The 72,089-nt window shown below is 37.9% G+C and overlaps 2 protein-coding genes across 5 annotated transcripts; both read left to right on the top strand.

The window, feature by feature from the left end:
* The first annotated feature begins 12,251 nt into the window (after positions 1–12,251).
* LOC105420458 (SH3/FCH domain protein) lies at positions 12,252–20,751 on the top strand. Its single transcript, XM_011624119.3, has 4 exons — positions 12,252–12,428; positions 12,555–12,625; positions 12,701–12,791; positions 20,518–20,751. Exons 1-4 carry the CDS (start codon positions 12,400–12,402, stop codon positions 20,546–20,548), a joined length of 222 nt encoding a protein of 73 aa, XP_011622421.1. The 5' UTR covers positions 12,252–12,399; the 3' UTR covers positions 20,549–20,751.
* A 10,769-nt stretch (positions 20,752–31,520) lies between these two features.
* On the top strand, positions 31,521–53,740 carry LOC18431754 (uncharacterized). 4 transcript variants are annotated; one of them, XM_020665674.2, is made up of 5 exons: positions 31,535–31,813; positions 32,589–33,027; positions 34,381–34,671; positions 35,905–35,979; positions 53,151–53,740. In XM_020665674.2, exons 2-5 carry the CDS (start codon positions 32,632–32,634, stop codon positions 53,223–53,225), a joined length of 837 nt encoding a protein of 278 aa, XP_020521333.1. In that variant the 5' UTR covers positions 31,535–31,813; positions 32,589–32,631; the 3' UTR covers positions 53,226–53,740. The 4 variants fall into 4 exon arrangements, with proteins under 4 accessions (XP_011622420.1, XP_020521333.1, XP_011622419.1 ...); XM_011624118.3 differs by lacking the exon at positions 35,905–35,979 and having other exon boundaries at positions 31,521–31,813; XM_011624117.3 differs by lacking the exons at positions 35,905–35,979; positions 53,151–53,740 and having other exon boundaries at positions 31,536–31,813; positions 34,381–35,451.
* Positions 53,741–72,089: the final 18,349 nt, after the last annotated feature.

Below are 72,089 nucleotides of genomic sequence, written 5' to 3' on the forward strand. Positions count from 1 at the left end.
CTGGGTCATCTTCAATGAATTTGTACCATTTTTTACCCATATGAGGCTCATACTTGTCCCCCAAACCCCTAGTGAAATCAGCTTTCGTCTAAACCCTCTATTAGCCTTACCCATTTTATCCCTAGGGAGTCAAATTGCCATCTACAGGTTCATTCCCCATGGAGCCTCACCTACATGGCGACCCACATTTGGTCCACGTTGCATGACCTTAACTGCATGGCTTGGCCCGCGCTGCATGACCTTAAACTGCACAACCGTAATCCACGTTATATGACCTTAAACTGCACAGCCTTGGTCTGCACGGCATGACCTTAAACTGCACATCCTTGGTCTGCACTGCATGACCTTAAATTGCACAACCTTGGTCCGTGCTACATGACCTTAAACTGCACAGCCTTGGTCCGCGCTACATGACCGTAAACTGCACAGCCTTGGCCCACGCTGCATGACCGTAAACTGCACAACCTTTGTAACAATCTTAAACTTTCAAAAAAATAATAATAATAAACGAATAAGTAAATAAATAATTATTTATAGTGTGATGGCCCATATAAGTATTATGGTCCTTGAGGACCATCACCACTTTTGTTGACTTTTTCCCTTCATTACCACGTCCTTTAGTTGACGTGGTGCTTAAATGTTTCACATTTAATAATATCGTCACACCTCATGTATGAGGTGGAGCTTAATAAATAATATAATAATATGTCTTAAGAATTTAAATTTGGAAAGGTGAGGACTCCCACCCTAGAAAACTTTTGAGATCTTTCTCTCTCCAGTGGAAACGCAGCGAGCTCTTTCTAGCCGAATTTTTATCGGAAGCTCCCACTCAAATATTATAGGCAAGTGACTTCATTATCTTGAAAAATAATCCGTTCTTTTTAAAAATAAAATGAATTAATTATTTCTGCTTATTATCATGAATTTTAGGCGCGATAAATTTTATGCGCAAGCGACCTCATTATTTTGAAAAATAATATTTTAATAAAAGTGTGATATTTTATCTATGTTAGAAATTTTAAATGCTGTAAATTCTTAGAAATAAATTTATTTATTTTTCTTGTCTATTGTTAGAAAATTTTAGATACTGTAAAATTATTAGAAATAAATGTGATATTTCTGCTTTTAGTAAAATTGTGAGATTTCTTTCTACTGTTTTTGAATATTTAGACATTGTAAATTTCATGTGGAAATGACTGCCTTATTATTTGAAAACTGATATTTTTGCAATTGATTATAGCATTGTCTGTGAAATGTTCATTTGCGAATTGACATCCCATAAATTGTGATAATTCTGTATTCTTGAATTTCTATATGAGTTTTTCTATACATATTAGAATGGAAATTATGCTAGAATATCTTTACGAACTGCTACCTTTCTAAATTTGAGCCCAAAATATTTGACTGGTTATTTTTTAAATGTTATTGAAAGTGACTGTTATTAATGGTTTCAGTGAAATTCATATTAATAATTTCAGTGATATGTTGAGTGCATGATATTGTTGCTTTCGAATGTTTAAAGAGATTTAGAAATACTTTAAGTATGCAAGTGGACTCATCCGGTTCACCGGTGAGGTATAAGTGGACCTATCCGGTACGCCGGTAGGGATTAAGTGGACTCATCCGGTACGTCGGTGAGGTATAAGTGGACCTGCATGGATTAAGTGGACCTATCTGGAACGTCGATAGGGATTAAGTGGACCCATCAAGACGCTGATGGTGTATATAGGTGACCTACTTGGGATGCCAGTAGGGTAATATGTGAAATCCTTTGAATTATGCACTGTCGTTAAAATGTTATATGCATTTCAATTATTCGAATTATACTTAATTATGCCTTTTTTAAAATGAAACTGTTAATGCATTTCTGTTAATAGATCTCTTTTTTGAAAATATTGATATCTATCAATCATGATGATTTTTAGGATTATGATTATCACTTACTGAGTAGTCAAACTCATCAAACTATGGTAAACATTTTATCAGGATAACTGCGATTTCATTTTGAGTGCTTGTCAGGATCAACTCTGGAAGATTTTGTAGTTGTGCTTAAACTTTTTTTGTTACTTTGTAAGAATTCGTCATTGTAAATTTGTCCTAAAAAGAGATGTATATATGTTTTGACTGTCACATCTTAGGAATATCAGTATTGTAAATTCTTGGGGCGTGACAATTATGGTATCAGAGCAATAGGTTTAAGATTCTTAGAAAAATTAAAAAGAATGTACTTAAAATCACATTTATTGCGTGTACAGACCGGGACGAAGTCAAGATCCAGAATAGCTGAAGCTAATATGGAAAGAATTCACAAAGCCTTGGAAAATATGGTTGCTCTAATGCAACATCAGATGGAAAACAACAATCCACTCAGGCAGTCAGTTACAGGAAATGGTGGGAGTAATGTCGAATAATTTAAGAAATTGAACCACCTTCTTTTAAGGGTGTTGTAAACCTACTGGAAGCCGAGGGATGGATTATGCAATTGGAAAAAATATTCGAGGTAATGGAATGTAATGATGATAAGAAGGTCGCCTTGGCAGTTTTTATGTTAGAAGGTGAAGCACAACATTGGTGGCGAATGACAAAAAGAGTATTGGTCAAAGAAAATAAACCCTTGACTTGGGAAGTATTTATAGAGGCATTTAATGAAAAGTATTTCTCAGATTTTATTGGAGACCAAAAAGAAATGGAATTTCTGGAATTAATCCAAGGAAACCATACAATAGCACAGTACGAGGCCAAATTTACTGCATTGGCCAGGTTTGCACCACATATGATTAACAATGAGGTAAGAAAGGTGAAAAAATTTGAAAGGGGTCTCAGACCAGCCATTAGAAGTAGAATATCGGTCTTAAAATTGAGAACTTATGCTGAAATAGTGGATCGAGCCCAAATTGTTGAAAAAGATTTCGAAGATTATCAAAAGATGAAAAATCAAAAAAGTCAGGTTAAACCCACACCATCTAATTGACAACAGTTTGAAAAGGCAAACAAGAAGCCAAGGCCCTTGCCACTTCAAAGCCCAATAGAACAATATAAAAAATATGGGAAAAAGCATGGATCAAGCCCTTGTTATTGGAATATTAAAGCCTATTTTAAATGTAGAAAATTGGGGTACCAGATAAGAGAATGTCCTAGCTTACAAATGCAATAGCTTCCAAAGCAGGGAGAGATAGCTCGAAAGCCTCAGATGAAGGGAAAAGTATTTGCGATCACCCAGCAAGACGCTCAAGGCCTCTAAATCAGTGATCCAAGGTACTCTTATTATCTTCCAAAAAGTAACTCATGTTTTGATTGATCCTGGATCTACTCATTCATTTGTGTCACCACACTTTGCTTGCCACTTAAAGGTAAAACCAGAACAATTAAAATACATTCTAGAGGTAGCCACACCGATGGGAAATTCAATTGACACCAATATAGTGTACAAATCCTGTGTAATAAAGATAGAAGAAAAGAAACTGTTGGTTGATTTAATACTCCTAGAAATTCAAGATTTTGATGTAATCTTAGGCATGGATTGGCTTTCTGCATACCATGCAAGTATTGATTGTTACAAGAAAATGGTTACCTTTAGTATTCCGAATCAACCAGTATTTTACTTCAATGGTATCAAAGAAGATTCCCCATCATATTTAATCTCTTGTATTCGAGTTAATCGCCTCCTTCGAAAAGGGTGTCAAGGCTTTCTTGCCTATATCAAAGAAGATATGAAGGAAGAGATAAATTTGGATACCACTCCGATTATCCGAGAATTTCCCAACTTTTTCCCTGAAGAATTGCCAGGATTATCGCCTGATAAGAAAATTGAATTCTCTATTGAATTATTACCAGGGGTAGCCCTAATTTCTAAGGCACCTTACAGAATGGCACCTACAGAACTTAAGGAACTTAAACAACAATTGGAAGAATTATTAGATAAAGGTTTTATCAAGCCCAATGTGTCACGTTGGGGTACTCCGATATTGTTTGTTAAAAAAAAAGATGGGACCATGAGATTGTGTATCGATTATAGACAGTTGAACCAAGTGACAGTGAAATATAAATATCCATTACCTAGAATTGATGATTTATTTGATCAATTACAAGGATCACAAGTGTTTTCAAAAATTGATCTTAGATCTGGATACCATCAGCTTAAGATTAAAGGTGAAGATGTTCCCAAGACAGCTTTCAAAATAAGGTATGGCTATTATAAATTTTTAGTCATGCCATTTGGATTAACCAATGCACCGGCTGCATTTATGGATGATGAATCGGGTCTTTAAGCCCTTTTTAGATAAATTTATTGTGGTATTCATTGATGATATTTTAATTTATTCCAAGAATTAGAAGAAACATGAGCAGCATGTAAGAATAGTATTGCAAATATTGAGAGAAAAGAAATTGTATGCCAAACTTAGTAAATACAAATTTTAGCTTGAACATGTGACATTTTTAGGACATATCATATCAAAGGAAGGTCTATTAGTTGATCCTTCAAAGATTGAAGCCGTTGTTAATTAGAAACAACCAAGTAATGTGTCTGAAGTTTGAAGCTTTTTGGGAATGAAAGGATATTACAGAAAATTTCTAGAAGGATTTTCTCGAAATCCCAACCCTATTGACTCGATTGATACAAAAAAATGTCAAATTTGAGTGGACAAGTGAATGTGATGAGAGTTTTCAAGAACTAAAAGTTTGATTAACTTCAGCACCTATTTTAACTATTCTTGAGGGAAGTGGGCGATTTGTGATTTATAGTGATGCTTCACATAAAGGTTTGGGCTGTGTATTAATACAATATAAAAAAGTAGTGGCATATGCGTCTAGACAGTTGAAAGAATATGAGAAAAAATATCCAATTCATGACTTGGAGCTGGCTGCAATAGTATTCGCTTTGAAAATGGAGTCATTATCTATATGGTGAGCAATTCGAAATATACACAGATCATAAGAGCTTGAAATACCTCTTCTCTCAGAAGGATTTAAATATGCGACAGATAAGATGGATGGATTTCTTAAAAGATTATGATTGTACAATCCATTATCATTCAGGAAAAGCTAAGGTTGTGGCCGATGCTCTAAATAGAAAATCTACGGGAGTCTTAGCTCATCTAATGATCCAAAAAATGAGATTGTTAGAGGAAATAGTGGATTGGCATCCGACTCCGTCCATTAATGGTGTGGTAAGTATGATTGCCAACATTAAGGTAGACCAATTAATCGAGCAGATTCGATCGGCACAAAAGAAAGACCCTCAGCTTATAATAATTGTAGAAGAGGTGAAGCTGTGAAAGAGAGAAGAATTCTCTATATGTAATGAGGATTTGCTAAGATTCAAAGGTCGGGTTTGTGTCCCGAATGATGAGAGTGTGAAGAAAGCTATCTTGGAAAAAGCACATCACTCTCGTTATACGATACATCCCGGAAGTATTAAAAGGTATCAGGACCTGAAGAAAACCTTTTGGTGGAATAATATGAAAAAAGAGGTAGCACTATTTGTGCCAAAGTGCCTAACATGTCAGCAAGTAAAAGCTGAGCATCAAAGGCCCGTTGGGTTGTTGCCGCCTTTACTCGTGCCAGAGTGGAAGTGGGAGCACATCTCTATGGATTTTGTCTTTGGCTTGCCTAGAACAAATTCAGGACATGATAGCATTTGGGTCATTGTGGACCAGCTGACCAAAGCTACCTACTTTTTGTCGATTCACACCACGTACACTTTGGATCGACTGGCCTAATTGTACATTAAGGAAATAGTGCAGTTGCATGGAGTTCCGGTCAGTATTGTATCGGACGGAGATACTCGTTTTACTTCTAAATTTTGAGCAAGGCTACAGTCAGCCATGGGGACGAGACTCACCTTTAGCACTGCCTTTCACCCTCAAATTGATGGACAATCGGAGAGGACCATCCAAACCTTGGAAGATATGTTGAGGGCCTGTGTCATTGACTTTACAGGAAGCTGGGATGACCATTTACCCCTGATTGAGTTTTCTAATAATAATAGCTTCCAAGCCAATATTCAGATGGCACCATATGAAGCCCTATATGGAAGGAAATGCAAGTCACCCATCTGTTGGGACGAGGTTGGTGAAAGAAAGCTTTTAGGAAAAAAAATTATCCAGGTAACGACAGATAAGATAGCATTAATTCGTGAAAGGCTCAGGACAGCTCAGAGTCGGAAAAAGAGTTATGGCGATAACCGACGGAGAGATCTTGAATTTGAGGAAGGTGATCGAGTTTTCCTAAAAATCTCACCAATAAAAGGCATTATGAGATTCGGCAAGGAAGGAAAGTTGAGCCCACGTTACATCAGACCATTAAAATCCTGGAAAGAATCGGAGGTGTCGCTTATAGACTTGCCTTACCATCCGAATTGGCAAACGTCCATAATGTCTTCCATGTATCATCACTACGAAAATATCAGCCCGACCCATCCCATATATTGAAATATGAACCTTTACCGATCAGGAAGGACCTATCCTTCATTGAGCAGCCAATTTTGATACTTGATAGAAGGGTACAAGTGTTGCGCAACAAGGAGATTCCTTTTGGTCCGTATATTATGGCAGTACCATTCAAGAGAGGAGTCGACTTGGGAACGAGAAGACGATATCAGGGAAGAATATCCCTATCTTTTTCAGTAATCAGGTACACAAATTTAGAGGACTAAATTTCTTTAAGGGGGGAAGAATGTAACAATCCTAAACTTTAAAAGAAAAAAAAAAAAAACAAAAATAAATAATTCTTTATAGTGTGATGGTCCATATAAGTATTATGGTCCTTAGGGACCATTACCACTTTTGTTGACTTTTTCCCTTCATTACCACGTCCTTTAATTGACGTGGTGCTTAAATGTTTCATGTTTAATAATATCGTCACACCTCATGTATGAGGTGGACTTAATAAATAATATAATAATATATCTTAAGAATTTAAATTCGGAGAGGTGAGGACTCCCACCCTAGAAAACTTTTGAGATCTTTCTCTCTCCAGTGGAAACGCAGTGAGCTCTTTCTAGCCGAATTTTTATCAGAAGCTCCCACTCAAATATTATAGGTAAGTGACTTCATTATCTTGAAAAATAATCCGTTCGTTTTAAAAATAAAATGAATTAATTATTTCTGCTTATTATCATGAATTTTAGGTGCGATAAATTTTATGCGCAAGCGACCTCATTATTTTGAAAAATAATATTTTAATAAAAGTGTGATATTTTATCTATGTTAGAAATTTTAAATGCTGTAAATTCTTAGAAATACATTTATTTATTTTCTTGTCTATTGTTAGAAAATTTTAGATACTGTAAAATTATTAGAAATAAATGTGATATTTCTGTTTTAGTAAAATTGTGAGATTTCTTTCTACTGTTTTTGAATATTTAGACATTGTAAATTTCATGTGCAAATGACTGCCTTATTATTTGAAAACTGATATTTTTGCAATTGATTATAGCATTGTCTGTGAAATGTTCATTTGCGAATTGACATCCCATAAATTGTGATAATTCTGTATTCTTGAATTTCTATATGAGTTTTTCTATACATATTAGAATGGCAATTATGCTAGAATATCTTTACGAACTACTACCTTTCTAAATTTGAGCCCAAAATATTTGACTGCTTATTTTTTAAATGTTATTGAAAGTGACTGTTATTAATGGTTTCAGTGAAATTCATATTAATAATTTCAGTGATATGTTGAGTGCATGATATTGTTGCTTTAAGTAGGCAAGTGGACTCATCCGGTTCACCGGTGAGGTATAAGTGGACCTATCCCGTACGCCGGTAGGGATTAAGTTGACTCATCCGGTACGTCAGTGAGGTATAAGTGGACCTGCAGGGATTAAGTAGACCTATCTGGGACGCCGATAGAGATTAAGTTGACCCATCAGAATGCTGATGGGGTATATAGGTGACCTACTTGGGACGCCAGTAGGGTAATATGTGAAATCCTTTGAATTATGCACTGCCGTTAAAATATTATATGCATTTCAATTATTCGGATTGTACTTAATTATGCATTTTTTAAAGTGAAACTGTTAATGCATTACTGTTAATAGATCTCCTTTTTGAAAATATTGATATCTTTCAATCATGATTATTTTTAGGATTATGATGATCACTTACTAAGTAGCCAAACTCATCAAACTATGGTAAACATTTTTTTCAGGATAACTGCGGTTTCATTTTGAGTGCTTGTCAAGATCAACTCTGGAAGATATTGTAGTTGTGATTAAACTTTCTTTTGTTACTTTGTAAGAAATCGCCATTGTAAATTTGTCCTAAAAAGATATGTATATATGTTTTGATTGTCACATCTTAGGAATATCTGTATTGTAAATTCTTGAGGCGTGACAACCTTGGTCCGCGCTGCATGACCTTAAACTGCACAGCCTTGGTCAGTGTTGTATGACCTTTAACTGCATAGCATTGGTCTAGATGCACGACCTTAAATGGCACGGTCCAAACTATACGACCATAAATTGTAGCAATGGTCTAGCTGCACGACCTAAACTGCACGGTCCAAGCTATATGACTTTAAACTATAGTACACATCCTAGCTGCATGATGTTAAAAGGCTCAACACCACAGTCCAAACTATACGACCATAAACTGTAGCGGAGGCCTAGTTGCATGACCATAAAATGCATGGTCTTAGTTGCATGACTTCAAACTGCATCACCATGGTCCAAGCTATATGACCCGAAACCATAATGCACATCTTGGTCGCATGACGATAAACTGCTATGCACAAGTCCATGAGGCATGACCTTAAACTTGCCCCCACATACGCGCACATACCTTTTACGTGCATTTTCACGCACGTCTTCCCTAACCGACACATTCGTGTAAGTTGACCACCTTCATTACCTCCCCAGTGAGTGTATTCATTTCATAATCCTTCATCATTCCCCAGTGAGTTTCACCCGCGCTCACAAAACAGCGAACAATCCAGCCACCCATACTCGTCATAAGCTAGTGGGTCGCCACGTTTAACTTGCCATTCATACATCATCCATTTTTCATAGGTAGCCTCGTGCCATCTCCCCAAAGTGAGCTAAAACCACCACCATACTCACTCCATAGTCTCCACAGACTTCCTTTCATCACCATCACGGTCCAGCTGTACGACCTTAAACTAGAGTGCACGTCCTGACTGCATGATGTTAAAAGGCTTCGCGCATGTCTCGAAGGCATAACCTTAAACACGCATTCACAAAAAATAACGGGCATGGTGTATACCTGGACAAGGGAATGTCATGAGTAAAAATGACGAACGGGCATGGTCACAAAACCATGAGTAAAAGAGTTCCATGAAAATAAAAAACCCGGGCACAGTGAAAACCCAAAAGGGCACCGTGAGTAAAAATTGAAGAATAAAGGTAGACATGGCCGAAAGGTCATGGGTAAAAGAACCCCAAATAAAAGGAAGTTGGTAAAAACTATCTCTACAATGCCGCTTCCCAAGTTCAAGTGAAAATTCGCAAAGGTCGCTTGGACTAATAAACAGGTTGATGCAGTGTTGACCTCAATAAACGACTTCAGCCCACATTCAAAAGAAAAATCCTTGGTGTCACAATACCAGGACCCAAAAAATAAGAGCTTCAAGGAAAAGATTTCGACAGTCTGAGCCCAATTGCAAATAGGACTCGAAGGCAAAAGATTCACCAAGAAAGAAAGACAAGTCTCATGAAGAAGAGCATCGTTCCCAGGAGGTTACGAAACACACTCCTAGATGTCCGGGATGACTTGAAAAGGCTAAGTCACCCACGAATTTGGATCCTCTATGTAACGACCTGCCAGCAGTAGGTAGGGATTATACCCAAAGCTGGTCACATTGATAAACTAAGGTACCCTACACGTCAAGGAACCAGCCATGACTTTGGACCTGCCATGTAACGACCTGCTAGCAGTGGGTAGGGGCTATACCCAAAGCTGGTCACCTCGATAAACTAAGGTACCCTACCCGCCAAAGAATAACTGGTGCACGACGCAAACAAGCGCCGACAAAAGGCTCTTCAGCAAACCATCCAGAATAAACAAGGAAATCATTCTAACAAACTAAAAGATGCCCCAAGAAGGCTAAGTCAGCCATGACTTTGGACTTGCTATGTAACGATCTGCTAGCAGTGGGTAGGGGTTATACCCAAAGCTGGTCACCTCGATAAACTGAGGGCATGACGCAGACGAGCGCCAAATAAAGGCTCTTTTGTTGTCTATCCAAGACAAAGAAACCCATATCAAATGGGAATAATGCCCTTCGACAAGGTACTCAATTTCCAGATGGGACTGATTCTAACTGACGAGGTTCGTACAAAATCCTCAGCTTCAGAATCACAAACAGTTCACACGAGGGTGAGGACTTCGATAAGATCCCTCAAGAAGGTCTCTTCTCCCCCTAAAGTCTCCACCGACGGACCTACGAACAATGCATCCCTACGTCTGAGCATCCTAGTTACATCATTGCGTATGAATTGTGATGGATTTTGATAAATCTTGATGAAAATGTTTGAGACAACCATAATGTATTTACTGATATTTGTGATTTTGCAAACTCAGTAGAATTATGCATTTTGTTCCAACCATGGTGATTTGTGCTGGGTTTTTCTCCTTCCATGATAATATCATATTCTTTTGAGAAGATAGTGGATACTGGATAATAATATGGTTGGAAACATGGTGCTTTTCTATTCTGTGCTTTTCTAGACTAAATTAGGCAACACTCTAGGAAATAAACTTTGACAATAGATTGGTATTAGTGGCTTCTTATAATGTTTGGTGACTGATTACTTAAAATGTTTCTTATTATTGGGATATTTGTTTTAGGAAAACTTACGCAATGCCTATAGGAAAAAATAAATAGTAATTTTGCCTATGCTCATCACTGTCCAAAGTTCATCGTACGGTCACAGTTATCTAGTAGTGTTTCATTTTTCATTTTTCATTTTTTTTTCTACAAATCAGAATGAAATGAAATTTAGAACATAAGTTCATAAATAATAGAAGAATCTAATAAATAAAACAAATCATTCATAATATATATTAACCAAAATACCCCTGAAAATTTATGGGGGTATTTTAGTTAATTTATATTGTATGAAATAGTATTTCATATTTTTTTTAGGTGCACCTCACTAAGATATACACACGCTCCAAATTTCAGATCATTCCGATTTATAAAAAAAATTAAAATTGAAATACAATTGAACAATCGTAACCATGCGATGAACTTTAGACGGTGATGAGCATAGGTGAAATCACTGTTCATTTTCGCCTATAGGCATTGGGAAGACTTTTTAAAAGTTTTAATTATTTTGCAGCTTATTTTTTTCGGTGTTTCAAAAAGCGCTACATAGCACCTAAGAGGTCGGGGGTTCAGGCCACCCAGCGCCTAGGCAGGTATAGTAGATTTTTTTTTTTTTCTCTCTCTAAAATAGGCTCTAACTAAAACCCACAATTTTGCACCTTTAGCATTAAAAAAATGAGCCAAAAATACCCTCAACCATGGGAATTTCTTCTCCTGGGTGCATTTATGCTCCTGGGCGAAGCGGCCCCCTGAGCATTTCTGCCCCTAAACGGAGCGAGTTCCTGAGCACCCAAAGATATCCGCTTTTTTTGGACGCTTATGCCAGAGCGATGCACCCGGCCGCCCAGGCCCAGAACCACCTCACGGTCGTCCACATGTTAGGCGATGCGCTTTTGAAACACTTTTTTTTTTTTTTCTAGGTAATCAAGGATGAGTAGTAAGGGGAGGATATTGGAGGTTATGGACTTATGGTGCTTCTATGGCTAAGAAGGCTCGACGTCAATCTATGATAAATGCTCTTCTTGATGATCCAATTCTCACTTATGTGAATTCTTGGGGATGTGCTTACAACTCACATTTCTATTGAAGTACAAAGTTTATATAGAGCCGAGGCTCTCAACAATCAAATTAGAGTTCACCTTAAAAATTGCATTAGAAGAGGTTGTTTTGATGTTCAAATATCCTCAAATTGATCATCTCAACATCAAGATTCATGGATATGAGAAAAAATTGGATATCTCAACATCAAGATGCATGAATATGAGCAAAAATTGAATTTCTACGTTTTAAAATAGTGCATCTTGTAACATATTTTTTAACCTTCAATTTTCAAGTTTTTATAGATCTTTTCGTTCTAGGCTATTTTATAAATTTTAAATTTCATAATTAAAAATAAAAAAATATTTTAAAACTATCCCAAACATTTCCATTATTGAAACCGCTATTTGAAGACTGAAGAGGAATCGCTGGGATCAGTTTTTAGAGAGACAGAGACAGGAGCGCCCACAAAATACTTGAACAACTTTGTCTCCTCGAGGAGAGAGACAGTTACAGGGGCGCCACAAAGTACTTGAAACAAATTTGGCTCCTCGAGGATCCTGCTTTTTCATGGAATCGTCCTCCAATATCTCTCATGGGTAATCTATTTCTTTTCTTTTTTCTTTAATATTGATATCTATATGTTTGGTTAATTCATCATTGGCAAAGAGCTTGAAAATTCGTTGCTTTAATGGTTGAAATTCGCTTAACATGGGTGATTGAAGAGGGAGAAAGAACAAGGGACCCCCTTTCAAGTTCTTGGTACCCCTCATTTATGCTCCCGTTCTTCCTCTCAGTGAGTTTACTCTCTCTCTCTCTCTCTCTCTCTCTCTCTCTCTCTCTCTCTCTCTCATTTGTGCATTCTGTACAGTCAGGATTGGTTTTCGGAGGAATCCTGTGTTAAGGGATCGATTATTCACTGCGGTATTGGCAGGGGGTTTCCTGCATGGGTTTTACTTAGTGTATCCTTCCATTGTTGTCTCTGTAATTTTTTTTTGGCTTATGCAAATTGGATTATTGGGTATTAACCATTGAGCCATGATCTTTTTGCTGTTTTGTCTCTTAATACAAATCGCATTTAATGAATTTTAGGTTACATTTAGATTTTGGTTTCGTTTCTCTGTGTGCTAAATAATTCATACTCCAGTTTCATATGAAATAATTTCTCTCAGTTATTTATGAATGTTAGACGTTTTTTACTTGTATCTTGCCTCCTGCCTTTAGTGAAAATTTCATTTTGACATAGAGAAAGGAGGATTATATAGTACTCACAAAGGATTGTCCTTTCATAGCTCATATAATTGAGGTGTTGTTGCAACCCCCCTGTATGTTTTGCCCAATGTTTTTTCACATCCTTGCATATTACTCTCATTTTTGTTACACTTAGCGTCACACTATGCTTATTGGTGCTATGTACCTTTGTTTCAACTGATATGGGTGTTAGATTGAACACTTACTTTTATCTTTTGGATTAAGAACTTGTTTTGTCCTTCTTTTTATTGTGTGCTTTTTGAGCTGTAAACTACTTCCTTTGAATTGCTCCACGGTCATATGCTTGACATAGTAAGAGGTAATTTCAAACTCTTAGCAAAAGTACACCAAGTGGGTGAAAATGCAGGGGTGCGTCATAGAAGCAATAGACTAAGAGCTGATTTTCTTTAGTTGAAATTCTTGAGACTTGTATGCCAGGCATACTATCAATTTGTTGATTTAAGGGATAATCTTGGGATGGCCAGACCTTGTGTCATTATTACATGATTTTGATTTTGGAGATCTATGGGATTTCTTATAGGAGAATCAAAGAACTAATTGGAATTTGGGTTGTTTCTTGGGCGTGGTGGTACTTCAAAGAGGATAGGCATTGAGAAGTTGGTGTTGGCCTTGTGTGGTTAGCATGAGATTGTAGCATTATGCCTCAACCTAGTTATAAGACATTTCCAGGCCATTTTAAGCTTCATGTTTTTGTAGACTTGCTTCAAGATCAATCGTTTATTATAAAATCATGGCCATGGGTTTCCATATATGAAATTGGTACACTGTTTCTGATATGGAACTTCAAAAATTTGAAGGACATGAAATTTTCATACATGTGGACGTGTTGGCTTCAAGCCAAGTCCAGTTTTGCCACTCATAGGGTGAAGCTTGCTGTAACATAGTTATTGGGATGTGATATACATATTTAATTGAATGCTCTAGAATTGTCTTTAATTTGAATGGAGTTATCTTCCACCTTCAGTTCTGCCGCCACCATGTTATCATGCAAGATGCACATCATGATCCACGTTAGTGACATGAAACCTAAAATTCGGGTCATGCTTCTGCTCCCAGTTTGTGATCTCTCTGTGGCTCTAAACATTATCTCCTGGCACTTTCTACCCTCCCTCTTTTCCTTCCATGCATCATTAGTACGAGATCCTATGAACCATTTTGATTCATGAATTGTATCATGATATCATTGTCTATACCTTTGCATTTGAGAGAGGTTCTAGGTTTTGTTCTTCGTGTTCAACATGGATTTCCTAGGAGTTTATCTTCTCTATAGTGATCTAGAAGGTTTTCCATGAATCACCTTGGAGGATTTTGGCTTGGATGTTGCTTTTCAGTTTGATTGATTGCTTAGGTATTTACACCTTTTGTGGTCATCCTGTATGGACTTTCTTGTGTCACCTTCCTACATGATTTCATCATATGGATGCCAGTGATGTTGATCAATTGATGTATTCCATTGATTGTGAGTTGAAATATGAGCAATTCCCTAGACAACCACTGAGTCTTTATCTTGTCCATTGAGTTTGTCCTGAGGAAGTTCATTGACCTACATTCCATACCTTCACATATGTAAGGGAGACTACTGGAGCAGACATAATATAAAATCGTCGATTACTTTTATACTTGTTTAAGTGTCAGCTGCTCCCCAGCTGATGATAGTTTGACTTTCACTTACTAGTTATGTACAGTAATCTTATTGCCTAATCAATAGAGGATTTTGATTTATGAATTCCCACAAATCAAGGAAGCACCAAAGTATGAATTTGTGATTGTGTTGTATAGCAAGTGAACTACAATAGAATCATAAGATGGCTTGGTGGCAGTGTACTAGAATAATTCCGTTCTCCTAACGTATTCACTGTCCCATACATTCCTATATTTCAAGAGAACAGCTGGCTTTGTGTCTCTCTTGCTGTAATGTCTAGCTCATCGTTTTACATACACCACTCAATCGCAAGAAGACAGAGAGGGAGAGAGAGTTTGAGAGTTTTGGGGGAGATCAAGATAGATGATGTCCCTGGGGTGCAGACAAATGCGGTCTCCTTCTTGCAAATAGACAGTGACGCTCCCCGCGAGAGTCACTTAATTTTTCTTTTTGTATAGCTTACATCTTTGAGAATTTTGGTGAAGGCGAAGATCTTCGTGCAAAGAAAAAATGGTGCTCCAGAATAGTGACTTGTTCTTTTGTTGAGGGCTTTTCCCTTGATCTTTGACAAGTTTGAGTTCCTTCTTCTCTCACATGCTCACACATGAAGCTAGAAACAGAGGGGTGCATTACTTTTCACAAAAACAAAAAAGTTTGATCTCTCGATAGTTTGCACAATTCTATGTCTCTTTTGTTCTTATAAATAAGTACTACAATACTTTTCCTCCATTCATTTGGTATTTTCTTTGTTCTCAACACTTTGTTGAATAGTTTGGTCAGCCAATCAATGCGGATCTCCCCTATGCACTTCCAAACCATGTACTCCGTAGAGGTTTGAAGAAGCTTTCCGGAAACCCTAATTCCTTCGAGTCGAATCGAATAAGTAACTCTGTTGAAACAGGGCAATAGAAAGGGGATTTGACCAAGAGGTGTGTAGTTTAATGGCTTTATCACTGTAAAAGTGGTTTCACCGAAGAGCAAAAGGCCAGAAGAAGTTGAATCAGAGAAGCAGTAAGAGAATTTTGGAAATCCCAGTGGAGAAACAAGGAAAGAGCCCCACTGTTAAGCCCATCATGCTAGTGGTTATTGGGGCATTTGTGGGGCTGCTAAAGCCCGAGAAAATGCTGCCTAGAACAATGGAGTATTGGGTTGAATCCCCTAAAGAAGTGTTCTCAAAAGCCAAGTTTCCTTCGCTTGTTGATGCATCGTCATAGGCCCAAGCAAAATGGCAAATCTTCTTTTTATCACAGGTGGTGGGTACAGGAAAGTCTCTGGTTTTGTTTTTGCAGGTTTCAGAGTTGCAAAGAACAGGGGAGGAAGAGGAGGATTTCAATGGATGGAAGGTGGGGTGATTAGCTAATTTTGACATTTTGAGGAGGGGAGCCCACAGTTAAGGGGACAACGAAGCCTGCTTGGTGACTTTTTAACTGGGAGTTTAGTGGGAGGGGAGAGAGGACGGATTTTCTTGGCAAGGAGGGGTCAAGCTATGGGTTTTGGGGAGGAGGAAGAGAGAGAATGAGGGCTGAGATCCAGGGAGCCTTGAATCAACCGAATTGTTCAGGGCAAGAGAGAGAAAGAGAGAGAGAGAGAGAGAGAGAGAGAGAGAGAGAGGCTGGGGGGATATACGGCATGAGAGAGAGAGAGAGAGAGAGGTTTAGGGGAGAGAGGGCATGAGAGAGGGCGTGAGAGAGGTATCAGTGGGAAAGAGGGTGTATGAGAGAGAGAGAGAGAGAGAAGAGATAAACGGTAGCTGGGAAACAAAGAGGGTGGGTTGGAATGGGTTTAGGTAATTTGTGTTGGGCTGCAAATGGTCATAAACAACAAAGGTCGTGGGTTAAAAGGCTTTAGGGGGTGAAATTAAATTTTTTGGGATAGTTTGATGCTGCAAGATATTTCTAACAATTGAGGGATATTGGTATACTGTTTACTAGTTTAGAGTGTATGATGATATTTTCCCTAAAATGTTTACATTTACTTACAAAAAGAAAAGCTTGGTAGTGGAGGGTGACACATTCAACTTCACCAGATGGACCCATTAAGGATCCTCTTTCACTTGGTGGTGTGGGGTTATTTCAAGGAGATTCATGATCTTGCAGTCACTTCCTAATAGATTTCAATATGTTTTTGAAAAGGAAAATGTCCAAGCTGATATGCTTTCCCAGAGGGTGCATCTTTGATCTCTGTTGAAATGGAACTAGTTGCTCCTTTCTTCCTCTCATACTTCCTGGATCCCCAAATGTGCCTCAGTTTCTCCTATGGATGCAACTTTATATATACTCTCCTTCATCAAACATTTGATGTATGCTCTTTAATATTCAATGACATTGTGAATCTTAGTTTAAGAAACAGGTATGTGAGACCCACCCATGCTTGTAGATGAGTGGGGGATGGATTTTTGGTGACAGACCTGCTCAATGACTTTAGATGGAGAACTATGCAAGTTATAGCTGTTGTGGAATTAGGATCCTCCACTTCTAAGTTTCGTAAGGATCTTTTAATCTTTTGTTGTGCATGTGTCTCTTACACGTGTTCCGATTTGGTCCCACCTATTACGCTCCAGAATAGCATGCTCCGTTGATGCCAATGAATTAGGTCTATCATTAGTAAACATGCTATGAAATGCTTGTGTTTGGTAATTTTCACCCTTTTTTTCTTCTTAAGGCTGCCTTTTAGGATAATTAAAAAAAAAAATTCTACTCTCAAATACCAGCTATTTTCTAATTGTTGCTCTCTTTTAAAGAGGCATTTAAGCTTCATCTTGAAGTCTTAAAGGGGCTCTAAATTTGTACCCTTTCAAATCCAAGTTTTTTACTTTTGCGAATCAAATTGATTGTTAATTGCTGCGACGTTATGTAGAAAGGGTTTCAGACTTAGCTTCTAGGCATCCTCATATCAACTTTTGCATTCTGAAATTTCCCATGCGAGGGACTTGTTTCCCATGATCTCTGAGATGTACTCTCTGTTAGTACTTGGTAGCGGTTTTTGGGCTTTTTTTTTTTCATTGTGTGTTGTAAGTTAAGATTGGTTAGACCCCTGCTTAGGTTCCAGGTCTCAGATTGTTTTGTAGGGTAATGTGTTGACTCAGTGTTCTTCCCCACTCAAGTTGCTTCTTTAGGTTGAGATGTATGGCCGAGAAAAGTAGGATCCCTTAGATCCATGAGCCTAGACCCAGGATGGTATCCCAACTATAAGTTCCTGGTTGCCAATGGGTATAGTTTGCTCACATTTGTATGCTGAACCAAAGGGAAATCCTATGTTGTGGTTCTCCTAATTTCAAAGATGGAAACATTATCAATGCTCACCCATATGTCTAAAAACATGTTGAGAAGCCCATTGGTTCAATTGTCAACAGAGAAAAACATGAAGAAGTTTAAAATTACTGGATACCATTGTCATTAAGTGAAAAAGAGGTTACCAATGCTGCCATCATCATCAAATGAAAAAGAGGTTACCCACTAAATGATGTGTATTTTAGCCGTAGAGTTGGCATATCGTTTGTATCATTTGTGAATGATGAAGGCTATTTGGTTATTTCCTATATTTGGAGTATTAAAACACGAGGCTGCATCGAAAAATAGTTTTTCAGCATATTGAGGATGCATGACCACTCTACTCTCTATCTCTTTCTATGATGTTGTGCTTTGCATTAGAAGATTATCCAATTGATCATCCTGACCTATGGATGTAGGAAAATGTTGTTTTGATTTTAGAAGATTCTCCAATTGACCATCACGACTTTATATGTATGGGTATGAAAGAAAAATGGATTTTAAGTCTGAAAAAGTGCATCTTGTATCACATTATCTAGATCATACATTTTCAAGTGCTTGAACATATTCTTGATTCACATTGTCTTTTTGAACTTCAAATTTTGTAATTAGGGATAAAAAATAGATTTTTGAGTCATCGTAAAGTTTTCGGCATAAGAACTATATCTTTTGAAAGAGTTTAAAGGTGCACCTTAAGGTGAACACCTTTTATATATATATATATATGATTTTATTGTTTTCTTGGCTCTTCCCTTTTAGCTGTGTTTGTACCTGAAAACTTTCCAGGAATATTGTTCATAGGGAAAATATTTGGCCGGACTGGAATAGCAACCGCTCTCCCCCATTTTAGGGGCTTTATGCGTCCGCTCTCCCTCAATTTTGTCACGCATTCCTCTTAAGATTGTTGCGAAAATAATTTGGAAGAAGATTGAACGGATTTCTCTCTCTATTTCGAGAGACAATGGTAAATAAGGGACATCTATTTCAGAAAGAAAAATGGTATTAAACCGAGGTCCTAGGGAGATTTGTTTTAACGCAATTTTCATAGATGGTGTTCCTAATATTTGAAGGGTGCAGTTTGTATAGAGCCGAGGCTCTAAACAATCAAAGTAAAACACACCTTCAAATATTGTTGAGAAATGTTGTTTCAATATTGAAAATTTTTGTGATAGCCTTAAATGTATTTTTTTTTTTAATTATAAAATTATAAAGCTTAAAAAATAGTGTAGATCAAGTCGATATATAAAACTTGAAAATCTTGAAAATTGATGGTCCAAAAATGCATTACGTGATGCACTATTTTCAAAACTTGAAATCCAATTTTTTTTTTTAATGTACATGCATCTTAATGTCGAGATGATCAATTTGAGGATATTAATCGAAATTTTTGAGGTGGGCTCTAATTTGATTGTTTAGAGCCTTGGCTCTATATAAACTTTGTCCATATTTAAATATATTTAAATATCTTTTGCTTATGCCCTACTTTTTGAGAGCGTGGCTTGTATATTAATTTTATCTTTCTCTATACAAGCAATTGAGTTTAAATTTTGGGTGTTCATGCTCTCGATCATCACGCACCTAAAAATATTATCAGACGAAAGACCTAAATATCGTTACAAGTTTTAAGGTTAGTTTGGTCATTTTTTTAAAAATAAATTTTATATATATTTTTTTATGGAGGCATGATTGTAAGAAGTGTGGATGCTTGAAATCTCTCTTACTTCATTGTATAGAAGAGTTTAAAGTTTAAATAGATTGTATTTAAATTTTATGGGGGCATGATTGTAAGAAGTATTGATGCTTGAAATCTCTCTTAATTCATTGTATAGAAGAGTTTAAAATTTAAATACATGATGTGAAGTGTAAAATATGGAATATTTTGAATCTGCCAACATATAGAGGAAATTTACAGAAATTTCCCTTTGTTTAGCGTTGAATTTTGTAAAGTGCAGCATCATCATCTCATTGTCCTTGATTTTGAGTTCTTAAAGTTAAAGATTTATCCGCCCTTATCATTTCTGAAAGTACTCTTTGCTTTTTTTGGGGCTTGTTCGTTGGGGTGAATATATTAACGTTATCTGTGATGAATTTGGGGCAAAGCAAATGTCCCTTAAGGTGGCGGACTGGTATAGCCGTCTGCCATTTCCCTTGTTTGTTTATGAGCGTGTCGGATATTTGGACGCGGTGGCTTCTCGGTCCATCTCTTTCAGAGACTGTAGCACCGTCCTGTTTGATAATAGGAAGTGCTATGCAAAATTTGGAACGTGCGGCATTTTCTTAAATAAAAAATAACATTGGAAAGTGCATGTTCTATGGTGACCATGGAACCGTGGGATCCACTTTCTTAGAAGGCGTAATTTCCAAAAGCACAAGCGCAAGCACGTCTTCCCAAATTCACACATGCCGTACATGATTCATTTATGGGTATGCTTATTGGTTTTTTATATTTTTGGGTATACTTGTGCATTATCTTATTCCTTTTCCTTGACAAACAACTCAAACCAGAACTGATGTTTATGATGTTGAGAGTAAGTGACGAAACTTATGGCGACTACCGTCAAACACTATACTGGTTAATGAGGCCCAAGATTCCTTTTAACTTCCTTGATCTTCTTCAGCTTGTCATCCATTGTTGCGTAATGCAACAAGTTTCCTTTATTTTTCGTAGTAATGCAATATTATTGTTTTAAGTAGAAATTATTGAACCACTATTTGCTTTATAATGCATCGACTTTTTTATTTTGTTGTTTGCTTTATGACACACATCTCCTTGTTATGGAGTTAAGAACAATGGGATTTTTGAAATATTAAGTGGGCTTAATTGTGATAATGAGAGAAATTACAACATAATAAGAAAGAAGTGAAGAAAAAGTGGAGGAGGAGAAAGGAACAAATGGGAAACTGATTAAGCGCTAGGCCAAAGTTCCTTAAGGGGAAAAGTTTATATGGAATCTAGGTTCTAAACAATCAAATTAGAGCCTACCTCAAAACTTTCACTAGAAGATGTTGTTTTGATGTCTAAATATCATCAAATTGATCATCTCAACATCAAGATGCATGGACGTGAGAAAAAAAAATGAATTTCAAGTTTTGGGAATAGTGTATCTTGTTACGTATTTTTGTATTGTCAATGTTTCAAGCTTTTATATATATCTCCTCGATCTACACTATTTTTTAAGTTTTACTAAAGATGAAAATATATTTTAAGGTTATCAGGAAACTTTCAAGTATTGAAACCATATTTCTTGACACTCTTTAAAGGTGGGCTCTAATTTGATTGTTTAGAGCCTCAAACGGCACCATTCGTTAAAAAGTCGGCAATATTATTGAAATCTCTAAACACGTGAGCTAAGTGCTCTTCTATGTAGGGGTGGCAATGTACTTAGACCTGACTTGGGACTTGTCGGGTATGCCCGAACGGGTCTAGGTATGGGTCCAACATTTGGACCCGATGGGTTGGGTTTGGGTCCAAAACTTGGACCCAAACACTCTTCGGGTTTGGGTTCGGGTTTGGGTTCGGTTGGACCCGACTTATACTCGTAAACTGTTGAAGATAAAATACTTCAAGCGCTTGGGTGTATTAAGAATCGTATATAATAAAAATTCATAATCATCTTTAACTATTAAATGACAAATAAGACGGCTTGAAATTTAATGGTGCGTTGTGACCTTGTTGCCAACAATTTGGGTATATTAGGGTAAAGAAATGGCAAAACAAAAAAAAGAAGCTCATAGTGAGGGTGGCAATGGACCTGACTTGATTCAAGACCTGACGAGATAGACCCGAGACCCGATGGGTATGAGTATGGGTCCAACTTTTGGACTTGGACTTGAATACATTCGGGTTTGAGTCCGATTCTAGCCCGACCCATACCCGACCCATTGCCACCCCTACTTCTCTCCCTTGGGAATTATACGGTTTGAATTGTGTGGGTGTGTGCTCTCTTGTGGCTCGATTATGTCTAAAATAAAGCGAATATAGACTAGAGATACAACAGAATAACTCAGTAAGTCAAAATACGTGTTGAATTCTTATAACGAGAAATAATCTCATTTTCCATAAAAATATTATCTCAAATAAGCTTACTTCTCAAGAAAGCAACCTTCTTAGGGTCAATGATGTTCTCAAGGACAACTCTAAACCGATTAAATATTATTTTGTTGATAATTTTATAGAGAACATTACACAAACCAATTGGTCTAAAATCCTTCAAAACAGATAGGGCATCCACCTTAGGAATCAAACAAATGAAAGTAGAATTAATTTGCTTTAAAAGCTTACCTTTGATGAAGAAATCCTTGAGAGCCTTGTAAATATCTTTATTAATGATTTCCCAAGCGAATTTTTAACATTGCACTGAAAAACCATCCGGTCCTAGAGCACTCTTGGTTTGCATGTCCCAGATAGTAGCCTTATCTCTTCCATAGTGACAAGTTCAACCAATTTTACCGTCATATCTGATAATGTTATGGGCATTTACGATGGAGATTAGGAGGAATTTCCTCTTTTGTTTTCTGGATCTAAGAACAATCAATGGAGACTAGTATGGATATTATCCTAATTGAAACAATCAATGGCAAGTGTAATGTTAAAATTTGAGCATGAGCTAGTGAAGTCTTGCTTTGAGAAGTGGGAGGACTATCTTTTGGGATATATCCTGTGACGTAGACTGGAATGGATGTATATGAAATGGATGTTATAAAAGATGTGGAGGTTGAAGATCGAACTTGAAATTTTTTCTATGAGAGATGGGTTTTGATTTTTCAATTCAAATCAAAAAAAGAAATGAAAATAGCTCGTATTGGTGGCCCTTGGTTTGCAAACAAGAAATCCTTAGTTCTACGGAAGGGGACCCCTTAGTCCAACGTTCTAGATGCAAGAGGGAGAACCGAGAATGAAAATTAAACCAAGCCCTGTAGTAACTTTATGGGATCCAAAATGCCATGTGTATTCACCTCTCTTTCTAGTATTTTTTTTATTTAAAGAGGCTTTAAATTTGTGAAAAATTAATTAGCAATTTTTTATAAGAAAAGTCGGAAGGAAAAAAAAATTTGGGTTGGGGCTAGATTGGGCCCGGCCAAGCCCAATAGGCCTAACTGGCCTTTCAACTTTTTGTCCTTTAAGAAAAGTCCCCAGAGAAATTTTAACCTAAAAAAAAAATTGGGCCGGGCCAGGCCCAATGGGCATAATGGCCTCACAGTCCGAGCTGGGCCCTTTGTTCGAGCTATACCGGGCTGTGCTTGATTTATGTGTAAAATTTTGGGCCTTATCGGTCCGGTCTAGCCCCGGCTTATTTTCGGGCAGGGCCTTGTCGGGCATGGCAGAAACAAGATTCGCGTTTCGGAGCCTCGGACCAGGCAGGGCACTGTCCATTGGCAGCCCTAATCCCAGCTCTCTTTTATCTCGTTTTTTCCTATTATTTTGCTTCATATTTTTTAGCCCGGCCGTGCTCATCCCTCTTCTTTCTTGTTTTTTCTCTTATTTTAAATTTTTTTTTTCTTTTTCCAGCCCAGCCAATCCCTAACAGGGCAAGCGCTGACCCTGGGCCGGCACTATGGGGAGAAGGGCCGGTCCAAGGAGAAGCCTAATCTCCATATTCGACAACTTTCAAATAGCTTGTGAATCAAATATTCCAAAACTTCTCCATATTAACAATTCCAGTTTCCAAACACACTAAACCCCTATATTAGGAAGAATATCAAGCTTTCGATAACCAAACTTATTCCTACTCGATCTAAGAGGACGAGAGTTTTTAAGTTTAGCGTATACTGTACATCTAGTCTCTCGTTCAAGAAACCTAGTCTGACTTTTTTAGAAAAATATTTAAATTTTGGGAATTATATGAATTATTAGATGATTATTTTCAAAAATAAAAACGTTATCTTCAAAAGAAAGATTTGAATTTGGAGTTTCTCTCAAAAAATTGGACGGTTTCTATTCAATTTTGAGACTTTTTTTTTTTAATGCAATTAGAAAAATTACTTTTATTATTAAAATCAGCCTATTGCTTGAAGATATTAGATCGCCAAATTTTGGGGCCCTAAAATTAATTTTATATTGAGATTTACATGAGGGAGTAAATAGACAGTATGATCCTATTAGAGTAGGAAAATCTTTTGGGAAAGTATCACAAATATACTTTAATTTTCGTCTATTCAAACCTCAATTTTTATAAACCCCACCCATGTTATACCTACCATAAAAACCTTATACGGCATTTTAATTTCTGTAAAAACCCACCCATCTTATGCTACCCTCGAAATGCCGTAAACCATTCATCTCTTTAATTCTTTTTATGTTTTTCGTCCATTCAAACCTCAATTTTTATAAACCCCACCCATGTTATCCCTACCGTAAAAACCTTATACGGCATTTTAATTTCCGTAAAAACCCATCCATCTTATGCTACCCTCGAAATGCCGTAAACCATTCATCTCTTTAATTCTTTTTATGTTTATCTATTCTTTCTCTCTTTAATTGTTTTTAATAATAATCTCTTTCATCTCTCTAATGCTTTTTATGTTTATCTCTTCTTTTACTCTCTAATTCTGGTTAATACTCTTCTTTCTCTCTAATGCTTGGTTAGTACTCTTCTTTCTCTCTAATGCTTGGTTAGTACTCTTCTTTCTCTCTCTAATGCTTGTTATGTTTATCTCTTTTTTCACTCTCTAATTCTTGTTAATACTCTTGGTTCTCTCTCTAATTTTGTTTCTTTTCTTTCTCTCTCTAAATATTTTCTCTCTTGAACTCTCTTTTAATCTCTACTTCATCAACTCAACAAACTCTAATTTTGTTTCTTTTCTTTGTCTCTCTAAATCTTTTCTTTCTCTAACTCTCTTTTTATCTCTAGTTACTTCATCAACTCAACAAACATGATTCCAATATAATACAAATCAGACTCTATCTAATTTTTATAGGAGATGTGGTTGAAGGGAGTCTTTATAAGGGCGGAGAAGGTATGCAGAGGTTGTTATCCAAATATTAGAAAGAAAAAGAAAAGATAAAAATAAAAAGAATTAGAGATAAGAAAGAGGTAAATATAAATAAAATTAATTTTTATGGTACTTAAAATGCCATTTAATTTTACGGTACTTTAAGTACGGTAATTGCCTTAATGCTTATTTTGATAAAAAAAAGCTGAAAATTAAACAAAAGAGGTGTGCACGATTGAAAGTTGAAATTTTTTTTTAAAGAGTAAAGATCCTATAGGACCTTCCCCCACTTACATATGTAAGACCGCAACGGATCCCCATTAAAATTGATATGTATTCCATCACATGGATGTATATGCTAAATTTAATAGTGATCATTTGATATCCTACATAATTGAGTGAGAGAAAGATATATAACATCATTTCTCTTTGTTTTAAATAGACCATAATATTTGTGATGACCCAAACAAAACTTATTTTTCGTATTGGGGAATGGCATCCGGTTCTGGTGCTTCCTTTCGGTACGAGACCCATCACGGCAGGCGCCAAAGGCCGTGCAAGCGAAGGGAGCACTTAACCGTTGGACACATGGCGTATTCTTATTGGACTTCATCCCAACGAACGCCGGCTGGGGAGTTGCGACGCTCAAGGAAGCAACGAACAAAACGTATCCACTGCTCGCTCAATTGAGCCTTTGAAGAAATAAATGTCCGAGGAAAAGAATCACAAGGAAATTAAATAAACCATCTTTTTTAAGGAACAAAAAATGACTTTCGCATATTTCTAGTAAAAATTCCACCCAACGTTTCTTATTTGGTTGTGTACCCAGTCTTCTGCATTAATGTGATTGTAGCCCTCTTTGCAAATGCGCTTCAAGTCCTGGCAATTTCAGATCTCGATTGCTGATTTGATGGGAATCGAATTGATTTCGAAATGATAAGAATGTTAGCCCGATTCTTGCATTAAAACCCCCGGTTATGTATTTGTTTGTTTTCTTAAAAGTTTATCTAGAATTTTCTTTGCTCTTCTCAAATTTTCTATCTTATAAATCCCAATGTTAATTTTTGTTTTACTTTATATTTTTCAGATCATTGATATAGACTAATTCAGACCCAATCTAGATTATCGATCTAACAATCCAACACAGATCTATAGGTAAATGATTAGACCCACTGATCTGAATTTTGAAATATCTTGGATATTACAAAAATCCACCTTTTGGATTGCTTCATGACTAGGATAATTAAAATCAAGAAAATCAAAATCATGGAAATAAGACCTATTTTTCCATGATTTTATTTCCACACCAAAACCTATTTTTTTGAATTTCCAAAGCCTATGGATGTCACTCATTGGCTCCCTCAACCCGAAACATAGGGAACATGTGCTAAGCATGAAAATTTTAGAGAAAGAAAGTACCTAAATTTTTTTAAAGAAAGAAACTATCTCAAAAAATTTAGAAAGAAAAACTATCTCAAATTTTAACTCTTAGATAGAGAAAGTATGTTAAAATTTTAGAGAACGTGTATGTTAAAATTTTAGAGAGAAAAATGGGAAAGGTTTTTATGCTTCTCCTACAGCATAGAAGTTCTATCATCCCCCTACCATCTAGCCGTCCAATTTTGATCAAGAGAGCCACTCACCGTTTGCTCTTATATCCGACGTCTCAAAATATTTTGTTTCTAGTTTTTTTTTATATAAATTGAATGAATATGAAATTTGGTACGTGTCATTTTCTCATTGGGGTGCACCTATAAAAAATATTAAAAAATAATTTTTTGATAAAATATAATGACCACAATATCCCTTGAAACTTTCATGGGTATTTTGATCATTTTATTTTATTTAAAATATATTTTTTTATATTTTTCACTAGTGCGAGTTTAATAGAGGAACGTCCAAATTTTGGTGTCAAAATAGTTTATAAAAAATAAAATAGTGTAAAGACGTGACATTGTGATTGAGATAATCTTAACCCTCCATCAGAATGGATAAGGGGGAGGATAGAACTTCTATGTTGTAATGAAAACATAAAAAGCTTGCCCAAAAGAAAGTACCAAAAAATTTTAGGGAGATAAATTATTTCAAATTTTAAGTTTTAGAGAGAAACTATCATATTTTAGAAAGAAAAACTATCTCAAAATTTTAAAGAGAGAAATTATTTCAAAAAATTTAGAGAGAAACAATATCAAATTTTAATTTTTAAAGAGAACTATATCAAATTTTAGAGAGAGTACCTAAAATCTTTAGAGATAGAATAATCTCAAAAATTTTAGAGAGAGCAACACTATCAAATCTTAAGTTTTAGAGAGAGAAAGTATTATTAAAATTGTAGAGAGAGAAAGTATTCTTAAACTTTTAGAGAGAAACTATTATAAATTCTAAAAAGAGAAATTACAAAAAAAATTAGAGAAAGAAATATCCCAAGTTTTTTAGAGAGAGAAACTATCTTGAATTTTGAGTTTTAGAGAAAAACTATATCAAAATTTGAGTTCTAGAGAGAGAAATTTTTTTAAAATTTTAGAGATAGAAATTACATCAAATTTTAGAGAGATAAATTACCTAAAAAAACGAATAGATAGAAACTATCTTAAAAATTTTGATAGAGAGAAACTATCACAAATTTATGTTTTAGAAAGGGAAAGTATCTTAAAATTTTAGAAAGATAAACTATATCGAATTTTAGATAGAGAAAGTACATGAAATTTTTAGAGAGAGAAAGTATCTCAAAATTTTAACTTTAGAAAGAGAAAGTATATCAAATTTTAGAAGAGACACTATATCAAATTTTAAAGAGAAACAATTTTAAAGAGAGAAACTATTTCAAACTTGGAAGTTTTAGATCGAGAAAGCCTCTTAAAATTTAAGAGAATAATTATATCAAATTTTAGAGGAAGAATGTACATAAAAATATTTAGAAAGAGAAACTATCACAAAAATTTTAGAGAGAAATTATCCTAAATTTTAACTTTAGAGAGAGAAAGTATCTTAAAATTTGAGAGAAAAACTGTCATACTTTAGAGAGATAAACTACTTAAAAATATTTAGAGAGAGATATTATCTCAAAATTATTAAAGAGTGGAACTACCTCAAGTTTTGAGTTTTAGAGAGAGAGAGTATTTGAAAATTTTAGAAAGATAGATTGTATTAAAATATAGAGAGAGAATGCACCTAAAAGTTTTAGAGAGAGAAACTATCTCAAAATTATTAGAAAAACAATTTCAAAATTTTAAGTTTGGGATAGGAAGTATATTAAATTTTAAAGAGAGAAACCATATCAAATTTTAGAGAGAGAAACTATCTCAAAATTTTTATAAACACACTATTCCAAATTTTGAGTTCTAAAGAGAGAAAGTATATTAAACTTTTAGAGAGAGAAATAGTATCAAGTTTTGTTACCAAACAATAGACATGTAAGTGATTGCAAAGAATTCATGAATTTTGTATAGTTTATCCAAACAAGAGATTTGAGGAATCCATAACAAAAATCCTTGCTATTGAAAAACCAAAGATTTCATTGGATTTCAAATATCTGATATTCCTAATTTCCTCCATTTCAAACAAGCCTCAAAAGATTTTCATTCTTCCATGGCCTTTGTGGCAAAAATTTGGGTTATATTCTCCAATAAAAAATGAATTGGATCTATGCTCTTGATATGTCCCTCATGAGCCTCATATAGACCGTTGATTCATTTGCCTCGTCAATTTTTCTCTTTTTTGCCCGAAAAATGAAAGGGTCCACATTTTGTATCGTAGATATGCGTCATGCATTGAGAACATGTGAACCGTCCCTATCATGTAACCAGAGCCATTAACACTAGTTAAATGTATGTCCCAACTTGAGTCACAAATGTTGTATCTAAACTAGCAAAAAGAATGGATGGTACATACTTATCCCTATGGTAAACTATATAATTAGTGGACTACAAGGATACCACTTTTTGATGGACCATCGGACAATTAGTAGATGGATGATTGAATGGTGATTGAGAGAGGGGAACTGCTCTTCCCATCATTTTACATTTGATGATTGGATTGACAAACTTAGAACTGTAGTGTTCCATAGCCCATGGACTAACTTTTTCCAACCCTTAATCAAGCATTCCGGCTGCATCTAGACACCCAATTCATATTGTACCATCCTGTATATATAGCACATCTAGCCCGACGCCTAGTCCAAGGGGGTAATCACCAATGTTCGATACCAGTCGTCTTAAGAATCACCTGTGTAGATAGGGGGCAAACATCAATGCTTGATATTAGTCTTTTAAGAAATGCAGATTGGATAGAGTTCAATATTATTGAGTAAGAATTGACCTCTGCCAGAAATTCGGGAGATTTTGTCAGTAGAATCAACGATCAGTTAAACCAATTGGGTGTATCCCATCTAATTTAAAAATTTAAACATTTTTTGTATTTGAATTTGAATGTTCAATTATCTTTTGACCCTAGAGAATTAGAGTTGATTTGGATCAAAATCAACAGTGCGGGGGTCCGATCCTACACGTACCCAAACACCGAATGATACAAACCTGTCTCATTATTCATCTAGACGAGCTAGGCACGTAACGTGTCACCCACCCTTGGAAAAAAATAAAAATACTCCACAATATAACAAAAAAATAAAAATTATCAAGTCCATTTTGAAATAGGGAAATCTTTTTATGTTCCCCATATAACATAGAAGTTCTATCTTCCCCCTTATCCAACTGTTCATTTTTGAATGGAGGGCTAAGATTGTCTCAATCACAATGTCACGTCTCTATACTGTTTTATGTTTAATTTTTTTTTCTATGAACTTTTTTGACACCAAATTTTGGACATCCATTCTTCTATTAAACTCGCACTAATTAAAAATGTAAAAACAATATTTTCAATAAAATAAAATAACTAAAATACCCTTCAAAGATTTAAGGGGTATTTTGGTCATTATTTTTTATCAAAAATTTATTGTTAATATTTTTTATAGGTGCGCCCCAATGAGAAGATGGCACATGCAAAATTTCATATTCAAAAAAATTGTATTAAAAAAATTAAAAATAAAATACATTGAAACATCGGATCTAAGATCAAACGGTGAGTGGCTCTCTTGATAAAAAATGGATGGCTGGATGGTAGGGGGAGGATAGAACTTCTATGTTGTAGGGGAAACATAGAAAGCTTTTCCTTTGAAATAATGGTCTCTCCACTTTCAATAATTCTATAAACCATAGGCGAGGTTTCGGCAAAGCAAAATGATTTCATTGCCCTCATCTTATGAAACCAAAGTTGATCTACTATAAAGATCATTTGTATTTTTTCTAAGGCTTAGATTTAAGCATCTCACCAAAATGAATGGAATATGTTAATTGGGCTAAAAGAATACTTTCTAGGTTGTTTTTGTAATTTTTTTTTTTATGATTGTTCATTAAAATGAAAATAGTGTATATTTCAAAACTTGGATCAAACAAATGGCCATAAGATGGTGTTTTAAGATTATTGCATCACATTACTATACAACACATAGTTTTCTAGAAATGTCGTTGCATTATTTTATTATACAACTGTTGCATTGGATCATTGCTCTTGGATATAAGAAGTTCGCGATTACTTCTACAAATGTGAAATCCCACCCGTCATAAAGTAGAAAAACCTTTTCTAGGGCCTTGAGACGCTATCAAAATGCACACTCTTAGCCATTAGATTTATCTAATGACTAAAAATAATTATGACATCAAGGGTCTTATTGTATACTTTCCCTTAATTTTATTATGCTTTGGTTTCATGGTTCGGCTGCGAAATAAAGAAAACTCTTTTCAAGACAAAGTAAATGTTACATAGCACAAGCCACTCACGACTACATGTTTTAGACACCATATATTTCGAAGGGATGGGCAAAAATTATTAATCACATGTTCAAGTGAGTAGGGGTGGCAGTTGGGTCGGCGTGACCGGTGGGACGATCCAAATAAAATTGCAAGGGTTGGGTTTAGGCCTATATCGATGTCCGCCTGATCCGACTTGATAAATTTTTATTTTTTATGTTTTTATTTTCTAAACCCTCGTTCCTAGGCTAAGGTTAATTTCATCTCCACCATCTCTCCATGAATGGAGGGCTGATGCTCCCATCGTGTGTATTGTAGTTTTGACATACGCAAGTTGCGTATGCTTTGTTTTATTAAAAAAGGTTTTTGTCCTTTCAATTTTGATTAAGAGAGTCGCTCACCTTTTATTTTAGATCCGACGTCTTAAGTATTTTATTTTTAGTTTTTTAATACAAATTGTATGAATAGGCTCCATCTTCTCATTAAAGCGCATTTATAAAAAATATTAAAAATAATATCTCAATAAAATATAATGATCAAAATATATTTTGAAATTTTTCAGAGTATTTTGATCATTTTATTTTATTAAAAATATTTATTTTATATTTTTTCTGATAGAGTTTAATAGAGGATTAAACCTACAAGTGTCAAAATAATTTATAAAAAAAAATTTAAAATAAAACAGTGACGTGTCATTGTAATTGAAACAACCTTAACCTTCGATTTAGAATGGACGGTTGGATAAATGGAAGCATATATATAAGTTTTGTTGTAGGGGATTTAGAATGGACGGTTGGATAAATGGAAGCATATATATAAGTTTTGTTGTAGGGGAAGCCTGTCCTCGTTTATTCGGCCACTTTTAATTCTTCAAGAAGCAATCCTTGTCTTATTCTTCATCCCTACTCTCCCGATAACCATGAAGAGTTTGTTACTCCCTAATTTCTAGTTTCATTGGGATCTCTCTCGCATCGACGAGTTTCAGTCGCTAGACCGAGCAAAACCTGCAAAACGTCTCTCTCTAGTTCTTTTTTGCTAGGTATTTGCAGACGCATCATCAAAAGGCAAGTTAAAATGCTCGTGGTTATTTTTTATTTTTACTTTTGGGATGGTGTTTTGTATATTCTTCTTTGTCAAAGAAAGAGAAATAAATTGCAAGTTCTGGATATTATTCTTGTCATGGGTCTGCAACTCCTCCATCAATCCTCTTAGAAAACGTTTATTGCGTAAATGTCAGTATTTATTTTAAATTTAAGAGCAGGATACGTGACTTTTTTCTATTTATTTCCATTCAATGCGATGAGTTTTATATTCTTTGAAGTTTTGGATAATACTCGTAGATATTATCATTTTGGGTGATTGCGTTAGTATCGGTTATGAATCTAATAATAGGAATAATTTTGTATGTTTTTTTGCCAATTTTGTGTCCTTAGCCTGCTTCGGTGATCGTCTTTTATACATGCTACTGTTTATTATTCGTATTTTGATCTTTCCACATCTCTGATTTTGAAAAGGTGGTTCCTTTGCATTGAAAATCCGGCAGTCTCAAAAACAAAAGAAAAAAGAAAAGAAAAAAGGCATTGTAATAATCAACATAATGATGATGATGATGATGATTTTGCTATAGTTTTTGTAATCGCCTTCATCTGTGAATGATGGGTTCTTCGTTGACTCCCCCTTTGTATTTTTTTATTTTTAAAGTTTTCAAGTTTAATCAGACTTAATTTACTGAAAAAAAAGAAAAAGGAAAAAAGATATTGGGTTATTGTTTCTTTCGCATTCCATACCTTTTAAGTTTAATCATGATGTTTCTACTGATGGATTTGTGACTTTTTTCAGATTTTATCAACTGGGGTGTGATCGATCGTTTCATTGTGGTGTCATGAATTTTCAGCAAGATAGTCCTGTAGAGGTTTTAGATCGAAGAGATTCACCTTCTGGTTCTTGGCATTGTGCCACAATTGTATCGGGCAATGAAACTTATTACTATGTAAAGTTTGTGAACGATAATGGTGGGACAACGGTACAAAAAGTCCCCAAAGGGGCAGTTAGGCCTTGTCCTCCCCCTATGGATAGTGGTGAAAACTGGATGCCTGGTGATCTTGTAGAAGTTTATGATTTTAATTATTGGAAAGGTGGGGTAGTTATGGAGCCTTTGTTCGGCACCAATTATGTTATTGTTAGGATTTTTGGGACTTCTGAACAGATACAGGTTCACTATTGCAATATCAGGGTACGACAAGCTTGGCAGGACAATGAATGGCATCGAATTGGAAAGGTGAGTGACTTTGATCAATCTCTCTCATTTATTTTTTGCTTTCTTTGTGATGACCCAAATTATTTATTGGTTTGGTGGGAGAGAGTTGATACTATTGAGTCTATTACCCTCTATTTGTTTGAGTTTCTCCCATGAAGCATCTCAATTGTTTTACCTTCAATTGTTTCTGGTTTTGTGTTTTTGGGTTGTCAGGCTTCTGTGTGACAATCAATTGTGCTTTTCTTGGATGTTCTACATATGGCTTTTGTAATTAGAAAGTTACAAAAAAAATAAATTAAGAAAGTTACAAAAAGATGTATTGAAAAAGTAGTTATGAAATATATTTAAGTGTTTTACTTCTGAGAAGCGGTGTGTGAATTGATTCAGCTATTGTGGTTTCCGGTTGTGTGGGGGTTATGTTTGAGAATCGATGGTTCCTTCCTTAGATGTTGTAAATTCTTTTTCTTAATTGATGGATTTTATTATTGTTGACCTCAATTAATTGGGATGAGGCTTGGTTGATGATGATGATGTATTTTATTATTAGTTAGATATTTCATATTAATTATATAATAATGAATTATATTCTGGTTACATGCAATTAGGTTTTATGAGCACATTGGGAGCCAAGATTGCAAGGGGCCTGAGAAACCCCTCGATTATTTTAACTGTGATTCCTTTTTAACTGATGATAAGCTTCCACTCAGTATGGCTGCCATGAGAAGATACATGCCCATTATTTTTGTCTTTGCAGCTGTCTCAGATTTCCTTTCATCTCAATTGATGTTTTACAATATGTTTTGATTCTTTGAAGCTGATTGAATGCTAAATGTAATTTGGATGTTTTGGGTAGTGCTTTGCTGTTGCTCTATCAAGGTTCTGAACATTGGGAAGTCACATATGATGCTTTGCCTATTTAAAGGCTTTCGCTGATGCTAATTTTCATCTGAATTGATACCTTTTTGTGTCTTTTTATTCTCTGATGCTAACTGGGGGGCATGTTTTTTTCACTGAATTGGCATGTGCATATGTGTGTCTTTTTTTTTTTTTTTTTTGAAAATTTTAATTTTAATTTTAATTTTATTTTCTTTTTTTTTTGGTTTTTTGGGTTGTGGGGGTGGTGGGGTGTGCCGGGGGGAGGTGGGGTAGTCGAGGCTGAGTTTCCTTGCTCTTTGTTCAAGGTTTTGCTTAGTGGTGCTACTTGTGAGCCTTTAGCCCTTTATATTACATTGGTTAATATGGGAATCTTAAATGCATTCCATGAGTTAATTTCAAGAATTCCCATTTATTCTCTTTTATTTTATTTTAAGGCTTATTTAGCGTGGGCATTACATGAACTTCTCATTGATATACTGCTTGTTCCCATCCATGTAGGATGCTGGCAATTGGGAAGCGGGTCAGGATGTTGATTGTTCAATGGCGAAAGCTTGGAAGTTAAAGTGTCCCCGACCTCAGTTGCCTGATTCAAGTGGTAAAATTAGCATTGGATATTGCAGATCCGGGGTTAAAGATACTTCTAAGGCCTCTCCAGCATCAAAATCCAAGAAAAGAAAAGCAGAGTCTTCCACTCTTTCAATGGTGTCCGGTCCCTGCAGAAGATTAATTAAAGAAGTGGGTACATTTCGGGGTCCAGTTTCAGGAGGTTCTTCTCCGTTTCTCGAAAAGGTAGATGCTGTTGCTTACCCACAAAATATGTTGGGTGAAAAATGCATGCATGCTTCCTTTAGAGAGAGAAAATTTGGATACAATGAGGCAGATGTAGGTGGGGAGATGCGAAATTCCTGTATTGGATATCCTTTTGCAAGGTGCATAGAATCTAGCGAAGCTTATAGAGAGGACTTCTTAGTTGCTAGTTGTAGTAATGATAGCTGTGATTATCAAAACAGTCCCTATCCTTATCATTCTAGGACATCCCCTAGTCAAGATATGGGTAGCCCTTTTGGTCTTGATGTATCTTTGGAACATGGAAGAGAATGCACTTTTGGTGCAAAGGAGGAATTGACAAATGTAATTCACGAATTAGAGCTACGTGCCTACCGGTCAATAATGGAGGCATTGTATGCATCTGGACCCTTAACTTGGGAGCATGAAGCTCTAATGACAACTCTGCGGCTTAATCTCCACATTTCAATTGATGAACACTTAGCAGAGTTAAGGCATTTAGCTTCTTCTCATTGAAACTATTACTGAAGTTTCCTGTCCAATTGTTGGGAAACATTACCCCTAATTTTACGCCTCGTTTTAGGTTTTTGGAATCTTTGTTATGAGAATAATCTACTTGTATATTCATTGTAAGAAGCGGAATGAATTGATAGAAACATTTATTCTTCATGTTTGGAATCTCTGTGATTTGGCTTTTGCCAACAATGTTCTATGGAGTAGAGAAAATTGTACTGTAAACACTTGCGAGGCAATGCAATTTAGCTTTAAGGCTTTTAACAGAAATTTTAATTTTTAACTTTTGCAGTATTGGCAATGTACATTTTCTTGTGTTAAGATTCTAATTACAGTTGTATTATTGAGGAGTTGATTTCTAGCTCCTGTTATCCATAAAAGGAAGTAAAGAACTTCTTCTAAGTGTTATTGTTATAATTATTTCAATCTGAATGATCAAAAGCATATAAAAGCTGGTTCGTTGCCTTTTTAGGAAAATGGAATGTGAATTGTTGCAATGGATTTTCTAGTTATGTTGTTTTGTAATGTTAGATTCCATATGCCGCTCTACGGCCGGATGTGTTCCTGGGAATTGAGAATTCATTGTAACCATCATTTTGGAGATTAAATGATGCTCACTGAAACCACCATAACCTTCTTTTTGCTAGTATCGATGGACATCTGCATGTGTTTTTTGTAGCACTTCCGCTGATTCTATTTTGGTCTCCCATTTACACATGGCAGGGTTTGGGCCATATACAATTGTGTACTATTTCCCTAAGACGTTTTTCTGTCTGTGGTGGGTTATACAGTGTACAGGTATGATATTTAAGTGGTTCTTTGGTTCATAGATGAGTTGGCTGTTGTAATTCATAAGTCCATCTACGCTGCTGTTTCTAAGGTCTATAAACAGCATGTTGATGATCCTTCGTGATATGCAGTGTCTGGCATGTGGACTGAAACTCTGATTTTTGGAGACAATGAATTTGTATATCGTTGTATTGCTTTCTCTCTCTAATAGTTCATCTGGTGGTGCTCCCTTTTTCTCTATTTTCTTGCCAATGTTCTATTCAATGTATTTAATAATTGAGGCGTCATGAGAAACCAGATGAATAATTTGTATCTCAGTATATTCAGTCTCAATTTACATGCTACATGGGATCTCTCTCTCTAATAGGTTAAATTACTCCCATAACTATTGTACGGCCAGAAGTTTATATTTGAAGAGGTCAAGCATTCCATCGTTGAATTTGGAGGCTCATAACCTCGCTTATAAAAGTCAGGATATGAAGTGGGGGTTTGTCTTTTGCTTAGTTTTTGTAATCAATAATTCAATGTTGTTATCTTTGCATTCATTGCACTCTAGAGGCTTATTCTCTTTGAAGATCAATTCTACAAGCTATTTCTTGTTTTGTAATATCAGTTTAAAGTCTGTTGTGGTCTTTTGGCTGATGGCACCTGTCCTGTAGGTTCTGTATATTAAGGTGTTGAAGAAGATCTCGGCTTATCATTTTAGAACTTCTGTGACTAATGTGGATGCAGATCTGGACTTGCTGACATAACAGTATGCCTTTGTCCTGTATCTTTTATTGTTCTATCAAGTTGGGCCATTCTACAAAGCAAAAAACACAAGAAAAAGGAAAAAAAGGAAGAAGAAGAATTCTTTTTAAGTTTGTCATTAGTTGATATGTCAAGATTCAGTAAAATGACTGGATTGTGCTGGCGTAAAATTGTGAATGTTCCAGAGTGCGATGACTTGGTTTTTCCAGCTCTAGCAGTAATACTAGAGGGGATCCTTCTCAAGAAATTGAAGTAGAATACCAAGATCAGGGAGGAGCTTCATGTATTGAACGTTTATACATTACATTTAGGTGTGGGTATGGCATCCAATCAGGATATAAAATGCACCAGCGGACTTTAAATGATAAAAAATATTTGGCAAACAGAAACAAAGATGAATAAGTGGATTATGACAGTTTTAGGAGCTCAATGGTTTTATACTTCCTTTCTGGGGTAGATATGAGGGTTCTTCATAACTGGAAGGTTTACAATTAACTAACAAGTTGCACAACAGTTTCGCTGGAAAGGATAATAAAAGATTTTTGGATACTACATTTTTTGTGATGGTTAATGGTCCTGTAGAGTTTGTGCCCACAAGCTAGATTATTCTTATTGCTTGAAATTAGGGATCCTAGGTCCAAATAAAAACTTCTACAATACCTGTACGGTAGGCTGTAATTATACAGGATTGTTTGCATGATACGCCTTGCCACACCCCAATACCTTGTGGTGCCAAGTGAGGTTCCTGAAACCTCTCTAAATTCCTGCAAGTCCCTTTCTGCCATGGGAAAATGGTTTGAAGCTCCTAAAATGATGCCAATCTGGTATCCATTGATGTGGATTGTACCGAATGCATGTTGAGATGGCATCAGGATGGACCATTTTGGGAACCCAAATCGCTTTTTTTGGCGGACTTATGATCTAAGTGGGAAAACAAATGGATATGCAGAATTTTTCGGCTGTATGAAGTTGTATCATACTGAATGTCCCCTCTTTACCCACCTCCTTATTTACTGTCTATTTTGAAGTGGCGTGGTCCAGATTCAATAGTGGGTGGGGGAACTGGAGGGCAGTCACATGCTTGTCACCGTGGTTGCTGGTTGCTTTTTGATGGCTAAGTGGCTTCTATCTTAGTTCAAGTGATGCCTCCCCCTTCTGCAATCTGGACTGTCGTCCAGCAAGATACTAGATGGGGTAGAGCAACACAAATGCTGTGCTCTGACCAGGTCATACAATCACTTTAGGGACTGTTTGATAGCAATCAAATACCCTGATATTCCAGGATATTATAGAATCTAATATTATTTTAATTTTAAAAGTTCATAGACATCTTTGGGAGGTCCGTATCCTACTAAATATATCCAAATAAACCCCATATATCCGAATCCCCAAAAATTCTACTCTGACCTGAGTTTTTGGCGATACTAAAAATTTTATCGGCATTGTTCCATTTTCTTCTTGACTCTTTCTCATTTCACTAAAATGGCTCCATGTTCTCGCTCTAAGCCTGTGACCCCAACTTCTCTCTTTCTTCTCTCTCTCTCTCTCTCTGCTCACCTTCGCTCTATCTTAGGAATGGCCCAGTCCATGGCTCAATGCTGAAAGCATGTGGGAGAGAGCTCAGGGATTTTTCACTGCACTAGAATGGCTCCATATTATCTCTCTATGCCTGTGACCCCAATCTCTCTCTTCCCTCTTTCTTCCTCCTCACCTTCGCCCTATCTCAAGAATGGCCCAAACCAGTCATCTTCATACCTGTTCTTGGCCCATGGGACTGGATATACAGATGCAGTTGCAGAAACTGCGGAAGAGAGAGAAAGGACGATGATTTGGGTTTTTCTGAACTTTTAAGAAGCTGGTATGGTAATTCTCAGCCTGTCAGAAAGGCGCCAAAGATGGGAGGCAACTGTTACTGAGGAGCTCCATGAGCGTATGTGGAAGAAGCAGTGGGAGGAAGCTCTTGAGGTAATTGACATGCTTTGAGAGCAACAGTTCTACCAGCCAGGAGAGGGGACATACATCGAACTTTTGATTCTTCTCAATAAATCAGGCCAACCAGACCAAGCTCCAAAACTCTTTGGTTCATGGGGGCTGCCAATGGAGGAGAGAGAATAGGAAAGGGGTTGCCAATGGAGGAGAGAGAATAGGAGAGGAGTTGCATAGAATTCAGAAGCTTCAAAGGGCTTCAAAATGACTAGAAAATGGGCTTTCGTTGCGAGGGACTCAACAGTATTCTACTAAAGTTATCAGTAGTTGAAGACAGTCAAACATATACAGAAAAACACATATAAGAATTATTTATAATTCATATATGGCCATCACTTTATTCAGATTTTTAAAAATTTGAATATTCAGATTCAGTTTTGTCAAACAGACCCTTAAATGTACTTTATATAATTTTGAAAGTAGCAAACAACGGGCAACATGGGGCTGCCACACATTGAAACACAAGCCAGTGTGCTAACATCCAGCCCTAATGGGGCTTGCAACGTGTGTCGACTTTGCTTATTAAATTCTTTATCAAAATTGATATGCTAAACCTACTCTAAGCAATGTCCTGAGATTCCTTCGGCCAAAATGCCCTGACTTATATAAAACAATATAATATTATAAAAGAAAGAATTAATGCCTCATTAATTGGAAACTAAATGCCATAGTACGTTTGGTGTGATATCAAATAGAAGGGCAGATCATGCCTTATTTTGCATAATCTCTCTCTCTTTGGCCGCCAACCCTTCCCACCCCTCGCCGTCATTCTCGTGTGTGTGAACTAGGTGTGGTAATGGATCTAAACCCGATGGGGTCTTGATTTGGGTTAAAAAATTGGACCTGGCGGGTTGGGCCCAAGTCCAAATATTGGACCCAAATACTATTCGGGTTTGGGTTCGGGTTCTGGCTCGGTCCCTCATTATATTTTCGGGTCTGGTGACGTCGGGTTTGGTTGGGTCCCATAATATTTTTTGGGTCGGGTTACGGGTCCAGTTGGACTTGGAATCGACGTGACTTATGGCCACCCCTAGTGTGAATAGGCTGGAGCAAGTTTGCTTATGCACGTATATTACAAGGACATGGATATGAGAATCCGTGTGTCTCTTGAATTTGAAACTGGCTCATCCACTGGACCCGGAGCCAGACCCGACCCCGGAGCCGGAGCCGGACCCGAACCAAACCCATTGCCACCCTTAGTGTGAACAGGTTGGAGCAAGTTTGCTTATGCACCTATATTACAAGAACATGGATATGTTGGATTGGAAACCGGCTCATCTACCTATATTTCGTTAAGTTCTGAATGAGTAATGACACATCCTTACAAGTTTGTATAATGCAAACATGTTATATATATATATATGTATATGTGATTGTCTACAAAGAGACCATTTATCTTTTGTACATGTACATGGAGGTCACAATCATTCTTGTCCCTTAAATTTCAAAATGGGTGGTTGTAAGAGTGTCATTGAATAGAAACAAGTTCCAAAAAAAAAATTCTCGGACTTTGTGACTCCCTAGGCCATCCAATATGACATCTAATGAGTGAGAATGATTGTGATCTCCGTGTAAAAAAGATAAATGGTCTCTTTGTAAATAATCCCTATATATATTGGAAAAAGTTGGGGTTAGCCCACTAGCTCATATGAATATATGAGCCAAACAGCCTATATTGAATCTGGGTCGATTTGACGATCACAGATGTCCGGTAGTGCTTGAATTTTATTTATTTTTCTACAAATCCAAATCACTTGAAATTTTAGTTACATGTTCTTTTCATCAAGGTGCATTTAATAAAAATATAAAAACAATTATCCGAGAAAAGAAAAATGACCAAAATACCCCTCTAAAATTTTCGGGGGTATTTTGGTCAATTTATTTCATGTAAAATATTTTTTGATTTTTTTTGAAGATTCACCTATTTTTGATGAACACACGTCTAAAATTTCAATTAATTTGGATTTGTAGAAAAAAAAAAATTCAAACACTACCGGAGATCCGTGATCATCAGATCAGGCCAGATTCAATCTGGGCCGTTGGGCTTGTATGTTCATGTGAGCTAGTGGGCTAAACCCAACTTTTTCCATATATATATTCCTCAATACATATCAGGATCCATACTATGAATAATATTTGAGCCATCAAAGAAGATGGTTGTTTTGATGCTAAATTCATCGTAGCACACTTCAAAACTTTGGGACAAGTTTTCTCCAATCAGGGGAAAATGATGCGGGGAAAAATTATTCTTATTTCTAATTTTTATTGATTTTCACAATATGTATATTTTAAATTTAGATTTAGGGTTTATTTCTAGGGTTTTTAAGTTTTTTGGGGATTCTAGGGTTTTTATATTTTTTATTTACTATTGAGTATTTACAATTCATAAGTGCTGTTCACACATACTGTTCACAGGGGTATTTCTGAAATTTCAGTATTGTTTAGGGGTATTTTAGAATCTTAAACACTTACCTGGGTCTCAAGTTAGTTTTAGGGTTTCATAGGCTTATAAAAAATTAGATGTCAAATTTTGGGAGGCGTATGTTGTTAGAATGAATTAAATTCTACGAAAGAACAAAGTTCTTTTCTTGGCTTGATTTACAGCCATGCATTTTCTCTATAATTACTGATTCTTACTTGTTTGAGGTTCAAGAAAAAGGTGGATTCAATTTCCCACGTTTCCTATATATATATGGTGTATGTATATGTGTATATGTATGTCATCATCATCATTATAACCTTTTTCCAACTAGTTGGGATCGGCTACACGAATCCTAATATGCCATTCTGCTATATCAAGTGTCATGCCCACTGTGAGGCCATAAGTCCCCATACCTTTTCCCACTACTTCCAACCATATCCTTTTGGGCCTACCCCTTGCCATTTTTGAGCCTTCCACTTGAACCAACTTGTACTCCTAACAGGTGCTGTATTGGGTCTGTTGCACATGGTAACCCCCCTAAGTCTATTTTCTCTCATCTTATCGCCTATTGGAGTTAAACTTAATTTTTCCCAAATGTATTCATTTGGAATTTATACCTTCTTATCTTGCCACTCATCCGTCTCAACATTCTTATCTCAGCTACACTCATCCTATGGGTATATTGTTTGTTGACCGCCCAACAGCACTGTAAAGCAAAGCTAGTCTCACAACTGTTTTATATAACTTCGAGTTCAACTTCATTAGTATGCAGCGATCATATAAAACTCTGGTTGAACATTTCCTCTTGGCCCACTCAGATCTATTTCTATGTGCGACATTTTCCTCAATTTCTCCATTCTTTGGATTGTCGACCCAAGATATTGAAAGTGCGCTCCTTTGGTATTTTTTGGCCGTCCATTTTAACTACTTCATTGTCTTTACTCCTATTATTAATATTTGCATTCCATATACTCTGTCTCTTTCCGGCTAACTTTAGAATTTTTAGATTCTTGAGCATCCCTCTAAAGTTCTTTGTGTTGATGTTGCTTCGGATAACATTGATCAAAACTCTGTCATCTGTGTACAACATACACCATGGTACCTCATCTTTGTGTGAATATGTATATATGTATATTTGTATAAGATTACTTTCTTACTTTTTAGCAATAAAATTAACTTTAAAAAAATTGTGGGTCTATCCAAATCATAAGACACGTACACAAATCTTACAATATGGACACACGGCCACACGCTTCTTAGAAAAGGGATACACACGTCTTTTCATCCACTATGCGGACTTCTATCCATATAGCAAACCTGCTATGTCTGCAAATCCATAAAATGGAAATTTTAGGACTCAAATATCGACATGGATTTCCCATGCCTGTATACAGTCGATATGTGTGGCTAGTAGTTGGTGCGTTGGATTGTCCTAAGCACATGCAGCGTGCTTCTCATTGTTATATAGCTGTTTTCAGTGCTCATGCATGTGCACAACTGTTGAATTTCAGCATTCTTAAATGAGAATTCTTGGTTTGAATTTGGTTTTCTATTCTTTCATCGAAATTTTATTATCTTTGTTTATGGTTTTTAGGTAGATGTGGAATTAGTTTTGTTTTTGATTGTGGCTGCAAAGATGAGTTTCAGTATGTATCGGTTTTACTACATGGTGCCTTTGTAAACGTACTCAATAAATTTCTTCACTGAATGTTGGTGTGCCATAGTGCGAAACATTTGATGGAAGACACTTATTTTATTCGGGGAGAAATGGTAATTATAAGTAAACAGATGTATTTTATTATTTAATAGAGGTATAATATCTCTTTTTTTTGTTTTTGAATGTTAAGGTGGGATGGGAATGAAACTCTAGACATTCCATTGAGTCACCCACCACCCTAACCTGCTCTGTCTAGAGCAAATTTTCTTAATGGAGGTACAATGTTAAAAAGTTCTGCTACTAGACGGCCAGAAAGCCAAAACGCTTAGGAATGACCTAGGCGGGGGTGCCTATGCGGCCAAGGTGCCGCCAAGGCACTCACTCTAAGGTAAGCTGAGGTTAGTATTCTCGCCTAACCTCAACTGGCCTAAGGCAGGCCTAACCTCAAGTGCATGTTGAGATTAGGAGAGAGATGTTAGAGCACTTGAAGGGGGTTAAAAACAAGAAAGGGGACGTAAGGAAAAGCATGAAGAAATTGTTAGAAGTGTAGATATTTTGAGAGTTCGGGAAGAGGAAGAGGACATGTATGTCGAGCTTGGATCTCTTAGTAAGCCAATGGGGTCCATGCATAAGAGGTCTTGAAGAAGAGGGCCTATGGATTCTTACTTCCCCTCCTCGATCTTGAGATTGTACCACGCGAAAGGGGTTAAACAAGTTTAGGGAGCTACTTAAAGAAAGAGGATAGAGATAAGGTAGCACAATATGTGTCCAGATGGTTCTACCAAGCAGGCATTTCTTTTAATTTTGCTAACTTGAAAAGTTTTTAGAATATGTTGGTGGCATTGGGACAATTTGACCAGGGTTTAGGGCTCCAACAGCTTGTGAGATTTGGGAACTATTGCTTAGAAAAGAAGTTGAGCTTACTAATAACTATTTTAAGACCCACAAGGACACATAGGGGTGTACAGTTGCACTATTATGACTGATGGTTGGAGTGATAATAGGAGCAGAAGCATTGTGAATTTGATGATGAATTATCTGTAAGGAACAATATTCTAGTCTATTGACGATTCTGACAAGTCCCATGATGCGGCCTTCATTTTCTGTTTGGTGGACAAGTGCATAGAGGAGGTGGGGGAGGATAAAGTAACCAATACGTACTTAGCCAATATGGTGGCTGCTAGGTTATTGATGGAGAAGAGGCCACGGATTTTTTTGTCGCCTTGCGCAACACATTGCATAGACCTCTTGGTAAGAGGAAGTCGATGAAGAAAACCATCAAAAAAGGAAATATCGTCAGAGTCTATATATACAGTCGCATAAGTAAGAACATGAGTTTTGTACTATGTCTATGCTTCGTTGTTACTTATTGGATCCTTTTGAATAAATGCATGTTTTGTGATGTCAGTGTAAGTTTGTAACTTGGGGAAAATTAATGTTGGTCAGGTCTTAGTTATGATGAGGAAGTTCATTGGGAGGAGGGTAGGTGAGAGCTGGGTGACTAGATATGCCACTTGTCTTTGCGATCTTTGTATGAGCAAAAGGAAAAGTTGAGTTGCATGTTTGTATCTAAGGATTGGACCAAGTCCAATTGGGCCAAATAATCAGATGGTCAAGTAGTGATGGAGATTGTCATGGAATCACGATTTTGAAATAGGGTTCAATTTGCCTTACATGTTTTTCAGCCATTAATAAAGGTACTCAAGATGGTTGACGCTGATAAGGAGTCCATGATGGGTCACATTTATAAAGCTACGGAGGATGCTACGGTAGAAATCAAGAAATGTTTTGGGAATGATGAAGCTAAGTATGGGGAATACTTGAAGATTATGGAAGATAAATGGAACTACTAGCTTGAGAGGTCCCTACACTAAGTAGGGTACTTCCTTAACCCTGCTCACCATTATACTGATCATGAGGTACATGGCAAGATGGATTTTATGGAAGCTTTCAAGCAATGCAATATCAAACTCCCCTGATCCTGAAGTCTAGGACAATGTCACAATGGAGTTAGACAAGTATAAGCCCTCTATTGGGTCTCTTGTAAAGGAGTTGGCAATAAGTCAGAGGACCAAGATCTCTCTTGGTGAGTTTAGAACTTCATTTAGAACTTCCTCATTTTGATTTCATATTTGAGTATTAAAATTCAATTATATAGATACCTTATGTATTACATTGAATTTATGTGAAATATCTTCATTGTGGAGTAGCCATGAGGGAAGCACCCCACATTTGTGGCAGATGGCCATGAATAGATTGAATTTGACTTGTGCCTTGTCTGGGTGTGAGTGCAACTTCGGCATATTTGATATGGTAATATTGCTTAGATAGTACTATAGTAGTTTAGTTAGTTTATTAGCTTTACCTATGTTATGTTCTTCTAAATTTTAATTTTTCATTCAAAATTTATCTAATTGAGCGAAAGCAGACTGAATGATCTAATCTAAGATCATTTGGTTAGTTTATTAGCTTAACTATGTCATGTTTTTCTACATTTTACCTCATGGGATATTGCTGCTGCCTGGGACAAATGGTTTCTGGCAGTAGCATCCTTTTTGTCTCGAGGAGCTTTCATTCTTAGTTCTTACATTAACATGTTATTATAGTTTGAGGAGTATGCTCCGGAGTGATTGTGCAGGATGCAGTTATATTGCTAAGTATCTAGGTTTCTTTATCTATGCTAGATTTTTTATGTATTGCTTCACAATACATACTCAACAAGAATTGTTACTTTGGACTGCTGTATCTATTTTAGGTTTCTTTTATGGGGAAAAGTTTATATAGAGCCGAGACTCTAAACAATCAAATTAGAGCCCTCCTCAAAAATTTCATTAGAAGACGTTGTTTTGATCCTCAAATTGTTCATCTCGATATCAAGATGCATGGACATGAGAGAAAAATGGATTTCGAGTTTTGGAAATAGTGCATCTTGCGACGCATTTTTGGACCGTCAATTTTTAAGATTTTCAAGTTTTCATAGATCTACTTGATCTACACTATTTTTAAGCTTTAAATTTTATAATTAAAGATGAAAATATATTTTAAGGCTATCACAAAGATTTCCAGTATTGGAACCACATTTCTTGACACTATTTAACGGTGCGCTTTACTTTGATTGTTTAGAGCCTCGGCTCTATACAAACCCCACTCTTCTTTTATTTGTACCAATTCATTATATTCTTGTAGCATAGGCTAGGCCTAGTCATGTCTATTAGGTCATACAAGCTTACTGTGCTGCCATTGTTCTGCCATTGTGGATGTCGGGAAGGGATTGCCGTTCCTTTACCATAGGTAGATAACAGAGAATCAAACTCAGTTGGTCACTGGGTCAGGTTGACTTGGTCATGCGGCAAGTTGACTGAGTAATACTCAGAAGTTTAGAATTAGTGTTTTGTATCATTTAAATAAATTAATAAAATTATATAAGAGATAATCACAATTTTCACATTAAAAAATCCTAACTCCAAAACCCTGTACTTTTAATCCGAAATCTGTCCCCATACATTCAATCCATTTGCATGATTCATCATATAATCAATAAATCAAAGAAAACTTTAGCCTTTGAAGGTTATTTCTAGTGTTGATGGTCCTCCTATCCCATCAATCATTGTTTAGATCATCACCATTGTCTCTAGAGCCACCCCTGCCCTTGATGTTGTTCTGCAATTGTTCTTTCACTCATGATAATGATCTTAAATGAGAGCGGGAGTCTTATTAATCATTGTTTGGATATTTAAGATTTTCTATTTAACTATCATCAAACATACCTTTTGTTTGCATCGTGATCTTTCTGTGGCCCCTCAAAGGGGGAGAGGGAGGTATTGTGTTTATTATGCATGCTATTACTTTTTGCAGTTAATAAGTTCAATTTTAAAGTTTGCAAACATAACTTATCATCTATATTAAGATAATCTAGGCATTGGTCTTCTGCTTGATTGTATAATGGCAATGTGCAGGGGAGCGATTCATGTCCACTCGCTATTATTATGTAGGGTGGGCATGATATGCATCGTACTGTCAATATGATACATGCATCTACTATGCTTTGTAATTTCTAAGTGAGTTATTGAGTTTTTTTTGCATTAATGAAATAACATGGGAGTGGATTCATTCGACTAGTTTGACCTGGCTGAGTTGGATGATTCTGGGATGAATTCTGAGACTTCGTCAGATTTTGGCCAAGGAAATAAAAGGGTTTTCACTATTTCACTTTTACTACTCCAGGTACTGCCATGGCAGTTAATCCTTTTTGTTTGCCATGCAGACCCCTGTAAAACTGATTCAGAGTCTATGAGGGTGTTTTGATGTATTTTAAATATATTAAATGCGGTTTGTGGTATTTACTTTGTTATCTTAAGTCTTAACAGGATCCTACTCAGATGCAAATTTTTTTGTAGGGAGATCCTCTGAAAAGCAGGAAACTGCATTATCCTTTGGCATTTCAAGATTTGGATAATCTTTTTTTTTTTGAGAATGTTAACCTTCGAACCAGTATCTAGATTGAACACCAAATTAGAAGGTGGAAGCCTTACACTGTTATAGTGGTAATGCGGACCACTTCATTATTGGTGAGGTTTGATAATGTGGAGTATCCATCAGTCATTATTGGTGAATTTCAATTCTGTGGAGTATGGATCAGGTCGTTATTGTTGAGACTTCAATTGGGTGGTTGTGAATTACCCATACGATGTATATTTTATTGGTCGCAAATTTGTTTATTAATATTCAATGTTATTTGTTTGGGGAAGAGGAGCTGAGGAGACTTGAAAAATGCATTGGATGTGAAATAGATAGGTTCCCTTTTAAGTATCTTGGGTGGCCACTACTGGTACACTGGGAAGAGAATGTGGGACGAGAGAGGAAGCTAGACTCATGGAGACCAAGATATCTATCTATGGGTGGAAAAGTAATGCTAATTAAATCTCTATTAGCCAATCTACCCATCCTTGGTATGTCCGTATTTTGAATGCCTTGGTGTGAAGTTTCTGATGGATAATGGATAACATAATTTTCGACGCAAACTTTAGAAGAAAGGGGACATTGGGATAAGAAAGATCATGGAAACTAACCAAACCCTGTTTGGAAAGTGGTAGTGGCGACTATTGGACAGGTCAGAACAACATTGGAATCATGCTGTTGGAAACAAATATGGCAAGGATGACTCTGGATGGATGGTTAATAATCTACAACAGAAGGGAAGAGCTTCAAGTGCCTGAAGGGCAACCAGTCTCATTATTTGGTAATTCTGAACATAAAGTTCCAAGTTGGAGATGGAAAGAGAATTACATGTTGGTCAGGAAAGGCAAAGTTGCGGGAGAGGTATCTGGACCTGTATAGTTTGTGGCGACCAAGATGTTACTAGTTATCAATATTTAGAGGACTTTGGACATAACATGGCATGGACACCAAAATTGCAATGGGACAAGGATGAAGAAACCCAGTGTCCGCTGAGCTGTCATAAGAATTGCAGGGCTTCTACTACATGCCAAATGGGGCAGATAGAATGGTGTGTTCTCCTGAGGCTGACAATGTCTCGATCAAATTATTCTATCACGTTATTATTAGTTTATGACCATGTCAGTAGAGCACCCTGTTGACCATTGCAAGAGGAGGGCCATGTTGTCCCCAAGGTGTAAGCAATTCAGGGACTTCTGAAGACTGAGATTTTGGCTTGGCTGGTCTGCCTTAATAAGGTGACCAATAACATTGTGTTCATACCAATTAGGTTTTTGATGTTTAAAATGATGCTGAGATTGTTGGATCATTTACTCATACATTGTGAGCTAGCAGGAAGGTGTGGTCCTTCATCCTGGGGTTATTTGGTGCCTATTGGATAGTGCCTCATTCAATGAAGGAACTGCTGGCACAATGGTGCTTTATTCCTTTGCCAAAAGCTAGGCCCCATTCTTTGAGGAATCGCAGTATTAGATGTGCTACGGATGATAAGGATAGTGAGGAATAGTAGGAGATTTAAAAAATAAGAGCCACCCATTTAGTGGTTACCAGATAACATAATGGCTAACACTCATTGTGTGGGCAAGGACACAGAGAAGGAATTTTGTGAATATTCTTTTAGCGATTTGCAAAAGCAATGGGACACCATTGTGAATGGACTTCTGCCTAGGAAGAAGAGTCTTGGTTTGTCGAATAGTGGGTGCCTCCACCTATGGGTACCATGGAGCTGAGCCTTGATGGACCTCCCAGGGTCAACCTTGGCAGTGATTGGGAGTTACCTTTGGGATGATCAAGGCAAAATATGTCATTTTCTGTGTCATTGCCATTATGTGACTCCCATGTGATGAAGGTAAGAGCTTTGCTGATAGGGCTAAGGAGTATAGAGTCAAGATGCAAGAATGGTTTGCGGCGATTCTGTAAATGTTATAATGTGGGAGGAAAAGAATGCTTGTGGAAATTACAAAATGTGTTCTGGGGGATATTTGTTTTTTATATCTATAGAAGACACCTTGTTGGTAAGCCTGGCTTTGTTCTCAAGTTGGATTTTGAAAAGCCCTATGATCATGTGGATTGACAGGTCCTCAACCATGCTATGGTCCTAATGGGTTTTAGCTGAAAATGGCCTTCCTGGATATCGGGAATTGTTTTCGTGGCTTTTCCCCAAGGTATAAAAAAACGATAGGCGGCCAGCGGCGCCCAGCGCCCATCGCCTAGGCGGCGCCCAGATCCTTGGGCGCCCTGTAGTGGGAAATCATCCATTTTTAACCTAGTAGTGGAAAATCATAGCATTTTTAAAAATATTTGCTTTCCTAATATACATATATGCATATATTTGTGTCAAATTTTGTAATTTATTCCATTTCGCAACATGTGTTTTACTTTGGGGGTTCAAAAATAAACCCCATAACTTTTTTGTACAAACTTGGGGGTCAAAATGACCCATTATGCCCTTTTGGGCGAATTTAAAAAGAAATTTCTGCTTGACTTCACTGGGGGCCTGCACAGACTTGGGTGCTGGGCACCAGCCCAGGTAAAAACGCCCGTTTCGGTTTTTTGTTAAAAAACGCCTAGGCACCGGATGGACCATTTTTTTAAACAATGCTTTTCCCTCATAGTTATTGGAGGTCCTCATGACTTTTTCTCCTTGGCAAGGGGCCTCCACCATCAAGACCTGTTGTGTTTCCTCGTTTCGATTATCATAGAAAATTTCAATCGTTCCATCTCCAAAATACAACCAAGGTATGCTCAATGGCTTCTCCACCTCTCATATTGGCCACCCATTTCCCATTTATAATTAGCTCATGACACTTGTCTTCTCTTATGCAACCCCACAACAGGTCAATAATATGTGGTTGTTCATTTAGTGTTTTAGATTCGGTTCTAAACTGCGAAAAACCTAACTCATGAGGATATCCATTCCTCAATCCAAGGTACGGTTCCTTGATAAGAATTGGTGTGGCATTGATACACTACCCAGTGAATACCTGGGCCTCCTGTTGGGCATGGGCAAACCTAATAAGGCTCCATGGAGTCTGCTATTTGAGAGATTTGAATGCAAGCTAGTGGCTTGGAAAATTAGTTTTCTCTCACTGTGGCTGCATAACCTTGATCAAGGCCACGCTTTCCAACATCCTTGTCTTCCAAATGTTTGTGTTCAAAATGCTGGCTTCCATCGAACATAGGCTTTGAATGCGTGACAAAAGAGCATTTTACACCCCACAAATACCATCTTGTTATATGGAAAAGAGTCTGCTTTCCTATGTCCCACATTTCGCTGGGGATCATAAAGGGAACTACAATATTGCATTGCTTGCCAAGAGACTTGGCCACAGAAAACAACCACTTTATGGGAAGCAGTCAAAACTTTGATATGTTTCATAAGTCATCTACCCAAAATGAGAACTGACAAATGAGCTTGGCATGTTTGGAAGGCTATCATCATTAGCTTCCTGGTAGCCAAAACAGAGGATGATGTCCACTTTTCGAAGGACCTATGGCTACACTCCTAATCCCTAGAACAAGAATTTCCAAATCTCTTTCTTATGGCGGCCGACCAGAAAGCTACCATCACGTATTAGTACAACCAACATGGAGGCCAAACCATCTGGACAACTTGGATTCAGTTACAGCCTTAAGGACAGTGAGTGTGATGGGACTAATAGTTTCACCTAGCACTGTGTGGCCTTGACTCTCAGCCAGGCTACTAAGAGTCAAGTTTAGTCTATTCTTACGTGCATCAAGTTACATGCACCACACTCACGCTCACAAAGCACGAACACTGGGTCAAGGGCCGTAGCCCACTTTTATTCAAGCTGTACACAATGTACAATTACAATATGTACGCCACAAATGCTCACCAAGGGTTTGGGCTAAGGGTTTATATAGATCCCGAGTTACAACCTTTTGAAATTCCAACCGAATACAAGTGGTGACCAGCCAATCCGCTTGGCCTGGTTAGGGACACCTGGCAGCTAGTCAGGCTGCCCATGTCTTGAGTGGCTAAACCTCCACACCTAGTCAGCCACCCTCAAGCCATGCTTTGAGGTGAGGGCACCTGGCCTTGTCCGCCTTGTCCTGCCAGTCGAACCAAGGCTCCCACCATCCCTTCAATAAGAGGTGTATACATAAAAAACTGCTATCTATGAGTTCACGTAGTTTGCAGCAAAGTGGCATAGATGCAAGCTGTATGCGCATGAGGCTCCCTGGTGCACTAGGCTGGTGCATGATGCTTGTTGGATAGGGTGTGAGACTAGCAGGTGGGTCAGGTTGGGCGTCTGGCTAGTTGAGTGGTGCATCAAGTGAGGTTTGTGGGCCTTGCCTTTGACTAGCATACGCTCACCTAACTGGGGTCCTGACAAGCCTCCCCCATCAACAGTTTTTGACGTCCTCGTCGGGGGTCTATCGAAGAACTCTCGGATTAGTTCCTCGTACTTCAAGAGGATTGCATCCTTCTCCCAACTTGCTTCTTCCTCAGGCAAGTCCTTCCACTTGACCAAGAATTCCACCCTTCAGTTTTTCTTGCTTTGGCCCAACAACCGTCGAGACAATAGAGCCTCGACCTCATGCTTGAACTGGATCCTTTACATTTGGTGGAGCTCGTACAGCCTGAACCCCACTTGGGTCCTCATCCCTGTGGTAGGGCTTCAAAAAGCTCATGTGGAGCACTGGATACACCTTGATTTGGTCTGGTAGGGCCTACCCGATAGGCCAGCTTGCCTATGCACCTGATCACCTCAACAAAGGTCTTGGATTAGCCCACGATATGGAGTCTTTGCACTGATTTTCTTCCATATAAGTAATGCTCTGTATATTGCCTTTTTTTTGGAGGACATCAGCTGGGGTTTTTTTGTTTGGTGGACAAACTTCAAACTGGGGAGTGTCCGCTGGGCTGAAGATGTTGTTTGATTCGGTTTTTACCTCCTTTGGTTGTTTGTGAAATTCCCAGCTGCAACAGCCGATTAAGGTTTTTGGAGTTGTTTGCAGATCTACAATTTTCTTTGATATCAGTGAAACTGGTGCATGTTATTAGTTTTCTGTTTTTAGTTTTTCTTTTGGTTATTTAAGCTGGAGTTAAGCAGTGCCTCTATGAGGGCATTAATTTGTGCCGGGAAGAAATGTCCTTTTCTTTTGTTGGTGATATATTGTTTCAGGGTGCAGATTTGACCACTAACATTTTAAATTGTCCTCTAACTATTTTTTATTCTTCCAACCAACAAATGGGTGGCAATAACAATTCAAAACCATAGAATGGGGTGGATTATTGAAAAAGTGTGGTCCACCCTGTTTTGGTATATTGGTTCTTTCTAGGCTTAAAGCCAGAAACCCTTTTGATTGTATTTCTTATCCTTGTGCTGCATGTGGAGAAAAATTTTCTGTTGTTTTGGTTATGCATACTGAGTTTTACAGACATGAGGTTGGGCCCGATCGAATTAATATTCGTGTTGCTTGAGGGTTTCATGGATTGGTTGGGGCTTGATTTTCTTTTTTTCCCTATTTAGGTTAGTAATATGTTGATTGCCTTTTTTTTTTGTGTATGATGCAACAGTCCTAGGTGCAATATCTGCTGTAGTTTTTCTTTTTATATTTTTCATTTAATTTTCTTAAGTTACTTTTCTGGGTTTTTATTTCCTTGCTTATTGGTTATTGCATTAATTTGTTTCTGTTGGAGTTGAGAGCAAGGATTCGGAACTATCAAACAGAGCATGATAGCTGTGAAGATCGCACTTTTTGCTTGCACATATCTGCCCTTGCTGTCCCTAAAATGATGAGTCTAGCAATGTCTTTGCTTGTTTGATTTGTTTTTTCATATTAATTTCTGCCCTCTGCCCTGAATGCAGGTTCATCACGGTTTTCTCGATCTTTGTAAGATTTTAAGTGGGTATCCCCTAACTCAAAATGGCTATGGTGCAGGAACGGGCAGGCATTTGGTGGGGCAAGAAGATTCTCGTTCTTTTGCTGTGGTCACTCACTCGAGCTATTATATAAGAGAACATTGTGCAAGATCATTGGAATTGGGGAATCATACTCGTCTTTGCTGTATAAGCCAGCTGTTTATGCTTTGATGGTTGTCGACCATGAATGAGGGCTCACAATTGAACATGCCCATGTAATTTTTTATGAAGTTTTGGCCCCACTTCAGGATGTCAATTGGGTAATCAAAGGAAGACCCAATGCCTGAGATACTTGTTGAGCTTTTCCGGATATTAAAAGATGGATGACGAGGTTTTATTGGCTTCCATGTATGGTGGAATCCATATGGGCAGAATGCTAGGCTCCTCATTAATATTTAAGTTTGGGAAGCACTTGGATCTTTATAGTAAGTTCTTCTTGAAGGTGATTTGGATTTTAGCCATTATATGGCTACTGTGTGGAGCTGGTGATGAGATGACTGATTTTATTTTGGGATGTCTTAAATACATCCGGTTGGAGATTCCTCTGTCCTCTGTAATGTGAATGTAAATGAGCATGGGAATGATTCTTTACCATTCCATTTTTGAGCCCTTCTTTTTGTATATTTTAATTTTCAGCCTTTTCTTTGTCAATATGCTCTTTATTTTGTTTGCCTTCTATAGATTATTATTGATGAAGAGAATGAGAAGTGGGAACCCTGTTTCTGCTTCCGTGAATTTTGGGGATGTAGTTAAAAGTTTATAACCTGTCGGATGGGACGTCAAATTGCTGTTTGCTGGACTCTAATTCAATGATGCCTCCTAGTGGTATCATTCATGAATTTATCTATCTATACTATATGTATATATAGGGGGAATTACACATATATCTGATATTTCAAGCGTTGTTACAATTTCACCAAAACTTTGTACTTATTACATTCAAAATTTTGGATATTACATGTATATTCATTCTTGGGAGCGCCAATTTTTTTTTTTGAAACAGCCCTATTTTTGAATCTGCAATACAAAAAAAAGTTAATTGCCCAATTTTTGGATCTTTAGGATCTAAAATAATAAAAAATCGGAACTACATAGTCCAAAAAACAAATATTGGACTCTTAAATTGTAGATTTTTTATTTTGTAGCTTCCAGATTTTGAAAATTTGAAAATTCAATCATACTTGGTTCTTACAAAATTAAATTTCAGATCTTAAAATCCAAAATGAGTAATTTTGTTATTTTTTAAAAATGTTGGCAAAATGTTCTAATAATGGACATAAAATGGGTAGGTTATTAATAACGAAAAATTTTCGGTCAAAATGTAAAAACACTTAAAATAATGGATATACATAATGTTGTAATAATGGATATAATAAAATGGGTAGAGTAGTAATAACGAAAGTTTTTTTGGTGAAATTGTATTAACACTTAAAAAAATGGATATATATATATATATATATATATATATATATATATATATATATATATATATATATATATATATATATATATATATATATAATACTACAAAATGCCTATAGGTGAAAAAGAACATTGATTTCATTTACCCTCATCACCGTTCAAAGTTCATCGTACGGTCACGATTGTCTGGTAGTGTTTTATTTTTCATTTTTTTTTCTACAAATTGGAATGACCTGAAATTTAGAGTGTGTGTTCATAAAAAATAGACGAATCTATAAAAAGTATCAAACACATATTTTACATAAAAACAGTTGACCAATACCCCTGAAAAGTTTTGCTGGTATTTTAGTCAATTCAGTTTTTTCAAATTATTATTATTATTTTTATATTTTTATTAGATGCGCCTCACTAATATGTACACATGTTCTAAATTTCAGGTCATTCTGATTTGTAGAAAACAAATAAAAAATGAAATACTACTAGATAGTCATGACCGTATGATGAACTTTGGATGGTGATGAGAGTAGGCAAAATCATTGTTCATTTTCGCCTATAGGCATTGGGAAGAATTTTTCATATATATATATATATATATATATATATATATATATATATATATATATATATATATATATATATATATATATATATATATATATATATATGAGGAAAAAGTTTATATAAGGTTGCAACTTTAGAATGTAGAATTACAGATGTACCTCAAAAATTCATTGGAAGTGATTGTTTTAATGCTGAAAAACCCTCTCGTTGATCATCTCGACATCGAGATTAATGAATATATAAAAAAAAATGAACCAAAAATATTGGAAATGAAAAAATCCTTTTAAGGCCTATATTTAAGCATCTCACCAAAATGAATGGCCTATGTTGATTGGGCTAAAAAATACTTTCTAGGTTGTGTTTTCAATTTTTTATTTTTTTGTGAGTGTTCATTAGAATAAAAAGAGTGTATATTTCAAAATTTGGATCAAACAAATGGCCACAAGATGGTTTTTAAATGTTGTTGCATCATATTATTATGCAACGGTTGCATGAAATCATTGCCTTATATATATATATATATATATATATATATATATATATATATATATATATATATATATATATATATATATATATATAGCTATACGCCCATATGCGAATGACCCAGATTGAATATAGGCCATTCTGTGGCCGATGACGCTCACGGATGTCCGATAGTATTTGAATTTTCATTTTTTTTCTAAACATAAAAATTACTTGAAATTTTAGGAGTGCATTTTTATCATCAAGGCTCACCTAATAAAAATATAAAATAATAATTCATGAAAATAAAATTGACTAAAATACCCCCCGAAACAATTCAAGGGTATTTTGATTAATTTATTTCATGTAAACGTTTTTTTGATATTTTTTGTATATTCGCCTATTTATTGAAGAGAACATGCCTAAAATTTCAAGTGATTTCGATTTTTAGAAAAAATAATTAAAATTTAAACACTATCGGACATCCGTGATTGTCAGATCGACCCAGATTCAATCTGGGCCGTGGGCATTTACTGTAGCAATACGCACCTGAGAACACAACATATTCTCCATATATATATATATATATATATATATATATATATATATATGTCACGACCCCGCTCCCTGACGCTTGCCGGAGGGCAACAGAGCACGGGATCACGACCGGAGGTCGTGAACGTCACTTAGGTGGGAGTGGCTCAACGCATAAAAACATGGAATCGAGAGCAAATCACGAAAGACAACTAGAATAAATCCATTCGTCAACAAATATCATTCCAAAAGGTGTAGCCATTTTATTCATTCAATGTCAAAAGTCTTTACAATTTCTTCAAGGCACTACTGGCCCAAAATACACAAAATAAAGTGTACATCATGTTGCTGAAATCATCAAAACATATTATGAAAGTCTTCGGAAGACGGCTTCTCAACTTCTTAATTTCAAGCTTCAAACTCTTAAACTGCCACCCACCTTTAGCATAGACGCCAACACCCTTCACCCTACAGTTATGAAAGTAAGATGGAATGAGCTAAAAGCCCCGTAAGCAGATCTATACCATTGCATTCCAATCAGCATAATAGTGATAACAATATGCAATGCACATATATTCACAAGGTATCAAGTGAAATCCTCCAATTATGCTACTCATCATTCTAACATTAATATGATAAAAGCAGTTCAATATGCAATGTATAATTCACAATCACCTTGCTTAAAGTAGAATAATAACAATAACATATCATAGTCACAAAACTAGTAAGGCCTTATTCTCGAAGTAGAAGCCCCATCGCTCAAGCTAAACCAATCCTGTTGCTTGAGATTTCTGCCCTCTGTCAGGAGGGAGGACAATGACAAGTGGATTACCCACTTCTTAATGACCTCACACACACACACATCCCTAGCTTTGGGGTTTTTGATAGGCAGTGACCTTGCAAGACACGAGCCTCCCCTTGTGCCCTTTTGGCAAGAAGGCATTACACTAATATAGGGTGATCCCATGGGTAGTGCCCAAATAGATATGAGGGGCACGACCCTCCTAGATATTCTCATTCACATCCTGACTCCCGTCCTATCATGGGGAGCAGGGGAAGATCACGGCTGCCGGCACCATCATTCACACAAAGAGGTGAGGTTAACTAGCTGCATCCTGCAGTACACAGAGGACATTGATGTACCTTGTTTCATATCACTATAAATTTCACACCGTGTGGTAACTTGGGACGGTTCCAAAATCAAAGTTTAAGACAAGACATATAGTTTTCTAGCAAAGCTAATTTGAAAGCATTTGGATTCCATTTGGTGGTTCAAAGAGTGCCAAACAAGGTGATAGTTCTGAATTTTATCAACACTAACCACAGTGACATACCTTCATAAAACAAAGCATAATTTTCAATCTAAAAAGAATTTCAAAATAATTTCTCATGAAAATTTTGGCCCATTCAAAGATCTTTCAAATAGCTATGGTTTAGCTGAAAATGAGCCTCTTTTGGTTAGTTAAAATCTGTGACCACATTGGCATCAGTGGTAAATCTAGGAAAACAGTCAAAAGTGATGTACCTTCTCATTTTAAAACATATCTTCATTCTTGTGAAGAATTTGAATAGTGGGAAAACGCAAAGATTTTACTAGACTCATATACCTCTCCAATGGCTATGACTTGAGGTCAATCAGATCCCATTTGGCTGTTCAAAAGTTTCTTTAAAAAACATTCATATTCCTGGAAATTCATTGTGGGATAAGACATATTGCAAGAACACATTCCATGACCTACATTCCATGGTGAAGAACATGATACAACTTTTCTCTCACAATGCACACACATAACATGCATTTCTTACATAATATAAGAATCATACATTCATTCTCAACATCCACCATTGTCATAGAACAAAAGCCCCAATTTCAGTAAAAAAGCGCAAGGATTTTCTTCATCACATACACTTTCATTACTTATTTCACATGCATAAATCCCTATGTGTCCTTATAACTACCATGCAATGGTGATGGATCATCTTACCTGTACCGCAATGGTGCCTTCTCACAAACTCTTCTTACACAGCTAACACTTCCCAATAATGGTTTCTCACCAAACTTTCTCCAACCTTGCCTTAAAGAGAGAGAGAAAAATGATGGGAGAATGGGTGGCGTGGGTGAGAGGGCACTTAAGTACTCAACATATGGGACAGTGGTCAAGTGGCGCTAGTGGTTGGGCAAGTGGCACCCAAAGTATGACAAGTGGCAAACACTCTGCATGCACGCTAGAGCCATGCACTGCGCCTTGTCGCTTCTTCAGTGGCGATGCCCACACGACGTTGCCCATGCTTCAGATCACGCGCTCACGCAGCGTTGCCCCCCTCCATCGCCGCGTGCCTTCTCTCCTTCCCGTCCATCACCGTGTACCTTCACTACGGCTAATGCCGCCCGCTCACCTGCTCTGTCGTGCACTCCCATCACCGCACGCCTATCGCCATGCGACTCTCCTATGCCTACCTGCCGCGAACACCATCGCCACGTGACTCTCCTATGCCTACCTGCCGCAAACACCATCGCCACGCGACTCAAATTGCCGCGTGCCCCATCGTCGCGCGACTCTTCTCTTCTTCTATCACCGAGCGGCCCACACTCTATTGATCCCGTCGTGCACTCAACCGACCGGGATAGTCTGGGTCCTTACAATATATATATATATATATATATATATATATATATATATATATATATATATATATATATATATATATATATATATATATATATATATATATATATATATATATATATATATATATATATATACACGAGCAGCTATAATGAATACTAATATAGGTGGAACCCTAGCCGTCAGTTCTTCATCGAGTAGTTCAAAATATATATCACTATTTTAAGTTTAAGGTTTTTTATATAAATCTGATTATGATGAAATTTTGGATGTATATACTTAACACTATTGCGCACCATATAAAAATATAAAAATATTATTTTCAATAATTTAAAATGACCAAATTACTAGTGTCATTTTTCAGGGTTATTTTGGTCATTTTATATTTTAGAAAATAATTTTTTTTTATATTTTTTAATTGTGTGCCCTATTTTTTTATTACGCACGTCTAAAATTTCATTATGATCTGATTTCTAAAAAAAACATTGAAATTCATATGCATTCATTTTGAACCATAAGATGAAGATCTGATGGCTGAGATTCAACTCTATATTACTATTCATTATAGCTGCCCAGCTACTGTTAGCTTTTTCATATATATATATATATATATATATATAGGGATTTTCTAGAGTTAACAACCCTCCAAAAACCATAGGTTCAAGTTAGAGGGGTTCAAGTTAGAGGGACTCGTGAATTGCCATTTTACATTTACTACCCTCACTATTTGATAAATACATAAGGGTATTTTAGACTTTCGCTAAAAAAAACGAGGGAATTTTGAATTTTGGCCTTTGCTCTCTACCCCCTCTTTGACATGCCCCTGCTCTCTCTCCTCGCCCCTTTGCCTTCCCCATTCTCTCTCTTTCCTTGCCCTCCCCATACTCTCTCTCCTAAAAACATGAGCAGGAAACACTATCCTAAAAAACGCAGGCAGGAAACGGAGATTGAATGGAGGAGTGCCTCTTAGAGAACCCATTAATGAGGTATGAATTATCTTAAAAATCTGGATTTTGAATATGGTATGGATTAATGAGGGAATTCATGCCCTGAAACACTATCCGAACTTGATGATGATGAACTATTGGATGCTCTAAGATTGTTGTTTGTGTTAGAGAGAGAAAATACTGACTGCTGTACTGAGGCTGCATTAGGTGAAAACTCTTGAGGAACAAAATAAACAGTAATGTGATCATGGAATGACGATACCAGAATATCAAAATCATGAAAGAGTAAGATTAAACTCTTTGTTCTTTTTCCACATAGTTGTCTAAAATTTTGCACTGGTGGTTCTAGTGAGAGAATTCAAAAGCGAGAACTGTACTTCGTATACATCTACATCACAGTGTTTAGTTCTTGCTTTTTTCACATTCACTGGAAGAAACAGAAGAAAAGCATTGATTGATTTTTTGGTGTCGGGTTCTCTCTACATTTCATTTTTCACTGTATTTGTGTTTGTTTAGGTAATTCCAATGCTAAAAACCCAAGCACCTGATATAAATGAAATTACCTCATTATATATATTATCTCATTCGATATATAATTTTTAAAATCCCCCAAAAAATATGAGTTCATATTAGAATCACTCAATTTAGTTTCTGATTCATTGTAGCTACTGCAATTATTGACTTGTTTGTAAATATTTTTGACATGGTCACACAATAAAAGCCCAACTGAGACCCTCTCGGATTGAGCCAGGCACTTTTCAAACAAATTTCTGGTGCAAAAATATGAGTTCCAGAACCCAAAACCAGACAAAAAACTGAGTTTCAGGGGAAAAATAAAATAAAATTGTGTTAAAAAATATACTTGCAAAATCTGGATGCCGCCCTCAATAAATCTATCACCTCGAGTGACCCGGTTGTGGAGACCCCGTTATATGCCTGCCAACATGGTCGAAACAATGGTGTCACCCGCTTGTTCCCAGAAGGCATGGATTAAAGGAATCGGAGAACTACGAACTGTCTTACGACCACTCAGAAAGAGAATAGAGCCCAACAGCACAAAAAGAAAAATACAGATCTATTCAACGGCTCTCGATTGCTCTTGATTTTAGACCGGCAACCCCATATCAACCCACTGACCATGTGAAGAATAATCAGCCCCCAACAGTTGCGTACCCATGATAGAATGGTCATCAGTGGCAGTGGAGGGTTGATATCAATTCTGGCCAAGTTCAGGCCAGAAATCCTTGCAACTTCCTCCAAAGTTAACGTTGTCTCACCTGGAGGCCAGAAATCCTTGCAACTTCCTCCAAAGTTGGCGTTGTCTCACATGTAAGAAGAAAGAAACTGTTCGTCTAATAGTTGAACCTCTCAGCAAGAGCTTCAAGGAGTGGAAAGTTCACATGGAAAGAGGCCATGCTCAAGATGCGTATCATTGAAATTGAAGCCAGAGGGGCCATGAGCTCGGGCCACTGCCGAGCAAAAAGAAATCATTCTCGGAACCAGGGTCCGATGATAGGAAAGCCATTGACGCATCGGGTAACTTCACCCAACCGAAGGCCCTGAGAAATACGACAGGGAAGACTTTCAGGGAAGTGACCCTAGGAAAAATAGGGGAGTCCTCCTCCTCCTCTCTTCTGTCGTCAACTCGCTCGAGAGCATTCCCCTTGCTCGAGGAGATCGCATTGTTCTTCTTAGGAGACATAAAAGCCTAAGGATGGGTGCAATAAAATCCTGTAAAAACAGAGGGAAGATGATGAAAAAGGGAGAGAATGAAGGTGAGAGGAAGAAAATTGAGTTTGAAAGATGAGAGTGACAATGGCCGTGTCGCCTAGCTTGTGAGGGCGACACCACTGGTGTCGCCCATACATTTTCGTCAAAAGTTGTATTTTTACGTTTTCCAGAAAAATACACTTAATAATAATAAAAAAAAAGAGATTTTTTTAGGTGGGCGACACCAACTGTGTCGCCCAAAATGTTTTTCCCCGAAACTTTTCCCACTCAATTTTGGGGACTTCCAAGAATCAAACACGGTTTGTCATGTTTTTTTTAATGATCATTTTCAAACATTTTTACTAACTTTTTTTAAAAAATATTCCACGGTGGCATGAGCCTAAACTACCAACCAAGTTTTCAAAATTCCAAAAAAATCAAAAATAAAATTAAAAAGAGAGAACACTCGGTGGCATGAGCCTAAATTGCTAACCAATGTCTGATCCAAGGCACAACCACCCTGGTTCAATGGAAAAATGTCAAACTCATGCGATGTTAAAGAGCCCAGACAGAAAAAACATCAAACTCATGCGACGTTAAAGAGCCGAGACAGGAAAAACGTCAAACTCGTGCGATGTTAAAGAGCCGAGACAGGAAAAATGTCAAACTCGTGTGATGTTAAAGAGCAGAGACAGGAAAAATGTTAAACTCGTGCGACATTAAAGAGATGAGACAGGAAAAATGTCAAATTCGTATGACGTTAAAGAGCCAAACTAGGTAACGTCTAGCCTCGTATGATGTAAAATGTCAGATGTGTTTAGGGCACAGCCACCTTGATCAATGTGTTCAGGGCACAACCACCCTGTTCAATGTGTTTAGGGCACAACCACCCTATTCAAATGTCTAGCCCCGTATGACGCTAAAGGTCGGGTATATCCAGTTCAACTTCAAACTCATGCGATGTAAAAGAGCCGAGACATGTAACGTCTAGCCCCATATGATGTAAAATGTCGAATGTGTTCAGGGCACAACCACCCTGTTCAATTTTGTTCTGGTCACAATCACCTTGTTCAATGTGTTCAAGGCACAACCACCTTGTTAAAATGTCTATCCCTATATGATGTAAAAGGGTCGGGTGTATGGTCTATCTCTGCATGACGCTAAACTGCTTAGAGGACTCTATGGTTGTAGGAGTTAAAACTGCTAACCAACTTTTTTTTTCAAAATATCTTTCTCTTTTCAAAATTTTCACTATATGTCTATGATTTCAAAAACTTTAATTTCTTTGTTAAAATAGTAACATGTCCCTACTCCGGATTTTATTTTCAAATCCCCCTGTTTTCAAAATTTCTAAAACATTTTTTAAAACGAAGGGGCTTGGACACCCGTATATGATGAATACCGCGTTGCTATGTTTGCCGTGTTGCAACTCTCTTCAGATTCAGCCAAACAAGTCTCTTCCTATAGGAGGTCTTTTCCTATAAATAGCCTTAGGAAACCCTAAGGAGATCAAAGAAAATGTCAGGGATAAAAATTTCATTTTGTGAAAACCCCTGAAGTCAAGTGGCATGGCCAGAAAATCCAACTCAAGTTTCAAGCTTGTGTAACTCACCGACAACGGCGGAAACCGTAGGAGGAAAAATGCCTCAGGTGGGTGAGTTCGGTGAGCATAATGACTTGGAGGGATAGGTGGTGTACCCTTTGACCACGTGATGTCAGGATGAAATTTAAAATGTCTACTTTATCTTTGACGTTCACCTGCCCCTCAAAGGACAGGGAATGCTAGAGTGTCTACTTCTTTGCCACTCGCTGGTCCCTCGAAGGATAGGGAGTGCCAAAGAGAGGCAACTGTAGACACCCCATTTTTAAAACTGAAAAATTCTATGGTTTCTGAACCATTAGGACCAAATTATCCTAGTAAATCCAAATCCATAGTTCACACAACCTATCTTGTGGCTCAGAAGCAGTCTGCTTGCCCGGAATCCTACAAAAACCTTGTTATGACCCAGATTTATGTAAATGCCCTATTTTACCAAAAAAATATTAAAAATAGTAAATAAATCCATTTTGATCCAAATTTTCTCATAGATCTTCACAAGAGGCTGAGGAACATACCCAAAGTGAAAAATCTCAATTTGGACCAAAATTGGTGTGTACGACATTTGGCATTCCACCGAGGCGGCATGGGTCGTGTCATCCAGGTGACACAACCCGTGCCACCCAGGGGGCAGGGGTTGTGTCGCCCAGGCGACACAACCTCTGCTGCTTAGATTCGTACCTCCAAAAGCATGTTTTTGACTAGGGGCATTTGTTTGTTGCAAGAGGATATCCTTCCTAATGGATTTTGACCCATATAAACTCTCTTTTCATGGAATTTCAGGGAAGGGAGAGAAAAACCCTAGCAGAGATGAAGAATACGATTGAGGAGCGAGAGAAAAACCTAGAGAGAGGGATGGAAACCCTAGAGCTTCAGAGAGATGAGAAACCCTAAAGCTAGCCTCCGGGTACTTCAACCCTAAAATCTACGACACTTAGAACCATCTATAGGGCACAACCACCCTATACTAAAGAGACATGCTGGTTAATAACCGGATCAGAGAGACAAAAGAGGACCAGTTCTGATATGGGAAAGCCCTAGAAGGCTCGGCAGTCCCGGGCCATCCGACCTGGTTTGGTATCATTTTCCTTTCTTCATTTTTTATTCTTCCTTACTGTTTTAATTCCATTTTAATCTGCTTATTCGCTTTAAAATCATGTTTTGGATGCTCTAGATCATGCTGGCCTTGCCACAGATCTGAGAGCAGATCTGCTCGTTTTCATGCAGATTTGGTCTTAGATCTGAATTCGATTTGTCCCACTTTCTTTACCATTTTATTCATTGCATTTTCATTTAATTTAAGGTGTTAAAATCGAGAGATCTTCATCGAAATATTTGTCTGATTTTCATCATAAACAAGTTTAGACCATGGTACTAAGACTTTTAATGTCATACCGCTAGGACGTAGACTATGGTTTAAGGTCATATAGTTTGGACCGCGGCTATGTAGTTTAAAGTCTTGCAATTAGGACCATGAAATTTAAGGTTGTGCAACTAGACCTTCGCTACAGTTTTTAGGACATATAGTTTGGACCATGGAGTTTAAGGTCGTGCATCTAGACCAAGGCTGTGCAGTTTAAAGTCATGCAGCTCAGACCATGGTGTGGATTGCCAAGTAGGTGAAGCTCCATGGGGAATAGGTATGTGGATAGTAATTTGATTCCCTGGAGGTAAAATGATAGTAGGGGTTTTAGATGGGAAGCAGACTTCACTGGGGATTAGGAGACAAGTGTGACTTCCCTAATGGTGAAAGCTGGAAGTCCATGGAGGGATTGGCTCATGAGAGGTAACCCCACTTCTTGAGGGTAGGATAGCTTGATGTGAGATTGACCCATAGGGGATTAAAGGGGAAGCACGACCCTAACTCCACTGGGGATCAATGGGCTGTAGTACAGGTGTAATTCCTGCTCTTAACTCCATTGGGTATGGTAGCAATGGCGTGCTCATAACTCCACTGGGGATAGTGGTGAGACATGCATAGTGGTGACTAGGGTGACTAGGGTTTAGCACGCGTGGAACTAGAACATGCGTGGCGCCAGCATGACGAGTGCAACACACACGACAATAAACTTGGAAAAACAAGCGGCGCTGATCATAGAAGAACACAACCAGTGCTGGGTCATTGAGGGCACATCTGGTGCTAGATCATTTAAAACACAGTCGGCACTGATTCTTTAAGAATACAATCAGCGCTGGTATTCGAGAACACAACCGGCGCTAAATCATTTAAAACACAGCCGACACCGGTTCTTTAAGAACTCAGTCGGCATTGGTATTTAAGAACACAGCCGGCGCTGGGTACAGGCTAATGTTTAGGACTTCAGCCCATGCCCGACCCGATCTTGGTCTTGAGTTTTCTTGGTCAGTGGTAGACTTTCATTCGGGCTCGAGTCTGATCCCGACCAGATCCAGCCCACCATCGTTTGACTTCAGGGACGTGACTGACATTATTAGATTGTTGGGGACACTTCAAGGAAACTTCGTGTATATAAAGGGGTAAATCCCCATCCTTACCATTTCACCAAGGGTAAAAACAACTATGTATTTTTTAGCAGTGGGGGTGAAAGAGTTCCCGGCGAGAAGATTCCAGCTGAGAGGGTAGAACACCGGCAAGGGAATAGGGACCAAGGAGTTTTACCGAAGTATGCCGGAGTTTCGGTAGTGGTATTTGGGCTACTAAGGAAGGTGAGAAAGAGTGGAATCAGCAGAGGGCTGCCTGAGAACTTTCACTGGTTTTTTAGTGGTTTTCCAGAGAAACGCAGGAAGGGGAAAGGTTTCTCAGTGATTTTTTTGGAGGGAAAAGGGAGTTTCCAATGAGAATGCGAGAGGTCGCAAGGAGGCAAATGGCTACTTGGAGACTAAGGATCGTGAAAGGCGAGTAGTTACTAGAGATGAAGGGTCACTGGGAGGAAAACGAGGGGCCTCATGAATATCCCTCGAACTGGCAAGCTCTAGGGATCCCTAGAGATAGCAGCCGATGACGTTTCGCCAAAATTTCTAACCATGAAACAGAGAACTAGGAGCATCTTTGATAAATTCAGTTCCATATTTGAATGGGATGAGGGCCGATAGGTCCCTGGTTCTGAGAAGCATCCCACACAGGACCTGAACGTGCTAATTGAGAGTGGTCCTCATAGTAGATTGGCTGAGGGCCCCTCTCAAGGTAGAATTCTGAAGCGCCCGCTCCTTCTTCGGTAAGGGGAAAGAAAAGAAAACTGCTACTAACATTCGTGTGTCGTCTCCAGTTAGTGGGTGTACTCGGAGGTGTAGGGGTGTCAATCTTCCTGTGATCTCAGAATTGGGAGGTAGTTCTTCCTCCTCAGATCATTTAGCAACTCCACCTGTGTCACCTTCTGCGCTTTCTCCACCGTCTTCTATTTCTCCTGAATATCTTCTTCTTCTTCAGAGAATGAAGCAACGACTCCAGCCCTTCTGAGCCCATTATTATTCCTTCTGACCAGGAAGTGACTCCGAATCTTGGGGAGGCACCTCTGAGTCCAAGGGCCGTTCCTGAGTTAGAGCCAGCTCAGATGGAGACTGACGAGGCTGGAGGTCCCGAAGCAACTACTTTAGGAAAGGAATCTGATGCCGATGTGGCCTTTATACTTCAGAGGTTTAATTCCCGACCGAGGCAGAGGCTATGATTCAAGAAGGGCTTGTAGTTAATGATGCCCCTCAGTATCATGAGGCCGCTGCCCCCAAGGGCACAGATCATGAAGATGAAGGGGTTGAAATTTTTGTGGTTGAGGTTCTAGCTACTGAGGGTGGAAGCTAGATGGAAGAAACCATGGATGGGGCTGAATTGGCGATTGGCGAAGGTCCAAGGGAAGAGGCAGCTTCTAAACTTGCCAATGTTGATGCGGTAGTTCAGGAGGGTGAGAAGCATAGGGAGCAGGTTTGTTTGGAGGCCGCTAGGATAGAAGCGGAGGCCCTCATAGGCGAGGGTGAAGGCAGCGGAACTGGTGTTGAAGAATCCAGGCAGGTTGAGGCTCGGGCGGCCTCTAGGTTTAAAGTGCACGAGGGTCTGGGCTTTGCCATCGTTTCAGAGGAGCCAGTGGCTCAGATGGCTATTACTTCGACAAGCCTGATCCTTGAAGCCGAAGTTTCTTCAACTGTTGTAATCCCAGCAGAATCATCTAGGCCCATCTTTAGCGGGGTTTCTGGTATGATTGCAAGCATGCTTCGAGCAAGCTTTCAAGGCTTGAGGGAGTTGCCTTTCAATGAGCTGGGCGAGGCTTAGGCCAAACTAAGGGAATTTGTTGTGACCGCTACGATTGGGAGTGCACCAGAAGTCCTTTCCCATTTTGATGCAACCATGAATGAGTTGGAGACCTGGCGGTCCAGAATACTAAATCATGAGGCAGAAATCAGTAGGCTAGCCTCCTTGGAGGAGTTGATCTTGTGTCGTCACGAGAAGATAGATTCTTGCATTGAGAAGAAGGCCACGATAACTGGCCGTCAATTGGATCTCAAGAGGGAGATGCAAGGTAGCTATTAGAGAATGATCGAAATTAGAGAGGAGATGCGACTATTGAGGCAGGAATTTGCTGGTCTTAAGACGGAGATGGTTTAGAGGAGGGCCATGGAGGCCTCTTTGGTTGCAGATTTATCCAAACTCGATCGCAACATTGAGTCCAAAATTGTGGCGATGGAGGAGGAGACTCAAATGGTGGCCGAACTGTAGGAGCGTGTCCATGGCACCAAGACTTCTCCTGTAGCGTGCAGCGCAGAGATCAATAAGATGATTGATCATTTTTTAGAATGTCTTTTATTTTACCAATACTTGTAAAAAGTTTTAACTCATAAATAAAGTGCTTTTTCTCTTCTGGCTGACTTCGCTGCATGATTTCAGTCTGTTCTTACTTTGCTACACCTCATGTGCTCCCTTTTCTTCGAATGCCTCTCGACATTTTTATTATCTCAAGAGGCTAATACCCTAGGCCTTGTTTAGTCCCATGATCGGCTGTCGTGGCTTGGATAGCTTTGAAATGGGGAGTCGTTGCTTTTTCTCCTCTTAATATTTGATTGGCCAAGGGCTCATAATTCATTTTCCTCATCATTTGATGAGTCTATTCACTGTAAGTAGTCCAATCCGGAGGGGCTTTGGCTTCCATCAGTGGTGCATTTACTTCAAACCCATTATATCTTTTGATCTCCGGCACGAACCCCTCGAGATGTTTCCAAGCAATACGCATAACCTCAAATTGGCTCTAGAGACTGCGAACTTCGCTTCTTAACTCTGCTAGGGGATCCTGCTCTTGATGGGAAGAAGACTGTCCTTTGTCAAACCGTTCTCCTCCTACCAGATCAGAGAAAAGTAGAACTTTCGGCTGGTCACTGGTCCAAGGAGCATCCTTTATACTTATAGCAATTGAATTTTGAAAAAATTTGAGTGGCGCTTGACGCGCCACTTCTTCTTCCAAGAGTGCAATGGGGATATACAAGAATTTTTGATGGTCCGACGTATAGGTGATGTTTGGAGCTGGGAATTCTATCCCCATGACTTGCTCAATCTCAAGAATTACCTCTGGTTCATCTTTCGACCAAGGTGGCTTAGAACTGGGGGTAAAGGGAAAGAACTCCTTTTCAAGTGAAGAAGGAGTTTCTTCAGGGATGATGGTTGGGACTTTAGAATGAATAGGGGTTAGAGGTAAAATTCTGCCTTGTTTTTCTTCCTCTTTGAACATGTTCACTAATGTTCTCCCAACATCCTCAACATCTTCATAAGATGAAGATGCTGTCTTGATTGTAGACTTGTGACCTCCATCATTCAGCTTCTAAGGCAACACAAGATCTGTGAAGTAATATTTAGCATCGGCGTAGTGAGTTTCGACTATAGGGAACAATCTTTTGTCATATAGACCATAGGCTATCTCCCATCTCCACTATACTTGAAGCAATGGTGCAACATCGATGGAACCACCCCTGGTCATAGAGCCATGGTTGACCGAGGAGAAGGTCATAGGAAGTGTCAGTGTGACTACATGAAACTGGGCATAATTGTTCAGCTCATCGATCTTAAAACGAAGGCGAACTGTGGTAGCTGGCTTCTCTCCTAACTGGTTGAACCCTTGAACTATGACGTGGGATGAAGTAAGAACTTTGGAACCTAACCCTAATCGAGTAAGGATCCTCCTCGAAATAAGGTTGACTGCCAACCCTCCATCTAACACAATTTGGTTGATGGGGAATGCATGTAATTTGCCAGTGACAAAGAGAGGGTGATTATGAAACTTTTCTCCTAGCTGCAGATCATCTTTTGAAAAGGTGATTGGCGTACATCCATCTAAAATCATTGAGCCCACTTCAATAGGTTCTACTTAGGTCTCGTATACCTCTGGGTTAGAAAGAGCTTGAATCAAAGCCATTCGATAATCATTATAGAGCATGAGGGTGTTGTAGATACTGAGTAGAGATGGAAGCTTCCGTAGATGCCCTATCACATCATATTTCACATTTTCTTGATCAAGGCCTTATGCTCCTAGTTCTGCCATTAGTTTGGGTGGTATGTTGGGTTGAGGTTTTGGAAGTGATTGAGTATATGGGACCAGAGGTGTCCCAGGGAATTGGAGGATAGGTGGATTGTTTGAGTTATTGGGATTGGAAAGGCACCCAGGGAGTTGTAAGATAGGTAGATTAGTCCTTGGATTAGGGGGCAGTGGCAGACTAAGGAACTTCAAGGTGCCCAACTTCGGCGGTGGAGGTTGCAGCGTCCTCCCCGATATGAAATTTATCTGTCCCGTGATGGATGTTGCTCCTAAGATTTCTACCATGTGGCGAGCTTCCTGAGAGTAGAAACTTTCCCCTCTTGACTCTCTGTATTTGCTCAAAGTCGGGCTTAGGGGCCCATTGGGGTTTCTCTGGCTTTCACGTTTTGTGCTTCTTTGAAGAAGGTGGCTCTGCCTTGACTTTAGCTGTTAAGGCATCAGAAATTGTTAGGAATCCTGCTGCCTATGCCAGGGTCTTTGTCAATCATTTATGTTGCATCCTTCTTATGTTGATCCCTTCGAATTCTCTATCGAGAGCCTCGAAGTCCGGGCATATCGAGGTCGTACATGCAAAAGACATAGAAGAGGAAGGATGAGAAGCAGAAGAAGAAGAAGGAGAAGGGTTAGAAGGTGGGGGACTTTTAAGGTCATTCCCCTCATCAGACCGATTTGGACAGATTTTCACGTCATCGCCAGGGTCGGAAGTGTGCAGGGGGTCTTTTAGGTCTTTCCCATGCTTAGACTGGTGGGGAGTGCTTTAAATGTTGTCACCCTCATTGGACGTGCTCTGAGTGGAAGATGACTCTGGGAGGTCCTCTCAATGAGAAGCAAGGAGGATAGTGTTTGGGATGAAATCCAGTAAATTTGGCACTAGGGGAAGGGGCCTGAGAAATTCTTGCTCAAGTGGCGGTTGAACCGTCTTGTTTTTCTAGCGAGCAGCCCTTGGTGCCCATCTCCTTCTGGTTTTCAGTGGTGGTGTTTGATGCGTCTCACTAGGCTTGTGAATGGCCTTAGCTTGGCGAACTGCTTCTTGTCTTAAGGACTTGAGTCTGCTTTGCCCGTGGTGTACTATCCATGGATGGGAAGTTAAGCGTTCAGTAGAGTATGAATCTTTATTAGGAAGATCCTGTGCTGGGAGGTCCTCTTGCATTAGCAGAATAGTGGCTTGGGGGTCACTTACTGGGACGTTGTAAAACTCCCGGCATTCCCTTATTTTCTTTGCCAATATATCATGGAAACGGGTGCATTCTCATAGGTAGTGACCGATACGGGCACCAACGGTCCACAGTGCCCTTAGCAAGGCATCGGGGTTGCCTTGCCTGCTTCAGTGTGATTATGCCTTCCTAAAGCATTATAACAAAGAAGGCGTGAAGGATGTCAGGGGCTGCATCTTCTTCTTGGACGGTTACTGCTTGGGAGGCATTAGCTGTCCCAAAGGCCTTCTTTAAGTCTTCAAGATTTATCTGACCCTTCTGAATCAGGGCCTCGATAATATCTTTCAGTGTGTAGCAGTCATTTGTGGGGTGATTGTTGCTTCGATGGGAAGCACAATAATTTGCCTGAGTGTCAAGTCTAGCTTACTTAGGGAACTTGGATTTTGGAAGCTGAATCATATTTTGTTCCAATAATAACCGGAATAGTGCAGGGACCCATTCCTTCTCAAAGGGGTGGACCTTGTTCCTATGCCTGGTGAAATAATCACCCCGATCAGGGTTGGCCGGCGGGGGTACTCAGTTGTACGACTATTATTGCCTGCCTGCCTGCCTGGGGAGCTATCTTCGTCGTGCTCACCCCTTTGGAGAGGTTCAAAGTTTGGGAGGGAGTCTTCTTTGGATTAGTGACCATGACGGCTGCACTGATTACTCCTTTTTGTTGGCTGCCCTGTGTGTTGGTTCAAGAGCTATCATTGCCCCGGTTGTAAGCTGATCTTGAAGACGGTTGTCGTGACCCACCATTGTGGCGTGATAAAATTTCTATGAGGACTTATTTGGAGATCAATTCTGACATGGACGTCGGATTAGAGGCCTCAACATGTAGAATGATCTCGGGTCGCATGTTTCGCATGCAAGTTTGGACTGCTTCCTTCTCGGGCATAGGACTACGATGGCGAGCAGCCAAATTTCTCCATCTTTATATGAATTGGTCTATGAGCTCATAGGGGTCATGAGTCTGGGTGAGAAGTTTGATGGTTTGAACCTCTCTCTCGACCTCATAGAAGCATTGATAGAACAATTTTTCCATTTCCTCCCATGTATGTACCGATTTGGGGGGAAGTCAAGCATACCATTGAAAAGCTGGGCTGTCAAAGGTTTCAATAAACAGACAGAGAAGGAGTCTCCCATCAGCCACTATTTCTTGACATGCTGCCTGAAAGTTGGCGATATGCTGATTCAGGGATGTGGTCCCGTTGAATAGGGGAAACTTCCCTTTCTTATAATATGAGGGAAACGACACCTAGTCAATATATGAAGGGTATGACCTTTGATAAGGAAATGCGCCCTGTATCCTCGAAATTTGCCTATTCTTTGAGCTATGGGGTCGCCATAGCATCGATGTCTTCATGTGAGATGGGGTGAGGGACATAATTGTCCTGTGAGGTAGAGGGAA

The sequence above is a fragment of the Amborella trichopoda genome, chromosome 5 (assembly GCF_054954075.1).
Source record: "Amborella trichopoda isolate Santa Cruz 75 chromosome 5, AtrichopodaSantaCruz75HAP2 v2.0, whole genome shotgun sequence".
NCBI lineage: Eukaryota > Viridiplantae > Streptophyta > Magnoliopsida > Amborellales > Amborellaceae > Amborella > Amborella trichopoda.

What these genes read in the sequence shown, in the direction of transcription:
- LOC18431754 (XM_011624117.3), top strand. Translation starts at nt 32,632, where the DNA reads ATGAATTTTCAGCAAGATAGTCCTGTAGAGGTTTTAGATCGAAGAGAT. An exon ending in AATGGCATCGAATTGGAAAG is followed by an intron (nt 33,028 to 34,380) that starts GTGAGTGACTTT and finishes CCATCCATGTAG; the next exon opens with GATGCTGGCAATTGGGAAGC.
- LOC105420458 (XM_011624119.3), top strand. Translation starts at nt 12,400, where the DNA reads ATGGAATCGTCCTCCAATATCTCTCATGG. An exon ending in TCCTCCAATATCTCTCATGG is followed by an intron (nt 12,429 to 12,554) that starts GTAATCTATTTC and finishes GGGTGATTGAAG; the next exon opens with AGGGAGAAAGAACAAGGGAC. An exon ending in TGCTCCCGTTCTTCCTCTCA is followed by an intron (nt 12,626 to 12,700) that starts GTGAGTTTACTC and finishes CATTCTGTACAG; the next exon opens with TCAGGATTGGTTTTCGGAGG.